Here is a 60,948-nt window from a genome sequence, read left to right on the forward strand (position 1 = left end):
AGATAGAATCATGTCATGTAAAAGAAGTTATTACTGTTTTATATGAAATCCTTAGGCTGTAAAAAAAAACTTATTTACAAAGGAAAAGGAATTTATAAAGTACAAGGTATTGAACAGTATCTCTGTTATTCATCCTGTTATACACACGTATGCACATATTCATACACTGCACACATACTGAAATTAGAGTTCTGTGTCAAATCTTAAAAAACTCTTACAATCCAAAATGAAAATGAAAAACATTTCTCAATATCTTGTAAAGTTTAATTAAAAAAAACCTTCCATATCACTTCTTTATGCGTAATTCAGTATAAATGGTTTTGTTCTTTTGGTTGTCAAGGCCTACCACATTTTGTTGGGGGATCTGTGAGAGGTTGAATGAAAGAGTGCGTATCCATGGTCTGGATTTATGTTTGAAGAGAATCCAGGAAGCAGGATGCCTCATCCGCCAGCTTATGCATCTCAGCAGTGCTAAAGTAGCTTGAGCTCAAGTGGGAAAAGAGAGCAAAACATCTTGTCCCAAAATGCTCTGTAAACAATCCAGAACTCACCTGCATAGTCACCCTGGGAAACCGATAGGGAGGAAAAAAGAAACAGAGACATCTTGTGTCTTATTTCAGTCTTTTACAAGTTTATTAAGAACACTAGAAGACACTAGAAGAAACAAGCTTTGATTTATTGATAGCTCAAAGTGTGTGTGTGGGGGGGGGGTTTATAACAATTACAATACTCTAATCTATCACTGTCCACTTTATTTAGCTGTTGTTTAATAAATAATATGTAAGAGCCTCATTCGATTTATAGCGAAGAGCAATAAACATTATTTCACCTTTAAACATTTAATTTCCACCCACTATTAAACAGCATACATCAACTGTGTCTATGCAGTGAAATCTAGTTAGGGTGCTAGTTTACTATCAGACATTCTTTTATCAATTGTGGGCTAAGGTTTTTACAGTGGAAGTTAAAGTGACCTTCCAGTAAAAAAGAACAGGATTTTCTTCTGGTCAAAAAAGAAATGGCAGTAAAGCAAGGACCTCAAACGTTATGGAGAACTGGAATTCCTAAACTTCACCAGGGTAACAAAGACCCATGCATCATCACAATTCAATGTTTAGAAAACAAAGCAGAAGACTGACACAGTAGTACACTCCTCTGTCTGTCTCTCTATCTCTAAAGCTCTCTCTCAAACAAAATACGTGAGACAAATGTCTAAAAAAAATGTAAATATTGCTAATAAATGATCGATTCTACTCATCCTATTGGTGCTGCTTGATCCTAACTGCTGTTTCCTGTATTCTGTGGGGAATTTCATAAAGATAAGAATGAAAGATAATTTTGAATCTTTAATGAATGAAGGAATATGCAAGAGAAAAGTTGAAGGGCAGACACATACACCCAAAAAGGCATGTCATTCTAGCAGTTCTTTCTGCTTTGCAGAGACAGGATGAAATTCTGTGTTTTGATGAGAGTTTAGCTGAAGACCATCCAGAGGTCCCATGCATGTGCTGATGTGCTGATGAAGGTCAAGACACCATAAGACATTTTTGTCATTCTGTGTCAGAAAAGAGGAGAAGAAATCAGCTGGGTAATATTCCATTAACATTCCAGCTGCATTGACTGGTCATCCATTAGGTATGTAAACTGTGGATGGAGCAACATGGGCTGTATGTTCTTAATGGAGTAAATATTGTTTTACTCCACAGCCCACACAGCGGGGTCAGTTTGTTACACAAAACGGACATAAAGTCAGTCTCAGACACAAGGACAGGAAGATGCATGATTTCATGATTGATGTGGTGGTAAAGCCAAATGAAGGCTTCCTGTTTTTTCCCTTAATTGAGATGAAGACCTTTATAGATTTGTTGCTATAATAACCATATTAATCAGTTAAATGTGATGTTTTACTTTATTTTATTTACTTCATTTTTTATTTAACCCTGTTAATATATGATCTATATATAATAGGATGAATAACATTTACCCAATAGTCACGCTTTTATAGACAAAAGAAGAGATCTATTCAAAATGCTCCAGATCAGGTATTTAGGCACAGAAAGGCCAGGCTGGATCCTAAGGGTCTTCCGGGAGGAGGAGGAGGTCAAGATGTGCTATAAAGTAAATATTCCTGTTACTGGAAGATATCTGTGACAGTCAGATATAAATGTATTTTTATTAATAGAGCCCCAAATAAGCATCCCTTTGACACACTGCATTGATTAGATGTTCCCAATTCTGTAATGCAATAGAAACAGTGGAGCTCACAAACAATTAAGGCACCATCAAGTCTGAAGAAGAGATTTTATTAGCAAGAAAGGGCTTCATGGGATTTCTACATTAAAGGAAAAAATATATAGCCATAGCCTATCATTAAGAAAGTGTTTCCTAGTACTACTGATAGCTGTGCTGCTGAAGTGGTGAATATTCATTTCATTAATGAGACATTTTCTACCACCCTTAATTTTTTTTTCCCCAGTTGCTTTTGCTGAATTGCCTTTGGTGCTTTTTTCATAATTTTAAATTCTTTATGAGCTTTTAATAGTAACTCTTGTTTCTCAGGGAAAACATCGTAGCTCATTATCTTGCAGTTCTCATTAACCAATTGCTGACTTGCTGGTCATAGTTTTGATTCTCGATGTATATGCACTTTGCCCTAAATCAACATAGGATCAAGCAGTTCTCTTAATCCAGCTATTATGATCAAGTTTGCACATACAGATAAGGAACCAGAACTTATTATTCTATTTGAATACATTACAATTAGCAGATCTGCCACACATCCTCTTATATTGTATTTACAATGTGGTGTATGAAGACCAGAGCCTTGCACTTTCCACTGAAAATTTCCACTGATTTTTAAAAAATGTAAATTGTTTTATTGTAACAGTGTTTATTTATGTGTTATATAGCATTTTAGAGACCCTTATAAAATGCATCTCTAAGAAAAGTGTACTTAATACATTGAGCAGTATGTAGGCCGTAGGTACATGGCACTTAATTCTGTCAATTTATTAGTATTTGATTGTGTTTAAAGTGGTGTTACACCCGGCCAGTTCCCAGCCGAAGCCCAGACACCAGACACAGCTCTCTTCTACCCTATCCCTTTCACCCTATCCATCTCTCAACAAAAACTGGGATACCTTTCCCCTAGACATGGACTGGGCTTATCAGATGAAACAGAGTCAGAACACTAAGCAGGCTTAGAATGGCATATAGTAGTCTCAGTATTTTTTGTTATATAAAATCTTGGTAATGCTAACAGCTAAAAAAAAAAAAAAAAGGTCATTTTGTGTGCATGCACACACACACACACACACACACACACACACACAATTAAAGTCACACCCTAAATTTCAGGTGGTTTCCTAGTTTTATTTCTAAAGGTAATGTCATCCATAGTTTTTTCCTTCAGTTTAAAGTGTTGGGGAATTCTGAAGTGACCCCTTATATACTTTTTATTTAACAGACCAATGTTCACATACTTATTCTTACTTTCTATCGTGTTATATGATCATGTTATAATGCATTTTTAAAAGTGCTTGTGAAAAACTGAGTTAATTCACTGTAGCTTAATGAATATCAGTGCTTCAATTTGTAGTTAACCTCTTTGAATAAAAACAAGACACAAAGTATCTTTTAAGACCCCAGTAAGACTCGTGTAATGTACCTGTAACCTTAACCTTGGAAGAATCAATGTGTCCCAGATAAGAATTTAGTGGAGTAGCACGATCTATGTAGACAATTCTATACACAGATTGTGTGTGTGTTATAAGCAACATGCTAAAACTACAAAATAAGCTGTGCACTGCAGTGCTTAGATGTAACCTCTGTGAAACAGCTGTGAATGAAGCTGTTGAAAATCAAATCACTATTTCCCTCAAGCTCAGTCTACCCTGTATTTGTTCTTCACTCAGTTGAATTGCATCTAGGAAAATGTTCAGCATGTCTGTTGTTGCAGTATAAAAAGCAAGTCTATCATCTTTAGCAGTAGCAACTAATTTTGGATATTAGGTGCTATTGTGATGCTATATTAGGGCTATTATGAGTAATCATTATTATACATTTCTGAAAGATTTAGTTACATTAAATTGTAAACTTATGTATAGGGGCCAAGTATTAAAATATCCAAATATCCAGTTTCTTTGTATACATGTTTATGTATGTATGTCCTCACTTTCATACATACATTTATGTATATTACTTACTGCTGATTCCCCAAATGCTCTCTCCCACATGGAGTGTAAAAGAACAAACTGCAAGGGAGAAAGAGAGAGGAAAGAGGACACAAAAGAGGCAATTACCCATCCTAACACAGCCTTGGAAAGAGAACAAGAGAGGGAGAAGACAGAGAAAGAGAACAGAGATAACAGAGACAAATTTAGAGAAGGTATCTAGCAGAGGCATGGGTATATGTATTTATTGAAGAATGTTTGTACATAATTCTCTCTCATTTATGTATACCAAACACTTATGATTTGTTTTGATTATTTCCCCAAAAAATGTAATCTCCAGTTACAATTTATTAGACATCAGCAGTATCATTCTTATAAGAACTTGCAGCATTCTATAATAGGCAGTTGGCTGCCTGTAACATGTGACAAGATTACATTAATGAGCAATAGTGCCATCAAGTGCTCACAGAGTTGCACATCACTAGAAATTTCAAACATTTTTTGTCATTAATCTCTGGTTCATTATTTTTTGTTGAATCCACGTAAAATAGCAATGCAATATCAAGGAATATTGAACATTCTCCACTGCGGGAACTTATTCAATTTGATTCTTAACTTTACAACCACTTATTTTCTTACAAGACTGAAGGCAAGGACATGGACACATGACCAATAGTTTTCTATCCCAACAATACATCAATAAAAATGGAAAATTCAACAACCATTTAAAAACTCAACATAACTAAGGGACACTGCAATGGCCTATGTTCAGATATCTTTTTGTTGATAGGAATTCTGACATTACATGTGAACATTACTGGACTACATGATCTTGGTTGAGGGGTTCATTAATGTCCTTCTAGCCATTTGAAAGATGACAATTCTACCTGCAAAATAAAAGAACAAATGTTATACTTTGAGTTGTTATTCCTAGCAGTTTTCAAATTCTCTCATCTTTCTTTCACATGCAGCTTTTAAGAGCTAGAAGTATATAATGTGCAATGTGAAAATATCACCAAAAAGCATTAAACACAAAGTTTTAACTATTTTCAAAGTTACACTTTACATTTTCAAAGTAACACTTTGAAAAGGAGTCACTCCTTTTTGATTATTTTAATGGGAGCTTTTAATTCTGTCACCCAGCTTCATGAGCTCACTCCAGAGATGCTTTTCCAATAGACCTGAATAAGTTCAAACCTATGCTGAACACTTCTGGCTCAAACTATAAATGAAAACTACTAAAAAAAAATTGTTCCAGAAATAAATTCATAAATCAGCTACATTACTGATAATTATCTTTAAAAATCTTAGCTAGTGGATTTTAACTAAACCAGGAACACCTGCATTAAAAACAGAAATAGCCCCCGACTCATCTCCTGTTTATGCCACATAAATCTGGAACTGAACATTTCTCTTAAGCAAAAGAATATTTCAATTGTTCAGTCCAATGCAACAGACTTGTGTTGAAACATAGATGCCCATCATATTCACAATGTAATTATCTTGAAAACCTTAAGGTCAACTGCTGTTGAACAAATACAGTAGAATTGCCTAGAAACAAACAATACAATTCAGCAACCAATATGGGCTGCAAAGTACTTTACAGAGTGGCTGATAAAAAATGATATACAACTTAATTTGGCAAATATTGAAAAGGGTGTGCTGAACTTGATCCTGTGACAGTTCTATGACTTAATCTGTAACACAGAAAGTTAAGACTCAAAGTATCCATAGTTATCTTGGATTGTGCACAGGGCTCAAGAGGTACCTTAATGAACCACCACTAAGTTGGTCCTGGTGATTAAAGAATGACCCTGCAAACAATGTGTGAAACGAAGGAAGAGACAAAATGGTCCAAAATACTGCACACTGACAATATGTGAAGGGGAAAAAAAACCACACTGAAATTATGGGACGAGACTTGGGAAACTATTTGGGGTTTTGTATTTTATACACCTGCAGACAGCATATGCCAAGTTACAGTATGCTGCAAAAGTTATAAAATGCTGCACAACGCATCAGCCTTTCATTTATATCCTTAAAATCCTGCAGCAGATACATTATGGTACATTATGAGTCCTCTGGGAGTAAATCCACATATCTGCAGAGAGGCTGATACTACCTGCACATACACCAATTATTGCTTGCGAGCCACAGCAATTTGATTGTCCAATGCCAGTCTGGAGTCATACACTTATGTTATCATGCAGGTATCTTTAAACTAGGCTATATTTTTAGAACTAAACAGCACTACTAATTACAGGTCTGAGAGCTAATTAAAAAGCCACTGGAGATCCACACAAGCTGACAGAAAAAGATGGAGTACAGTCCTTAGTGCAGAAGCTGTAACGCGGGAGGGCTGGCAGGACGCAGAGACAAACTGTGTTGAACACATAGACGTTTATTTGGCACATGTAACACAATGAAGAACAACAAAGCACAGGTTTAGGTGAGGTCAAACATCAACAAACACCAATGACTAAACAAGACTTTATATACATGCATAGTAACTACATAAAACGAGGAACAGGTGTGATACACTGCGAGGGCGTGGCCATGTGAGCACACACACACACACACTCACACAGGGAGAAGTATGGGACAAGAGGACCGTGCCGTGACAGAACCCACTCCACCGGCATGACTCCCAGCGCGCCAGCCTATTTGGCTACGGCTCCCTGACCAGCGCCATATGGTGAGGCTGGAGGACTGATCAGCATGACATGGGCCACCGTGTGCAGGACAGAGGAGAGGAAGACAGGGACCATGATGAAGACAGACACAGGGACGGGCACACTGATGGGAACAGGAACAGACACAAAGGGGGACAAAGTGAAAGGCACAGTAAGTGTGACAGGGATGGGTACAGTGACCAGGACAGGTACATTAAGAAAAACACAAAGGATTGTGAAATAGTCCGGGGAAGCTGGCAAGAACCCCATCCAGTCCCCCATTCATCAGCTGGGTCAAGTTCTGACGAGTCAGGGGGGTGGAATTGCCCATCACTGACTTGGGTTGTAGCAGCTTCTCTGGCTTTGGGGCAGACGAGCCAGGAAGCACACCAGATGTTTTTCCTGTCTCTGGGGCGGACACTTGTGATGCCTCCTTCTTGCCTCTTCCAAGGTGCAAGCATAGGCACGTGAGCTCTGGGGCTGTGTGCCTTATGTGAGGGAGTGCCCTCAGACTACGACGCCACTTCTCTGCAAGTCACACAGGGCAGCTTGCTGGCTCTAGGGTGGCATGCCTTGGGTGCCGGAGGCTCATCTCTCTCGCAGTCTGCTGCCTAGGTATCTAAACCCTCCACCTCCATTGACGGAAACTAAACATGCTTGAATTCCAAGTCCGACCAGAGGATGACGTTGTTATACTCCTCACTCCTGCTATAATCCTCGTAACCCTCGTTTGTCTCTAGAGAAATAATAGGACCCTGCAGAGTCCAAACTCAGATACTGGTCATCATCTTACCAGTTCCGGTAGTCAGATGGAGGTCTGTAGGACTCTGCAGAGTCCGACCCTGGACCACACTCAGGGCCCCCCCCCCCCCCCCGAAATCCTTCAGGGACATTCTCCGCCCTTGTGATGGCAGGGAGTGTGCCCAAAAGTATGGAGGGTTTTCCCAAAAGGGCTGGATAGCAGCAGTTATGTTTTTTTCTTCCCCTTCTTCTTATTCTACGCTCCTGGCATCCTTCAGCGGTTGGTGTTTCTGTAACGCGAGAGGCTTGGCAGGGTGCAGAGATGAACCGTGAACACAGAGATATTTATTTGGCGCATGTAACACAATGAAGAACAACTAAGCACACAGGCTTATGTAGGGTCAAACATTGACAAACACCAATGACTAAAAAAGACTTTATATACATGCACAGTAACAATGTAAAATGAGGAACAGGTGTGATACACAGGGAGGGTGTGGCAATGCAAACAAACAAACACACACAGGGAGATATCTGGAACAAGGGGGCCATGCTGTGACAGAACCTTGCCCACTCGACACACTCCAGAGGCCACCAGCGCAGCGAGCAGGCCTTTTGATACCAATGCATGTCCTACAGAGCAACCTTTTTTCCCAACTGCATAATGAAAAGAAGTGTACAGATTAACAAAGAAAAATAATGCAAAAAAATATAATTTCATTTATTCATAATTTTTTTGTATTTTTCCATTTTCCATATTTTCACTTTGTATTTCAAACTACCGTTACTTTGTAGTTTTATATAAGACCTATGCCTTTTGAACTATGTTATGCAGGCAACTGTTAATGTTGCTTAGCAACAAGTCATTTGTTGTGGAATTATTTTTTAGCAGAAGGAATTGCCAATAATAAAACATTTACCACTAAGATTTTGGCTTCTTTATTTTGTCTTTATTTTGTAGAACTGTTGTATAGAAATAATAAATCACTCAAAGTTGTGTGTTATTGTGATAACACTCTCTTGCATTCTATTGCTTTATTCACATGAAGAAAAGTGTAATTAACTCAAAACTTAGATTACATTAAATATGTCATTGACATTTTCACCTATGGCATTTAGCAGATGTTTATCCAGAGCAAATTACAGAATTGCTTAGCTGTTGACTGTTCTTAGCTAAAACAACTAGGTTAGATTCGAAAAAACACTATTAAAATGAGCTACTGCCAGAAACAAGAATCAGTGATGAAACCTAGAGTGAGAGATACAATACAGTATAATACATAATTTGAGTACAATTATGAGACATTTCAGTACAAAAGCCACAGTTCAAGCCTGTAGATGACAAGAAACTGAACAAGCACCTTGGTGGCCTCCCTAGAGAAAAAGGGGTAAATTCTAAGAATGTTGAAAAGGAAAAACAAAAACCAGTATGACCAAGTCAAGTTTGCAACATGAGATGAGAACCACAGCTGGTCTTTCACAATTACACCAAGGTTTTTAGCATTCATGGACGAAGTGACAAAGGAGACAAAGCAAGATTCCTGTAAGGACCTGTTGCTCCAGGCATGTGTAGTGGCTTGGTCTTGCTGGGATTCATCTTCAGGTGATGGGCTGCCACTACTAGATTACTAGAAACAAAACTCTCATGACCTCATATTAGGCACCTTATCTTCCTCTGTAATTGCTGAGGCACTTGGAATTGTAAATCTTATCCTAAACTAGCTCTTTGCATAGTTCAGCCATGTCATGGCATATCAGTCTAGTGACCCACTCCTCCTTTCCCAACCAACACCCCCAAGCATAACACAGCCTGTTATAGCTGGCATTTCAGCCATCCCTGTGCTCTTTGTCAGTCTCTCAAAATAACCATGAGCAGCTGAGAAAGACTGGGAGACATGGACAAGTAGCCCACTGCCAACACGGAGTGTGAATGGTCAAAGATCAAGGGTTGATTGATCAGTCTCTTAAACCAGTCCCCAAGTTCCACCAGTCAGTCAACATTCTTACTCTAATCTATCTGCCAATACACCTATATTAGGTTTTCAATGTTATTAGTATTTGCACTGAGAGCTGGGTACACTGGACTAGATGATAAGCTCTGTTTGGTCAGCAACACCTTGAACAACATGCAGAACATGTGATCTTGAATATTATTCGACTAGATAACTAACATAGATTTACTTTTTGAGATGCACAATCACAGAATGATCAAGGAGCAGGAAGTCATTTTTACCACCAAAAGGTAGCAAACAGTATTTATGAAAGAAATTATTGTACTTTTTATTTTTCTATAAAGTACAGCTCACATGACAGAATCAAATTGCTTTAAGGTATTACTTAAGGTTATGTTCCATAGAACAGGTCCCCCACATGGGGATGGCCATGTTTAAAACAGATTTAGCACAGAATCTGATACATCCAGGCCACTAAGTGTCAGGATAATGGCTGTTTCACAATGTGAGGAAAAATTAGCAGAAATGATTTATTGGTGCTTTAACAAACAATAGATAAACAAATATACAAACAAGGAAACATATTAATTATATTAATTGACATGGTTTCTACAAATGTGGTCTGAGTGGATTATCAGTAACATGCTTCTAATTAGAGGTTAGCTAGCTAGTGTACTGGAATAAGCAAGATTCCTGATGATGTTTTTGTTTTGTTTTTATGTTATCCCCCTTCATCTTCCAAAGTTGTCGCAGTTGTCCCAGGGCCAGGTGTGCTCTGTGTCCCAAATGCATACACTAATTGATCTTAATAGTAAAGGTTTAGCGAGTTAATACACAAAATATGAATATACTTTGTTTCGTACTAACAGGAAATGATGAAGCGTTGCTATGCCAACATAGGTAGTTGTAAGATTTTTAAAAAAGTAAAAATGGGAATAAACACACTTTTTCAGCATACTGCTTTATGACAAAAACGGTCCTGTAGAAGAGTGCTGCTTTATTTACTAACCTTACATGTAAGTAACAGTTTTTAGTTTTTTTGTGAATTATACCTCATCCTTCACAAGTTTACCACCGTAAACTCATTTCACATGGTATACACTGATGTTAATATTCGAACTGAGTAACAGAACATTTACAACACAACTGCGTTAAGAAAACCACTGAAACCAGAATGAAAGGCTTGACAGCGATCCAGCATGTAGACAGGAAACAGGATCCCTGACATTTATATGTAGCCTACCTGATTTCGATGCCAGGCTATACGCTAAGCAAAAACACCTTGACGCTTGGCTGTACAATGGACATTCGTATTTTAGTTGTCATTTTAAAAGTTGGAATTCAAATCAACAGTAATTAACACTATTAAATATTACCATTATTATTATTATTAACCATACCTATAACTAAATCTAAAAACAAAACAAATTATATTGTTTTTACATTTTATTTTAATCTCACTTTACAGATTTGTCTAAAAGCAGGAGCCCTTTTCCCCTTGTCTTCTCTATGTGGCAGGATATCAGGCGGGTGTCTCCATCAGTCCCCGAGAATGTTTTACATGATTTGTAATTTTTACCTTCATTTTACTGTATTAATTTTGTAGTATCACACCTGAACATAAAGTTATTCTCGGCTCATGTTAACAATTACCATGTTAGGCTAACCGGAGCTCACGCCTCAGCAGGGAAGCTAGATAATGCTAACCTAGCTAAGTTAGCTAGTTAAGATCTGAGTCTTTATTAGTGAACGATGTTATAGATTTCTGATTGAGTTTATATATTACATCAACATTGGTATTAAATCTGAAATATTAAGACCTAATATTCCAACTCGTTTACAAATATGGATAAGTTAAATTTAGCTGCCGTCTAGCTGGCTGGCTAACTGGCTAACGCTACGTAGCTTGCCTACGAAGGCCAAACATTACTACAGCTAAGCTGCTAGCAAACTTAAAGTAACATACGTTTGAACAGACTTATTACTAAATGCTAAAACAACCTTTTATGTTTATTAATTACCTTACTGTTTTAAAGAAATAAATCCAAGTTGTATTGACATTTACAGACAGTTCACCTGCAACAGTCGTCGCTGAACCATCTATGTTGTCCGCCTTTTTTCCCCAAAACTTTCCAGACGATAGTAGCTCCTCGTTTTCCGTTTTGCATTGCATTGCATTGTGGGACAATAGTGTCCTTTCAAATCACACTCAAAAACCGACCAGTTCTAAGTATGCATCTTGGATTTTTGAGTATGCTCAAATTTGACGATTTTAACTACACTACATACTGTATACTCAAAAACTAGTTAGTATTAGTAAGCAGTGTGTAATTGGGACGCAGCCATGGCGAAATGAAACCATAAAAAGCTGGACAGCTGGGGAGACATACGGGGAGATGAATTTAACTGTAACAATCTGAACTAATTTCACTGTGCTGTTTTTGGTCATACCTACAGTGTGTGTATAAGATTCTATAACCTAGTAATTGTGCTATGATATGAGTCTCTGTTGGCAAAAATACAAATCAATGTATACTAACAAAATTGATTATTGCAGCCTATGTATACAGATTGTATATATGCTGTGGCCATGACTGGAAATGAAAAATTTATTTTATATGTATGACTGATATTTGTGTTGCTTTGAACATAGAATATTACTTTTGTTCTGGAAGAAGGAGCCACACTCTTGCTTTCTTTGATGAATAACTAGAATAATGACTATGTCTTCAATAGTTTATTTTAATTATCTGAGTACTGCATCCCAGACAAGCAACTTTGCTGCTTATCTTGACTGAACCTAAAGTCATAATCTGTAGCCTATCATGTTGCTGGCTTCCATCCTAAATGTGAATAACTATATATGACGGTGTCCTTTGCGTTTTCTAAATGTGAAAATTTAATTATTCTAATTCTAATTATTCATAAAACATTAAGTAGCACTAATGCATGTAACAGATACTTCATACTTCCTATTTGCAGAAAAACCTATTATGACTGAGTGGTTATATTGACCAAAGTCATTCTGATTAGAGTAATTAGATCAACCAAGTTATTTTGGTTTAAAGCCACAATGACCAAGTCTAAACTTGTTAGTAATGGCTACCCTGAATGTACTGATGTGCAAGCAGGTCTGTTGATGCAGCCCTAGGTGCACAAAAATCAGTGGAATAGAAGTTTCATAGAATATTCCAGTGCGGCATTTCCCAGAACATATTACAAAAAATTTCAAAATAGAGGCTTTTCCTTCTCTAGCGTCTACATCTCATCTCATTAGCTAGATTTCAAGGCCTTTGTGAGCTGAACTAAGTGGTATTAAGATAACCAGGACAGAGCAGTGACAAAAGGAAACTCACCACCTGAGAAATGCATCTAATTCCATAATATGCTTATAAACATCGTCTGACAGTGTTAAAAAAAAACTGAAAGCATACTGATTTCACCAAGGTGAAACCGTGTCAGATCCAACCTATGTTCACTTGTAGAAAGCAAACTGAAGGCAAAACCATGGAATGGGCAGTAATATTCAATGCACTAATGCCCTAAAGCACTAATTAGAGCCATAATAATTACTTGATGAATTGAATCAGGTGTTGTAGAACTGGGTAAACAATAAGTGGCACAGTGCAGTGTTTACTTTTCTTAATAACATCTGACAAATGTAAACCCACCCACATCTTTATCTATCCACGTGTATTTAAAAGGCCATCACTTACAAACCTCTTTTTAAATGTTTTATTCAAAGCATGATCAAACCCAAACTCTAATTGTATGCACAATATTTTGATTTATTTCTAATGCCACATAGTTATAGAATGTGAAGCAGTGATTAAAAAGAATAAAATAATTACCAATTTTATAAATAAATATTCAGAGCTGCAGGGTATTTCCACATCACAAACCATTACCACATATCACTACAACAGTCTGTGACTATTACAACCAAACCTGTTTAGCTAGCTGGCATTGAATAAAGAGTAATTAGGGACCTGTCTAATGAATCATTGTCAGCGTTATTATTCCATGGAGAAAATATAAATGTCTACTGAATGCGTAATAATAAGTACTGAAATTATTCATTTGCATCTCTCCAACCCATATTGATATTTAGGTGTTTTAGCCCAACAAAGACAACACATCTGACCCATATTTAGAAAGAGTATGAATAAATCATGCCTGGGGCTCATGGAAAGTGTACTATGGAAAGAACATAGCATAATCAGATATCTTACTAATTTAGACCTATGAGGAATCAAGGGATGTAAGAAGTTAATGAAGTGCTGTTGTTAATGAGCCAACACCCCCAAGTCACCCATGTATGAATATAACTGTGCCACTTCAAAGCTTTAACTATTACATACACAATTGGCAGACATTAAATGATATTTAATCTATAGGGTTAGACTCATGACTTTGCACTAACTTAAAAAGTGTTATTTTTACACTGAAATGAATAGGGAATGTATGGTAATTTCACCATATGCCATGCTTGTAAATTACCATACATTATGCCTCACACTTTACAGTGTATATAGCTATGTATCTATATGAGGTATGCCTCCAATATGTGCAGTACTCGTATCTTATATGTACAGTATATATATCTGTACAGTTTTATATGTACAGTACTCTTCTTATCTATCCTATATTTCCTATATATATATATATATATATATATATATATATATATATACATATATATATATACACACACACACACACACACACACACACACACACACACACACACATATAAGATGTGTGTGTGTGTGTGTGTGTGTGTGTGTGTGTGTGTGTGTGTGTGTCAAGGACATTTTGGAAGTAGTTAAGTGCCCTGGAAAAGTGTTTATCTAGCCACCATATTACTACTGCAATAGCACCTATTTGCACACGTATTTATTATCACTCTGTATATGAGGAACAGGGTACTCGAGTGTATCCCATATCATTCTGTAACAATTATGTCTAACTTGTTGTACTCCTTGTCTGTATTGTATTGTTGTGTACCATGGTACTTGTTGAATTTCCTCTGGGCTCAGTATGGCAAATTTATGTTGATGTGGAAAGCAAGGAGGAAACTCAAATGGTCATGCAGCAGTTGAATTTGTCATATAATTTATGTCACAAAAGCTTCTTATGTTGACAGCCCATTTGGCTTTGTGATATTCATATTTTGTTTAGTAACAGAACAGACAATCCTTTTGCCAAGTTTTGGCTGATTTATCTATAAAACATTGTTTGTACTAAAATGCAGATTCATTAACTTCTGAATGAATAGCGGTTAATGTAATACATCTCATAACACATCTCAACCGTCATTTTTAGTGTTCCATTCAGACTGTGTTATAACTATTCAAACGGACTGGATCTAATGCAGCGAAGATGTATATAATTGAATTTCTGTCCATAAGTCTACAGATCAATCGTCTTAATATGAGGCTTACAATTGTCGAATAGCTATATTTTTTAAATAAGCAATGGTTCGCCTTCCCAGTAACATTTTTAGGTTACTTACTAGCTAAGTACTTATTATTATTATTATTATTATTATTATTATTATTATTATTATTATTATTATTGACAGTATTTAACGATAACACTCCACTTCTATTTCGCCGAATTATTGAATATCTTTTCTCAGTATCATAAAGCCTGAATAAAACTCTGAATTAAATTGACGGCTAATTGCACTTCTTTTTTCAATAGCATTACCTTAATCTATTACTATAGCCCCAGATGAATCCTGTTCGAATGTTGGTGAATACATGACACAGAGCTTTATACAAAGCTAACAAGTAAATTGTAATATTCTACGTAGACTTCACCAGTTCAGAAATATCCCTACCAGCAGAGACTGTCTTTTCGTTTATGTTTGGCGCGGACTGACAGAAGTTCGTACATGAGTCAGCCAATCAGAGAGCGTATTAAACTGACACGCCTTTATACGCCTATAACGCAATCAATTCTGCCTAGCACAGACGCGTGCTGCTCTGGTAGCTGCACCAACTATTGAACTTGCTTTGCTAGTGCAGTCTCTTGTCGACTATGTTTCACATGGCGAAGACGTCGGAGACCTGAAGTTTTGTGTAGACAGGAGAGGTGAAATAAAAGACAAGCATGACTGAAAGATTCGTTGTCATCCCCGTAGGTCACGGCAATGAAAGCACGAACGCGGGGGTTCACCATGACCCCTTACCTGGCTTTGGAGATGAGGGAGCTTTAGATCAGCGTGAAGCTGTTCCTATCCTTGAGTATAGCAGAGAGCCGAATAAATACGGTGAGTGGTGATTGCTTTGATACCGTTCACTACATGCAGACTTCAGCCAATTTTAGAACCATCCTGTATATAATCTGATAGTACTAATGTTAGTTACAGTATTATTATTATTATTATTATTATTATTATTATTATTATTATTATTAGTTATTATTATTAGGCAGTTTATATATATATAGCGCTCTGTTCTCGCATCTTTTAGTGGATTTGAACGGTATAGTACTTCTCACTGTATGTTCACGAATACTGTAATTACCTAACTTTGATTGCATTCATCAACATTCTCAAGTGTCCTTGCCTTGTACAAAAATAGAGACACTTACAAGGGGCACACAGCATGCTCTAGTTAGGATGGTTAGCAATTGTAGTGTTGTTTATTAAAAAAAACCATCAGGCCTCTTCAGTGTAATACAGACACGGGCTAGGTTAGCATCAGAGAGCAATGAGGCTTAGCATCTTCAGTTCACCAGAATAGCTCAATTAATGCAAGTTGGTGCCTGTGCTTCTTTATTTCTGTACTCTGTTAACGTTTGTGTGTGTGCGTGTGTATGTGTGTAGATGTGTGTGAGTTTGCTTGTGTGTGTGCGTGTGTTTGCTTGCGCTGCCAGTTGACTTATTGTGAAATAGAATTGGGTGGGGTCTGCACATGATAAGTACATGTACAAGGGCAAAAGTTAGTTTGTCTTTTAAGCAGTGGCTATTCTTTGATACACTGCACTTTCTATGCTCAGATATCTCCTTTTATTAATAATGACGCTCCTTGTTTGTTTACGTGTTACGTTAAGTTGGTAGAGTCTCAAAGTAGTTGTCCGCTCTTATACATTAGGTACAGAGAAGGATTCTGTTACCATGACACATTTATCAAAAATGCCATACTCAGTTGAATCACTGCTTTGAACATTCATTTGCTAAATTGGATGGGTTTATGTAATTTAAGCCTAATGTCTAGTGTTGTGAATGGTAATTGCTGAATGTGTTTCCATGTTCATGTAATTATTCACAATGAGCACAGTATGGGATTATAATGCTTCTCCACCCCTCAGGTGTGTCACATGTGTTGGCTTCCTGTGTTGTCAACCTTTTTAAAATTGTGGTGTAGCCTCGCAGAGGGTACAAATTTCAAAATGTTTGTTATTAGATATTAGATCAGATATTTATTAGATATAATGTCACACATTTATGTTATTAGATAATAGATTAGATCATTGTTATATTAGGCCTTGATTAGATATTTATGTTATTGGTATAAGCATTTATTTACCTTTGCAACTATTGTGAGAAATATAGTAGGCCTGTATTTCACATAAATGGCATTACTATTGTAATGCCATTTATGGTGTATATGATTGAATAAGTTATGTAATCTGTGGCTATGTTTAGGGCTGGACCTTTAGGTTAGTTTTACTCAGTGGCCGTTACAATTAATTACACTGTGATAAATGCCTTTAACAGCAAAATAAAAAGTAATGAACTATGAACTCTTGTTTAGCTAGATGCCACTTTCCCTTAAAGTGCACAGAATAAAGATTGTCATATTGTCTGACACTCATGTATTGGCTTCAAGAAGCTTGAGACTGCAGAAACAGCAGCAAACGTGGATAATTCTGCTGTTAACCTGACTCATCAAGAGCATCTCTTGGCGACTGTAGCATACTCAGTATTTTCTGCAACAGAATTGCACACATCAGTCACCATTTGAGTCAGGGATCTCATCTCACATTACTGACCTGTACTGTCTGCTGTCTTGTTAATTTGCTAAAGGAAATTAAATAAATTATCCTTTAGTCTTTTAGGCACTGAAGATATTTCACAAAACACTTTCAATTTCCATGATTATGCAAAATTTCCCCAACATATTCATGATAGAAGGGTAGTGTCATGAATAAAGAAAAACAGATTTAAATCTGATATTATCCATCACTTATTCTTTATTCTATATAAACTAACATGTAACATGTTAACATGTAAGGATTTCGTAAAATATATGTCTGTGTCATTGTTATTATCCATTGTAGTCTGTTAATATTGTGCTTGCTGTATCCGTCATAAGCAGCACTATTCAAATACTTTGAAAGCAACAATAGTTCACTTGATGGAAAATAATTCACAGGCTTTCTTGTGGAGTTCACAGTGACCATGTCTTGAAATATACAGTTTCTGTTGTTATTAACATTATTAATGGCACTCACAATATTATTAACAAAATATTCAAATTTTCCCATTTTTCTTTTACTGCATCTCACATTTGCTTTGCTGAAACCTGTATATAATGCAAACATCACAGAGAAGCTTGATCTGGAGCAGTCGACTGCATCCAGTAGGTATTTGGGTTATCAGTAAAAATGACTGACTTCTTGGAAGTGCATTTCTCTTGCCCAAAATGGACTAGTGGGGTTACATCCAGGTGAAACACCCGACTGGGAATTGTGCCTTCCTTTAGTTGCCTGACTTACATGGGCTATGGTGTATGTAATTACACACTCTTATAGCAGAGTGGTTCTGCCAGTAAAACTCAAATCAGATTTGATGTTCCATGGACATTTATTTAACCTAATTGCATTCATTTGCTTAGACAAGCTATACCACTCCGTGAACATTTTCTGAAACACAGACTCATTTCAAATTGGAATTTAATAGATCAGATTCTTTGTGTTCAAGCTTGAAAAGAAGTTTAGATAGGTTCTAGAGTAATTAAAAAATAGCATTTAGTCTAGTAAATACATAACTGTAAAGATCTTATTAAGTGGTTCTCAGAGGTAGAGAATGCTTTGCTCTTAAATGGCTTTTTATTAGCATTATTCAACAAGTAGTGGCATCCATTAGTAATTGGTGAATGTGATGAACAAGTTACAGCAAGGTGCAGGAATGTCAGTAAATAACACTGTGTACAGCAGATTGCATGGCATGGCATATGAGAGTCACAGCAACTCATCTTTAAACCTAAACAATGCCATATGTATTTAGTAAAAGCAAATAAAAAACAAACAAGCAAACAACAACAAGAAAATGTTTCCTGCCTAACTTGTCAGTTTGTCAAGTTCCTGCTCAAAGCACTCCTAAAAACCCTGCATTGTTTTTATTTGGGCAGTTGTCACACATTTGGGTGTTGTTTCCCCTGTGTTGACTAAAGTGTAATCTAATTTTCACACCTGCCTGTGTGCGCATCGATGTTGGTTGGCAGAGGCTAAAAGGGAGAGTGAGTACTAGGTTGTCAGGTAGGCTTTATATGGACCTTTACATGGAGTCTCTCTCAGTCAGGAAACAGCGAAAACCTGACTGGGCATTCAAGTTCACGACCAGGCTGTTCCATGCTAGATCACTGGGGGCTTGACCTATGATTTTGGCACCACTGCATAGTAAGGTGCAAAGACATAGAAAGAGAAGTGCTTAGATATCGTTGGTTAAATAGTAATCATCCAATCATTTATGTGTGATTTTATCATACATTTCAATAAAAAGGACACTCAGATGCTGTCTTATAAAGAGGTGTTAATTGTATGGTGTAGAGATGCTTTGACTTCTGAGATTATTTTCTGAGACCTCTTGATTTCTGAAAATTGTTTGGATTCACCTAATCATTAGAAAGAAAGAATTAACAATTTTAAGTAGTTTATTTGTTATCTAACATGCTGCTGTTGACTGGTACCACGTATGCCTATACTGAGAATAGTGTTTCCCTCAGCACTTTGGTGTTCTCACTTTTCCTTCATTAAGCCTCATAAATCATCTTTATAGTCTTATAATGAAGATATTTGCAGTAGTGCATGCTCTAATGGTCTCATGGGTATTCTAAAGGATCTTTGGACACCAATGTGGTTTTGAGAATATGGATATGAACACTTTATTAATAGGCCATACAGTTGTTATCCTCAATTAACGTTTTGCATTTTGTTTTTATCTATAGTAGCGCCACCATTTTTTCTGAGGCCTCTGTGTATTTTTCCACTGCATGCTAGAAGACTTGCATGAAGCTCACAGTTAATCGTCGCGTGAGTCATCATACCCTCCATGCCCGCTTACAAACGTTTAAAAATGCAAGACCAAAACGGGGTTGCCTTTTCTGTCCATAACGCATTATGGGAATTTCCACCTCTCTAGTGTCTTGTTACTGCCTGCAGCTGACAGAGCAGTGTTCATGGCATGAACCTCCCTCTATAGCTTATGCACCATCTGTCTCTGTAAACAGTCATTGTCGCAGATCTGATTGGGCTGGCAGAATGTAAGTGGGGAAAAAAAAACTAAATTACAATACATACTGGAAATAGTGTTTGGAAGTAGATTTATTGGTTTAATTGAAATAAATGTTAATTTACAGATCTTTCCAAAGAGCTGCCCTTATAATGTACAGGAGCTAAACAAAACAAACAATCAAACTCATTGTCTTCGGTAAATTTTTTGGCTTAGTCTTTGTAACCAGGCATGATATACAAGGTGATTTGTGTACCAGCTCTCTTTCATGAATCTTTACATAAAAAAAAAAAAAAAAACTGCACCAGGGGTGGTGTTTTTAATCTGAACCCCATGCCCTATCTTTGACTTTGCTGAACGTCTTTGTTATTGTTACCATACTGAGAATTGTCTGGCTGCAGCAATGAATTCTACCTTATTAAATCTCAGGTGACAGCCTTTCTCAGTTGTTTTACTGATGGGAGTGGAACTGCCTGAGGCCTTGTAGCCCCAGCAGATGGCCCCCGGCGTCACACTGTTCTCCTCCCTCCACCTATCCCCCTGGTCCAGGAAACCTCTCCCATTCACAAGGGCAGCCTGCAGCACGCTCCGCGAAATCCTCCCGCTGTGTGGTTTCCGTTGCATAAGTGATTCCATAAAAAAGTAGCACTTGATCCTGCCACGTGAAACAGACAGCTGAGAGAGTGGCATGTACTGCAGCATTTGAGAAGGATACCAGCGAGACTGCTCGTGGAGCTGTCGTCACCTGCTAATGGCTGCCTGAGTTAGAAAGGAAAGCTCTCGTGAATTTTGACCAGTTGTCCATGATGAACTGAAAGGTCTTTACAGGTTACTGAATATCTATTTTTGTGAACATCCAGGTTTGCAATGTTACAGTATAGCTCCACAGCACTTACCCTCCTGTTCTGAACTTTTGCCAAACATGCCTACCCTTTTACAGTCTGATCCTTTTTGGTAACAACAGTACCCAGCAGGGGAATGGGTTCGCAGTCTTTTTTGATTATTGCATGGGTATATATGGATCTACTAATTATAATCTGAAATACCTAAATAGACACAATTGTTTGCTCTTTTGATTTAATTTTAGTTGCATTTGGAAAGGTCTGACTTTTTTGCCTGTTCTATGGCTTTTAAACACTCTATTGATTACAGGGAATTCTTAAAGAAGAACACTCCTAGTTCTCTTACTTTAAGGTAACCACTGGTCTTTACTATAAGCACTGCAGTCTGTTAAAACAGACTAGCTCTGACAAGTTCCATATGTACCAAGTTTTGTAGTGATGTCTGGTAAAATGTTTACTGTGGAACAGAGTAGAGTAAAACTGATTGGGTGACTACAAAACATGCAAAGAGAGAAGAAATCCTCAACACATCTGTGATTGTTTCGTTTGTTGTTCCCTCAAATTGTATTGCAGTATCACTTGTAATCCAGGCTTAACCGTTGCCTCACACTGTTGATTAAATTCCTAAATAAATCATCACTTAATGTGTATAGAAGCTTATCTAAGAGGGACTAAAGAGCCTTTGTATATTTCCTATTTATTCGTAAACACCTATATTTGGCTTGAATATCAGCCTTCTCCATTTTTTTTCATAATATTTGAATTTGATTAGGTTGTACAGTATCAAAAGGTTATCTTAAGACAGCATATACCTTAATCCTATCTGAGTCTTTTTCTTATCTGAATTTATTTAAATTTTTTGTCTTGTTCTTAATTCAAAAAATGCTTGTCAGATGAAACTGCTGAAAACAAGAGCACATTAGCTTTAACTGAGAATCACCAGAAGGTGGCATCATAATTCTACAGTAAGTACTGTTTATTTTTGGATCTCATATCTAATGCATGTCAAATGATTAGAGATTCACCATTTTTCTTTAGCTAATCATTTTTCTGTGTTTGTGAAATTGCATCTCACCTTTGCCAGATGAAGTAAAATGAAATGTGAATTTATTTTGTGTTCAGAAACATAATTCAGCAGATCTAACAAATTGTGTGATCCCCATACACTCTATTACCAGTATGCTCTTTAATTATTCAGGATGTCTAGTGCCAAGCTTCCGCTCCATTTCTGCTATTACCTGCCTCTCCTGTCTTTCAAGGGAAGAATGAATTGCTGGCCTCTATATAATGGCTGGTTTAAGGGCCATCTCATCTTTTGTCTGCATTGACAAGATTAACCTAGGCCCTGGGCTTTTGCAATCAGGCTTCACAGTGGAAGGTGCCTTGAAGCCACACCCCTCTCATGACATGGCCAGACATAGAGAGGTAGAGAAGGGCTCCAGTAAAGGTGTATTGATTTGGGGATTTGAATGAAAAATGAAAGATCTGTGTTCTAAAGGTTCCAGTGACTTTCTGTCACTTTTCTTTTTTATGGTTACTTTCCCAATAATCTGTACATTTCATGATGCTTCCACTTGGCTTCTTCCACATGCTAGCAGGTGTGTCATTCTTACCCAGTGCCCAGGAAGCCCAGTGATTAAGGATGAAGCCCAGGAGAAGGAAGTAGGAAAGCTGCATTATGCTCTCTTAGTTAACAACTGATTGCAGACTGGCACTAATACACTTAGTGGGGTGTGTAAAGTGGCCGTTAGTTGTTAGGATTCAACATAAACGAAAGCTGTATCAGAATAACAGGGTGCCTTTGGAGCATAACACTGTCAGTAAATCAAAGGTCAAGAAGTGAGACAGCCCTTCATTTTCAAATGACTAAACCGTTAGGGTGAAGTCCCTGGGATGTGCTGGAATGTTTTTATTTGCTTTTGGGAGCATGCTCAGTTACAACTGGGTTGTAAACTCTGATGTCTTGTACTGTTGAAACTCTTTGTGTGTGACTATTTGCACAGTTTACATTTTCTAGGGTGTGTTGTTGCTGTTAAAAGTGTCTGTCATTGCGTTACCAATAATTGGTCTGATATTTCCAGTGTTTCCAGAAAACTGTATGGATTAATGATTCTTGAGGTTAGCCAAATATGGTTCCTTTAGAACACTCCCTTCAGCTTTGTCTCCCATAGGAAGGTTCAGTAGCCCATCTCTGTACATTTGTTATATTTCCTGATGCATCAATACCCACATCTAGCCACCATGCCGAGAATAGAAGCAAAAATAGATTTCTGTTCTATGTTAATTTGAAAAATAAATGTTTCTGTTCAGCATCATCACAACCCCTATCTAGACTATTAGCCTATGTCTATTATAGCTTTAGACTAACAACCTTTGTAATGTTTTTAAAATGTAATGCTTTAGCAAGTAACAGGGAACTATTACAAATGACTAAGCTATTCCAGAATAGCTAAAGGGCATGTTCTGAGTGCATTTACGTGTTGGTGGGTATAGACTCCTGATTAGGCTTCTTTTGTAAGAGACTTTTGCAGATTAGTTTGATTAGTTTTAGGCCTTCTAAGACACATCTTCTGATGAGAATCACTGGAAGAACAGTTTCAGAGATAACAAGACAAACTCATCTTTCTTTCCTACTCTCATCTGTCTTACACTGGTCATTTAGGAAAATGATTTTTGGATGAAATTTGTGCCATAACTAATGAGGATGTTGGGTTTACTAGGCAATATAACCTTTGCTGTGAGTTCAGCACATTATTATGGCACATAGCCCAGAGAAGGCTTTGTGAGATGGCAACAGCATCAGGGCTTGACGACAAATCTGTCCTGTGTTGAACAATTACTGTATTATAAGTTCATTTAAAAAGATAGCTGACGCCATCACAATGAGCCACTGTAATGACATGCAGTTCAAATCCCACCTTTGGGTTTGATCAACATCAAAAAAAAAAACTAACCACCATTTTCAGTCTAAGTGTATGAGCCCCATAGTAAAGTTGCTAGAGGCAACAGAGTGGGTGGACCATTCTCATGGAAGACCCGCCCTTTTATGTAGGCTCTAATCCAATTTGCTGTGACTGATTGGTGAAATGTAGTTCACAGTGCCTCTGTATGTGCAGATAAACAGTTTGGCCTTATGCCTCTGTTATTTCAAGGTCACAAAAAGTTGCCTGACAATTTTGCATCATATGTGCATTGCGGCAATATAGATGCTCATATTTATTGAAAATAAGATTAATTGTATGTGTCTGTACTGCCAGTTTGACCCTTATAGCCAACTGGATGTGTCATCGGTTCTTACTACAGTCTGAGCTGTATTTAACATTATATGCCCTGTCTTGTGGAGAACTTTGCCTGAGGGTGCAGTTGTAAGAAAAAACAGTTCAGGAAGAAACATTTCATTATTTAACATATTTTATACCACAACCACAATAAAATTCACATTGGCTAAGAGAACCCAGTGGGCAGAGGACACAAGCCAGAATAAACACACTGAATACTATGTTTGTGAGAAATTTTATTGAACCCAATAAGATTCATAACCCCTGTCTAGAGATAACCCAGGAACAAGGTGGACAGTTTCCAGCATCATACCTTACAACTCATCTTTTTGGACTTTTTTCTTCTATGCTTTATTCCATTATATAGTTCATTTAGAGGGAAATGACTGTAATTTGACTCCATAGTGATATAATATTCTAAGATATTGAATCCCATGACTTGCAGAAAATAGCTAGAAATAGAATTTCTAAGCAGCCGTAAAATAAAGTCACCTAAAACCTATGTGACTTCATTCATTAAATGTTAGAGGGGCACCTTTTGTACCTTTTTTGTTTGTTTGTTTGTTTGTTTCAAATATTTTGGAGTTATAAATAGATTGTGATGTCTTTATGAGATTCTTGAGTTTAGACAGTTTTCAAATCCAAATATGTCTTCTAAGTCTTTATCATATCGTGGGGAATACAATAAACTGAGCTTGTAGTGAAGCTTGAACAGATGAGTGACATGTGGAGTGACATTATGATAACTGAGTAACTGGGTATGATACTCATATAAGAACAAGACCATTTCCAGCAACTCATATTTTTTAGGATCAAGGCTCAGATCTTTATTGGTTAGAAATGTATGTTTGACCATTCATGCTGACATGTTGAATATTATTATGTGGATCCCATTGCTGCTGTGGCTAGGAGAAACTCATCTGTAAGGTCGTTTTGAACTGCTCTTGTAAAGCTTTGAACTGCTACAGTTCTGACTGGGTTTCATTGCTCCTTGAGCAGGAATCAGGCTTTTTTATGTCAAGCCTTTTTCCCTTTGTCTGAAAGAGAGGAAGTGGTAGAGGCCTAAACTTAATCAATAGATTCTTTCATCTCCTCTTCTTTTGTCTCTGTCCCTCTGTGGAGATCCCGACTCCCACAGAAAAGAAAGGCAGACTGTCTTTACAGTGTGTGTGTGTGTGTGTGTGTGTGTGTGTGTGTGTGCGCGCGCATGTGTGTGTGTGCGCGTGTGTGTGTGTCTTTGTGCCTGGCCCACAAGGCGGGGTTGTTTAAGCTCCATATTTGGAGGAAGGCTGGTCACATGGGCCACCGGTAACCAAGCAGTAGGAATGAAACGGAGAACTTCGAACTACAGCTGAGACAAGTCATCGCACGGGAGGAGAGGGAGTTGCTCACGGGGGGGGTAGAGAAAAGACAATAAAGGCAAGAGACAGAGCAAGACCAAGCGGGAGCGAGATAAGGAACGGGAGACGTGTTGACGGAAAAGCACATGGTGAGAAAATGCCAACAAACTTCACAGTGGTCCGCGTGGGTGACGGCAGGAAGTCGTCCTGGGAAGACGGAGATGATAGCAATGTCCTGAGGGAGGAGGATGAAACAACTCCAGGTGAGCCTAGCTTGTGACATTTGTGGACCTTTCTAGAACCTATAATGTGCTAAACCCTGAGCCACAAGGCTATATAAAAATACGTAACCCTTGTGGTTTTTCTTTCTTTTTCTTTTTTTAAAAAATATTTTGTCTGCCTTGCTTGCACAATAAAGTGGAGCCTTCTAGAAACACTTTTTCCTCTTTTCACACAATGGCGAGAGGAACACTTCTCAATAGTAGCTCCTGTCTATTTCTCTCACTTACCCCTCTGCATTCTTTCATTATCAGTGCTCCACTGAATGTCTTTGAGGCAGCTAGTACAGTTATAATGCTTCTTGATATTTACCTGTGATCTGTCTTTTAGCAAAGCTGTAATAAAACTCTTAAACAGGTAAGACTTTGAGTGCCGACTTTACAGTATCATGCTAATGGAGTGGCTAATGTTTCCATGTTCTATTAGCATAGCGTGGTCCAATATCAGGCTTCTGTTGAACCAGTATCATTATCTTTTTGAGCTGTCACTCAGTTTAGGACACGCACTTTGCTGTGTGTTCACAAAAGGTCACTGAGTGCATTTGTTCAACACTGTACCAACTACCTCTACCATCAAATTCTTTTGAGCCAGTGCTCAACAGTTTTTTTCACTGTTTCAGTCTGTTACTGGTAATTGCCATCATGTTGTGCAGTAATAGCCCGAATATTATAGACTCAGTGGAGAAGCAGCAAGCGCAGAGAACTGAGGGTTATGTAAGATTTGTCGGCTGGTGGGGTCTTGTGTTGTGCAATGGCTGTTTTTCTTCCCCACCTCTCCAGTCAGATTCTGGTCAGTACTATTGATTTGCCTTGTAGCTTTGTTTCTGTTGGTCTCCCTCAGCGGGAGTTGATAATCCCACCTATCAGCCATCTCGGCAATGGAGGTAGTGTTTTTCCTTTTTATCTTCTGTCCTTCAGAGGAAGTTCAGGATCAGCTTCTCATCTTTGTTCTTATTGATTTGAGTCAAGGACTTGAGTATCCAAATAAAGACAAATTCAGACTCTGTATCTACTCCATTACCGCAGAAGCTTCCTCTGAGACCAGGAGAGTCTGGCGCGCTCTTCCTCTCTGATTACATACTGCTGGAATGGACCATGAAGCTGGGCATCTGTGTCAAATTATTTCTGAGCTCCACCCAAAGACAAACCTGAAATTAAATAACACGGTAACTGTAAACCCAGATCATGCTTATCGTTCAGAATCTCAGTACAGGCTTTTCTTTTTTTTAGATTTAGCTTTTACTGAGTTCTGGCCAAAGTAAGCAGAATATTTTGTTGACTTTTGCATGCAAGTTGGTTCATAAAGAGACAACACATCTTAAACAAGTTACGTAACATACCTCTACAATGGATTCGTTTTTAGCACATGGTTTCACAAGTGACATTTAATTCTCTTGATACTGCAGACAGAAATTACAGCCAGCATCAGAATTTTTAGTTATGGATTAAAAAAGAACTTGTTAATTGTGTTTCCATGTTCCATGCAGAGCTACACCCGGGACTTCTCTACACCAAGAAATGCTTTCTAGTATATCAGCAAGTACGTTCTGACTACTTAATTAAAGTAAGCTCTGACTACTTAACATAAACAGTGACAAACCAAATTGGTTCAGATTTTAAGGATTTAAGGATTCAAATGACTAGCAAGAGTTTCTGCTAGTATTCTTCCATCTCTTTGTCTGCATAAACAAATGCTCTGGCACAGCAGAACACTGGTTCAGTGTAAAAGGAGATGGCACATAGCGGGACCTGCCAAAGACCCAGCTGCAAACCAAATAAAAGCACTGCCTAGCAGTCTCGAGGTGAACATTAATTTTGCACCTGGCTAAAGTAAGCATTTTTACTGACAGAGTAGCATGACCAAAGCTGCCTGTCACTATATAAATAGAGGTTGAGCAAATTAACTATTTAATATTTGTATGCCTCCGTTACATTAAACATTGCAGTTATTCAGCGCTCTTGTCTGATCTCATTAACAAGATTGCTGCTGGCTATTTGGCCAGTGATCCACACTACCCTTATGCTTCCTGTTTTTCACCTTCTCTCCTGACTTCTCAAGTTTATAATGCTCGTGTCAATGACTCTTACCCCACAGCCACACTGTCTGTGTGGTTGTTAACTGTTGCTGAGCTGTATATTTCTGGCTTTATTTTTGTGCAAAGCAGTTATTTGTTTCAGTGTTTCAGTCTGCAGTTGGTCTCCTCTGTGTCATTGTGACCTAATGAATGCTCCCATATTTTTATCCCATATTTTATCCAGTTTATCCATATTTTAAACATTTTTATCCAGTCTAAGGCATGTTCCTAATAAGTTGCCCAGATAAGTATTCAAGACAATTAATGTTTGTTCATTGTGTTCAATGTGCTGGTACCGTGCACAACCTGTCCTGTGGGTTTTAAAAACAACCCTTGTGTAGCAGTGTAAAGTATGTGTCATGATCTTAAGGTAAAATAAAGTCCATGAATCTTAGCAGCTCATGATCAGGAACAATCCTCACGTTTCTGCTTCCGCTCAGTTTATCCCATGTGAATCAATATAGAAATATTGGCCCTTACTGTATGGCATTGCAAATGGATTCAAAATAGTGCATTCAGTATATCAGAATAGTTAAGGTGACTGTGTTTAGTGAGAGTGTTGCAGCGATTCTCCTGTGCTGTGACCATGATGACCAGTCTCATGTCACTGATCGTGCAGGATGCTGGCAACATTCAGATGAATCACATGCATTCATGCATTGTGACAAATTCACAGTAATTGTTTCCACCAAATTATTCAGTGATGGCTTGTGGAAATGTCAAATGTGTACCCTAGATAATGTCCCATTCTAAGATCATTGTGCCATTTGGTCCATGTGGTGCAGCACTGGATGTGGCCTTGCTGTAAGGTTCCTGGCTTTCCTTTCCCACGCATACTCTCACATGTCTTTCGCACATATATTTTTTTTTACTATCATGTCTCTTGATTGCCCTGGGGTCAATGAATGTCTGTTTTCATGAGGGTCCTTGGTCCAACAAATATTCTGGCAAATATTCTGAGTTCTTGTCTTTCTAAAGTGTTTTATGTCCCTTTGCCATTCTGTGATAGTACATGAGATTGTTCATTGCCAGTAAAGCAATTGTTTGCAATTTGTGAATGTCGGAAAAGGAAGGGCTTAGTAGAAGTAAGACACTTTTAAAAAAAATTAAGTGTGCTGAATTTCAGGAATGTTTACATTGGATATATAGTCCTGATTTCCAGACAATATCAGCAGGACATGATCTACACTTCTCACTGAAAGGTGAAAAATTGGAAACAGGAAGAGTATTTTGAATGCCAGTTGTGAAATGTGGAATGAGGACTTGAATATCAGAGACATTATTAGATATACAACCATAAGGTATGTATTCACCTGTCCCATTTGGTGCATGAAACCAGTAAGACTAGCTACACTAAACTATATGATTACTTCTCTAGGTCATGTACGAGCATTCCAGCTCACTTCATGACCTCTGCCTTCCAAATTAATACCTACTCTGAAGACCTTAGCCTCTGCTTGGCCTATTGGGAGTGGTTGTGTGAGCCTTACACAACACATCTGTGCAATAAACTGAGTTTGCACGGGAGTAAGCTTGGTTTGCATGCAGTTTCACAATTTACACCCCCACCAAGTAGAGGCTAGTGTTTAGTGGTTTGTCTGTTCCTTGACATCTACACACAGCTGTATGTCGGATGATCAAGTGGTGTGTCAACAGTATGATTTAAAAAACAATATGGGCTAATTAGCTTTAAAATAAATGTTTTCCCCTAAAAGTGAAACATTGAGAAATAGCTAGACGACAAACACACACACACACACACACACACACACACACACACACACACACACACACACACGCATACCATGCTTCCTGATTTTTGGCCAGTGTACCTACCAGTGCTACCACCCATTTTGTACTCTGTGTACTCTACCTGATAACATCTTGAGAGCATTTATTTTGTATTTTCTCTTACTTATATGCGCTGACTCATTCTGCTTCATGTGAACTGTACATTGGGAGCCGACCAGTCAAGATTGGTGACAGTAAGCTCCTGGTTTTCTGTTTCATTGTTGAAAGCAAACTTCTAGAGTCATTTGGCATGTTCTGGGAATGACAGAGGTGTTTCTGACATGAATAGATATGACTATGCTAATAATGGCCTGTATGACGCTGATAACACTTTAGTAATGCCCTTTAGTTTTTAGAATCAGCCTTCTATAAAAATATATTGGATCACATTACTGTTGAAAACGAAAGCATTAAATATTGCTGCAGCTAAAGCATAGTTAGCAAACTGGTGTATAGTAAGATGGCATGCTGATCTGTGAAGCATGCTGCATGTGTAGTCTGCAACAATCATGAACTGGCAGTGTGAGCTGTATGGTCCTGTAATCTCTGTGTATGCAGGTTTTTACTCTTCTTAATGTGTCAGGAAGGCATAAAAGCTAATATAAATCAGTAACTTGATAGCAGCTGTTGTTGTAGCAGTACTAGTAGTAGTAGTAATGTAAACTGAACACAGACTGAAGACCCATCTATCTGCAGAATATTTAAAGGACAACTGACACTGCTCCCATATTGACTGACTAAATTATTACTTATTGTGGGGTATTGTTTATGTTGTTTAACAAACTCTAGCATTTATTGTTTATAGCACTTATCATTGTTTAAGATAGACCTTGTGTATTTTGTACTTTTAGGTATCAGCATTCATCCCTGTATTCTACAGTATTCTAGGTCATTAAGATGTTTGCTTCTTACCTACTGTACTGTACTAGGATATATTCTGTGAGTAAATGACAAAGCACTTTTATAAGTCGCTCTGGATAAGAGCGTCTGCTAAATGCCATAAATGTAAATGTAGTAGTAGTAATAGTAGTAGATGATGATGATGATGATGATGATGATGACGATGATGATGATGATGATGATTATTATTATTATTATTCCTATTCATGATTACTGGCATGCATAACTGAAGTGGTTAAATTCCCCTGTTATAAACATGGCACTGAACATGTCTAGCTGTTGTGTTGCAATATTGACTCACATGTTCATGCTTGTTTGACATGTTCTACTTTAGGGTCATTTGGATTAGACCTGTATGTGCTTGCCAGGGCTTGAAATTATGATAACCTAAGTCTAATTTTTTTTTGTTTTAGATCTAAAACCTAAAAATCTCATATTTTCCGAGTAATACACGTGTTTGTATAATTACAAATATATGTAATAATATACATGTGTGTATTTTTATAGCATAATTTTTATTTACTGACATGCACAAGTGGTTGAATTCTCCTTTTATAAATATGGAAATATGGCACTGAACACATTTGTCTCATATAGATTTATATCTGAGTATTGTGTGTGTGTGTGTGTGTGTGTTTACAGCATTTAGCAGATACTCTTTTGTAGCGGGATAGAGACAGCAAGAGAGCCTGCTTGAGCGGGCATTGAATAGGTATAATACAGAAAAGTAAGTGAGTGGCTAGACAAAAGGTGCTAAGGGGATAACCAGCATACTGGTTGTGTGAGCTGTGAATCAGCACCAGACAGCACGAGCAATCATGATTTCTCCCCAGAAGCCTGCTTAGTGTGTATGTAGATTTTTTTATTGTTTTTAAGCAAGCTTAACACTGAATATAACAATAAATCTCTTCATCAGAAATTGCATACCTCTATGTTCAGATGAGAGAGAGAGAGAGAGAGAGAGAGAGAGAGAGAGAGAGAGTGAGAGAGAGAGTGACTCACATTGATGCTACATGTCAGTATTGCCCTCTGGTGGAGAAAGCATAGCAGTTGTCAAGCATTTAGAAGCATTTAGCATTTAGAAAGCATAGCAGTCGTCAAGCATTTAGAATCCTTGTCGTGCTGCATTCCCCTTTCCCAGTGTGAACTGCATGTGGGAAGAAAAACTGATTTTGCTGATATAATCCTACTAGCCCACAATCTTTCCTTTGATCTTAAACCTGCTGAGATTTAAGGCTTTTTTAAGTGGTGAAAAACATCTGGTTTTAAGATAGAGTTTTGAATGACTTATTTTGCCTCACTTAATATTGATACTCTCTTCATGCCCTCTTGCAGACTGTGTACATAAATGGGTTTTTCTTTCCTTTTTTTCCCAAGGGAGGAGGAAACTGTGTGCATGTGTGTCTTGGGTCATTGTCATAGTCACTGGAAATCACCATAGCTCACATGGTCTGTGCTGACCGCCATATCAGCTAAATCAGATTTCCCACATTGTCAGTGGAATACAAATCTGTCCGTCTGTACCATCTGTACCATAAAAGTGTCTGTGCCAGTGATTGCTGGGGCGGAAATCAAATTAGCACTCATGCATATCCACTGCTGCCTAAACTATGCAAACATTCCATGTCAAGTCCAAACCTGACTATGTTTTAAAAGATGTTTAAAAAGGTGAAGAGCACTCACCATGACCTCTACTATGGATAAATCATAGTATAAAATTTTTTTAAAAAGAATAATTTGTTAGTGACAGGTATAATAGATGTGACCTGCAGCTTTAAGGAGCTTTGAGCCCTCTGAGTTGCTACCTTGGCTCGATCCACCTGGCACACAGGCCCCCACCCTCTCTGCATTCACTGTTATGTAAGAAGCTCTTCTTTTACCTGAGGGCCGTAGCGGCTTAAAGCATCACAAAGCTCAACAGAGCCGCCTTTTAACCAACCAACACTGGCTACATCCAGCGTCACCCAGGCAACCCGCCTGGTGGATATGTGCAAGTTGAGATATGCTGTAGTTAATCTGAGGATTCCCTAGCCTTGATGACATATTGCCAAGCTTGATGAAACATTGTGGAGTGCTTTATTAATTTAGTTTTTGCCAGACAATGGTCAGCTAGAAAAAGCAGACCAAATTCAGTGTTCACATAGTTTGTTGAACACTTGTTTTCACATATTGGCTGTGGTAAAGAAGCAAAAGGAGGGACATTACAGTGATGACATGTTCAGTTAAACAGTAGTTCAGAGTTCAGTTGTGTTTTGGGCTTAGTGTATATATAATTTATACTCCCCTGTTCTTTCTTGTTTATTCTTTGTTCTTCACAGTCTGGTTTCACTGCTGGAATGCTTAGAGTAGTAAATGTTTAGATGGGTTACATTAGGTCTTCATTGTATGATGGTGCTGCTTCCTGCAGACTTTGCCTGTGTGATTTATAAAAAGGGCAGGATTTGGCTAATCTGGTTAAGTGATTACTAAAGCCCAGTTGACATGCTGATGAAGTGATTTATTGACCACTAAATTAAAGTGGTAGCTATAATTTTAACATTCTGCCTTACTACCAAACTGGCTTTTTTTCCATGCCAATTTCCTTCTTGTACAGGCACAGATTCTCAGTCTAGCATGTCTGTATTTGAAATCTGGGTTGTTTTTGGATCTTGCCTGACCTCATCATAAGGTGTTTGACAAATTCTGATAGGCTGCATAAAGATCTTCCTTCACTTTCATTATGAGACATTAGAAATGAGAATGCTGAAGGTTTGTCCATTCTGGACTTTTAGAGTTCATGACTTCTAGCGAAAGACCCATGGCACTTATGACATACATTGCATAAAATGACATTAATTCACTCCATTCTTAGTTGTCCCTCCAGTTATTCTCTCTAAGCCTTTAGTGTGCAGTGGAGCACTGTATACCCTTGGGCAGGTGAGCAGCTGCACATCACTCTTGGACTCTCTCTCTCCCTCCTCTCTCTCTCTCTGTGTCCCGTCTCCCCCCCACCCCTACCCCTTTCTCCTCCCCCTCTGTTAGTGGTGATGTCTAGGGATCAGCAACTGATGTGTCATTGGCTTCTGGCAGGCAATGTCACAGTAGCTGATCTTAAGAGCACAGACTAGCTTAGCACCACCCTCACGTCAGGCATAGGGGAGACCCCCACACTGCAGCACTTCAGGGGACCCCACAGCCTCTACCTTAGCTGCATGGAGCAGGTAGAGAGGTCTCATCAGCAGGGTAAGTGGCTGGGGTCAAGCTTGGGTCAGAGGACTTTGGTTCTTGATGGGTGCTTAGATACAGTACTTCTCAGGTTGGATGCTATATTTGAGATACTTAACTAGGTGCCGTTTTGGTTTAAAGCCAGCAATTTTGTTGATTTCACTAGTTGTTACATGGTGCTTCTCATAAATGTGCCACCCTGTTTTAAGTACATTTAATTTCAACATATTCAACATAGATAATTTCAACTATTCTTTGCTAAAGTTGTCAGTACAGTCAGTGCAGAACTGTAGCTAAAACTGCAGTTTTTGGCCTGGGTTTATTTTCTGTACTTTTGCCTGACTGTGTCTTTGGTCTTTGCCTGAAACCATTGGATAAAAGGATTGATGTGACCCCTCCCCCCTTCCTCTCACACTCTGTCACACCAGCACTGTGAGCTGCAGCCTAGGTGTGCAAGGCAGCTTACAGATGGAGCTCAGTACGTATAAATAGAGTGCATGGTCATTTTATTACCATAGACACGGAGATGCAAGGCTCCTGATGCTGATGCTCTTGTTTCAACTGCACATGGTCTGTAATCCAGCCTCTGCTTCTCCCCTCTTTAGTTCCAGGTTACAAATGATTTCTCAACTGTATAGGACAATATGTTGTTGTTTGTTGTTATTCTTTTACCCTAATAAGCAAGCCATTATACCTAACCTCTTTGACTAAGTTTTTAATTTTCTCCTGCTGATTTGTGGGACAGTCATTTCTCATCTAGAAAGCCATACAGCATCGGTCTACCAAGGTAATTACAGGCAGCAGTGGAATTTAGAAGGGCCCATCATTCATGCTTTTGTCCAAGAAAAGCTGAGCTGTACTACCTCAGAAACTGACGGCTGCTTCCTCTGTAGTTTTTGCTGGTGCACAGGCGTGCAGTCCCACAGTCCCAGCGCTGCCCTGGGCGCGCCCGCAGAGGTCACACCATAGATTGGCTCAAGGACTACACCATGAGCGTGGCACAGGGCTGGAGCTTAGGGAGAGCTTTGGGCACACCTGCAGTCATTCATCAAGGAGGCAGCGTGCAGCCCTCCTGGCCACTCCGGCGTTAACGAGGCCAGCTCAGCTCGGCTCCCTGCCTGGAAGCGCTCCCTCCAAACCTAACAGCACTGAGCACACTTCTCAGAACTGGTGATTTGTGAATGTCATTTGCTTTTCACTGCCAGTTGATTTTTCCCTCATCGGTGGTTCTGAAGTCTATGCCACATGTATATTTAACCTATAAGCTTATGTGATGAATAGAAGTGTGGTAAGAATCACATGCTTTCATGCATTTAAGCCGTTCAGTCTACTTTACATGGAAATGCCACACCATTAAGTTATAGGCTGCAGTTCTGAGAGTCATCAGGAATTGGATTCAGTGACCTAAAAGAGAAGACATTGATCACCATTTTGTTCTAATTATAAGAAGATCAATGTGCCAGATGGACTGACTGGGTAATTGACTTAGCTTGATCTCTTTACTATTACATTCAGTTAAATAGGTTAAAGTATACTGTTTTATTTTGTTAAACAACAAGACATGAAATACAGAATGTTTTCATTTTTATAATGCAGTTATTGAAACCTGGAGTCAGAGTGCCTGACTGTTTGAGCTGATTGTAATCGGCCACAGGTTTCCTGCCTTACTGGAGGAAAACTTTACATGGAAACTGTCTCTCAGCATTCTTACTGTGATGGTGTGGAGGTCCCCAGCTGTTTCCTGCTCTATGGCCTGTCTGGTGCTGTTCAGTTTGGAGCAGTCTTGATTAAGTGTGCATGCCTCTGTACAAGAAAGTCAAGAAAGTGGGAAATGAGTGAATGATGGTTCTAACATTTAATATATCGTTCTATTCAGTGCTCTCACCAGAGAATAGACTTTGCCATTGAAAGCAGTGTATTTTCCATTACATTTCCAGATTTTTGGAATTAGCTGAACAATCATGTCCTTTCTTTTATGCTTATGTATTAGGGGTGCATTGTGTAACAATATATTCCAATGTAAAGTGTAGCCATGCACCTCATAGAGCCTTACACTTGAGCAATAGCAGTAACCTGACTCTTTTAAACCTAGATGGAATGGAACCTGAATGGAATAATGGAATAATACCAGAGGATTACTTCAGAAAACTTCAGTACAGTATCCCCAAAAGAGTTCAAGATGTTCTTAGTGCCAATGGAGGTCACACTAAGTACTTTTACATGTAAAAGCCATTTTGTTCTGAAATCTGTTGTTTGTTTGTTTTATGATGTGCATATATTTCCTATATTCTCTGTTTTTATATTAAGAGACTGATAAATAATTAGATACGGTCATTTATATATGGTCATTATACCATTACTAAACAACTATTATAATGGTGGCCTAAGACTTTTACACAGTACTGTACATTACCTGGATGCAAGTGAAGTTGGACTGTCATTGGGATTGCCCCATTGTCTTTTAAATTAGTTGTGCAGCAGTATTACAATATTCCCATTTGTTGAAAAAAATGGAAACAGGATGACATACAAAACAAAACATCTACAAATTATTCAGATGTTTATTTTACTTTATTCAAAATATGTTCACAGTATCTTAAGAATATAAAGTCATGGACACAGTATCATACATTTAATCCTATTGTGAGCTGAGCTCCACCCCTAGTACGTATACTTCTTTCACAAACTCAGAATTGTATTTGACTAAAATTGCACTTTCATTCATTGAAAAGGGGCCAACCTGTTCCCTCTTGCTTCTCACAGCTCATGATGAGAGACATAGAACGAGGTCAGATTCTTGCCAGGTGTGCTGAAAAGATTGCAAAGTTTTACATGTTTTTACTCAGATGAGTCTGATAGACATTTTCGGGTTGTGCAGTGTAGCTCGTTTGTGCGGTTTCTTCCTTAATTCATGGTCAGTGATGGAAGCAAGCACTTTAATCAGTTCTAACTGGCTAATTTATTTTGTTATTTATTTGTTCTTTCTCTGGCCACAGTGATTTGTCACAAGTATCTGATTTGTTAGAAGCTGCAGTGAGAGTCAAGCTTGTATAGTTGAAGATGTGACTTTCTCTGTTTTGCCTCAGGTGATGGAAACCCAAAAGAGAACAGTCCATTCATCAACAACATTGACAATGAAAAAGGCAGCCTCTATGATGGAACAAACATGGCGCTGTTTGAGGTACTTTTTCAGTTTCCAAAAGTACACACAGACAAATGCAGACGTGTGTGTACGTATAGTCATATTCATAGTTTTCAGTTTTTCACACGTTTTCACCAATTATAAATTAATTTATGCATGGATTATCATTTTGGGCAAAGATACAAATTGGCCTCCATTCCGTGGTATTGACAGATAAGTGTTTGATGGGTTCAGTTCTTTGTATTTCATTGGGCTGCCATGGATTTGCTGATTTGGACTGCTGTAATTTTATGAAAGTGTGAGAAAAGGGATGACCCATTTATCTGCAGGAAGAGATGGACAGCAATCCTATGGTGTCATCGCTACTCAGCAAACTGGCCAACTACACCAACCTCACGCAGGGGGTTCGGGAGCATGAGGAAGCAGATGAAGAGGAAGGTGCCAGGAAGAAAACTGTGAAAGTAAGGCTCCCAGAATGAACAGATTTGAGGTTCAGCAATATGGCATTATGTCTTCAACTGAATGGAGCTTTATTTAAAATGGGTCTTAGCCATTTTCAGCCTTTATCCTTTGCCGTTATATGCTGTATTTATTTAGCCATAATATTTTGAATTCTAGCATATATGTTCTGGTAATGCTTTATATGGGATTATAGACTTGGTGCATTTCCTGTGGTTTTAGTACTCTCGTCAGGTCTCCACTAATATTTCAGAAGCTTTTGTTTACGTGTCTTGAGCTCATTTGTGAGTTGCTCATTTGGAAATTTCATTCTCTGAAATCCTGGCCTACATATGCCTGTAAGTGTGCCATAGAGTACTTTGATGGTCATATAAAGGTGCCGCTTTCCTTATTGTTGGAATTTGGCATGTTACCAGATGACCAGTTTGACATATCTTTCCTGAGAACACACACGACTCTTACTTGCACACCACTGCACACAAAATCCCATCCATTGATCATGAGGCACAAATCCTGCTCTTAGGCAGAGACATGTTGAGGTTGCACAAGGTCAGAAAGCAGCACAGTGGGCCGCCAGACACACCATTCGTCCAACTCCTTGAAATTGGTTGGGTTGTCATAAGAGATGTCTCTTTGGGACGCACACACAAGCCGGCCTCTGCGAAGACCTATAAAACCAACATGCTGTTTAATGGGAGACCATCATATCTCAGTCCATGTCCCAGCAGCAAACAGGCAAAAGAAAAATTGTCTGCAATCCACCTCACAAAACTAGAGATCTTTACCATAGGGACCAGACAGAGAGCCTCGTGACAGTGTTTGACAGGAAGGAAAATGATGAAAGGCCAATACCTGCACTAGAAGATGAATGTTTTCTCATAATCATAGGACAAGATGTATAAAGATGAGTGAAATAAGTTGTGCTCCTCTCTTTAGAACACATAAGCAGAGACTACCAAACAACTGAGAGCAGGCTCTTTAACAGCTCTACACCCTCAGTCTGAGCTTCAACAAAAAAGAAGACCTGAGAGTTCACTTTTGAAATTCATGCCTTGGAGTCTGATGAAGAGTGCTAGTACCTCCCATTGTCTGTAGTACACCATCCACAAAAGCCCAGACAAATACAGGTAGTCTTCAACTCAAGTATGAGGGTGTGTCATTGAATGACATCCTCTTAAGTGGCCCGGACATAAACAACACTCTTGTCTGTGTACTGATGCAGTTTCGAAAGGAGCCCACACAGTTTCACTGTAAGTGAAGTCCATCTCAATGATCTATGTTTTCTATGGTATAGAGACACTGATCTTGCAAAAGAGGTGACGGAGTATGCAAGAAAGTGCCCATGTTTCGGAAAGAGCTCCTCACCAGCTGTGGCACCAGCTGTGGGCAAGGAGAACTGCACAAGCAGGTTATAAGGAACATTGCAAATATGCAAAGCCATATTGTCACCCAAAACTTGATGACAGTCTGATTGTGCTCTCCACCAAAACAGAGGCTGTTAATCTCCTACAAAAAAAATATGCTGAGTCCAAATTATGGTTACACACATTTGCCCCAAACAGTAAGGTGATGGAAACGTTACCAAATGATGATTTAGCAAATGACCTCGAAGACTTGGAATTGGCCAAGTGAGTTCTCAGTGAAAGAGGAGAGTACCTCATTGGCTTCATCGTGGGAAAGGCCAACCTAGTGCCGAAACTTGAACACACGATTTTGCTGTGGAGATGGTAGAGCTCATTTGCCAACAAATGAATCTGGAGATTCAAGTTGTAAAGTATTACACAGACAGCAAGATCATATTAGGAAACATCCATAATACTTCAAGAAGGTTTTATATCCATGTATCAAACAGAGTTTCAAGAATTAGGAAGTCCTCTACACCCACACAGTGGCACCATGTCTCAACAGACAACAACCTAGCCAACGTTGCAGCAAGACCAATAAAAGCAAGCCTCATGCAACAAACAAGATGGTTCATTGGGCCCGTGTTCCTAAAGCAAGTTCAACAGCAGCTGTCTACTCCAGTAACATCAACTGAGTTTGACCTTGTCAACCCAGAGCTCGTTGAGATTCGCCCTGTAGTAGGTGCTTTCTCAACTTCACAACTCCTCCTGGAAATGTCTGAAAAGTCCTCCTGGAAATGTCTGAAAAGTCCAAAAAACCCAAAGGTCCAGAAACCCAAGCCAAATTGCAAATCATCCATTGTGTTCAACACTTTGTATTCAAGGATGAAGTAAAAAAAACTGCTCTAAGACAAGTACTTTCTGGAAGCTGAATCCTTTCAGTGATTAGGATTGAGTACTGTTTTGGAACCATTGGAGATGAGTACCTGTTAACACTTCAATCCAGAAAGAAATAGATTGCTGACAAACATGAGGTTCAAGTCCTAGACATCTTACTGAAGTATGACCAAGTTGAGAAAAATGACTGGCCTATTGGTCTCATCATCAAAAGTATCCCAACTCAAGACAACAGAATGAGAAAGGTGGAGGTTAGAGTTGTGAAGCAAGGGACTCAACACATTTAATTGCATTTGTCACAGGTGTCACAGGTTGTCCTCCTGCTCCCCAAGGAGCCTATAGAAAAGGCTGATGAGTGAAAAGGGATATTGATATAAACTTAACTATACCAGATGGGGAGTAATGCTTTATATGGGATTAGGGACTTGATGAATTTCCTGTGGTTTTAGTGTCCTCTTCAGGTCTCCACTAATATTTGAGAATCTTGTGTTTACATGACTCAGTTTAAGTTATGAGTTGCTCATCCAAAAGTTCAGTCGTGGTTTTTTCACTCTGTAAAATCTTGGCCCTAAATATGCCTGTAAGTGTGCCATCCTATGTTGTAACCATGATATTTTATGTTACAATGCCTTTGTGATGTAAGTGCAACATGTTTCTAGTTGATTTGATAAACTGTGAAATGTTTGAAGATTGTGCTAAATATATTGGCATTTATGCTCGAGTGCTTATATGGTGAACTATGGAACTAGTTCTCTTAAATGTTGATGTAGCCTTAGCTATCCTGTGTTATCTCTGTAATCATCAGTTATGTTGTCACTGTCATAGAAGCTAACTCGCTGATCTTAAGTAGACCAGCAAATGTACTTGATGAGTAAGAAATTATATTATGTATTGTTTTATTTATTTGATTTTTACAAGAAAAAGAGATATGTAACGAGAACTCAACAAAACTAATATCCTGAGAATTGAAGACAAGAAATAAAGAAGAATTTGAACACATTATTTATTGTTTATGGTCTATCTAACAGGATAGCTCCAGCCAGATTTGTTTCCAGTGAGGATAGTGACCCTATATAAAATCTAAATAAAACTGTTGCCAAGTAATAACCTGAAAACAAGCTGCCTGCTAAACAGCACTGATGATCAGCTTCACACCAAGCAAAGGAGTGAAGTTCTGAATACCAAGAAATATAGTTAATGAACCAGAAGACAGGGAACACAGAATAGTTACACAAACTCGCAAGGACCATGAGGAAATATACTAGAGAATGTTAATATAAAAGTGAATGAAAACGAAACAGAACAAAACCAGAGATATACACTGAGAAGTACACACCAAGTGGTGAAGTAATTGGTTGGTAAAGGCCAACAAGGAAAATAGGAAGACAAGAGGTATAAATACACAGGTGGATATAAATACACAGGTGTCTGTGAGTCTAAGAGTGTGTAGTGAGATGGCACTTTTTTCTTCTGTTCCCTAAACAGAGTCCACAGATGGGCACGTTCATGGGTGTGTACCTTCCCTGTATGCAGAATATCCTGGGAGTGATCCTGTTTCTGCGAATGACCTGGATCGTTGGGACTGCTGGCATCCTGGAGGCCTTTAGCATTGTAGCTATGTGCTGCTGTTGTGTAAGTGCGTTATGTTCTGAGATTTTCATGGATAGACAGGTCGGATGACTGTCACAGTTTCAGAAAAAAGAGAGACGTGATGGCGGTGCTGCTAGACTCAAATTAGTTTTGATAATTAGTTTTAATGCTACTCTTATAGTTGAAGAGTTTTAACAAATGCCATAAGTCACTGTAGGGTTTTAGACTAACTTATTTTCCTTGTAGCACAACAAAGTTTTAAGCAGTTTGTAGGGATTAAGAAATAATTTTAAGAGATGAATACACAAATGTTCATGAGTACACAAAGGAAAGCATATAAAGAAGCTGTGTAAGAAAGTGAGTGGGTTACTTGACACTTCTTGCCATCAAAGTTTAGCCGTCCGTCCACTTCAGACAGTGCTCATGGGTGTGATGTCTTGGAGTTTAATCTGTTTTGCATGGGACTCTTTGAGACAGGTGCTTATTTATAACCCCGAGCAGACAAATGGAGCAACCACACCTTTCTAGGGCCTGCTTATTAAGAAATGTGACAGTACACTTCCTGAACTGGTGTCACTGTTCACATTGATATTTCTACTTCAGCCCCTTAACAGAAGCACAGGAATCATAGTGTCATGACAGGACAGGCTGCAGTGGTGCATAGTGTTAGATAAAAAATGCTGCTTGGTCAGGGGATACACATCATCTTATTTTATCATCTTATTTTGTATCAGTAATGTTGTTGAAGTCAAAGAGGTAGGGTGAGAAGAGGTATCTGCCTCCAGGCTCCTTGTGGTGTCTGCCATATATCTCTGGATGTGCTTCATTCATTCAAGAAGGGCTCTTGTGGTCATTTTATTCTGTCCCTAATCACTAAACTGGAGGAAAATGGCCGGTGAGTAGCTGTAATGCAGCTCTTCACAGCATGAGCCAAGCCTGAGGAAGAAGCAGCCAAGATATAGCCCAGTCATTAGGTCCAAGTGCACTCAAGGACAATGACACTCACTCTCTCAGGCGTGTTACACAATAGCTTGTTGCACAATCCTGAGGCAGTGATGTCTGAAATTGAGCCATTTCCTATTCCTCTCCTAAAATTAGTGTTTAAGAAGGATTCCTATTTTGAATCAGTCCTAAAGTATTCCACTTGCTGAGCACTCACCCTTTCTTTTTCCTATGCTTGATGTTTTTGTTTTGTTTTTTTCCAGACAATGCTAACTGCAATATCTATGAGTGCCATTGCTACAAATGGGGTAGTTCCGGGTGAGTTGATGGTATTCTATTTGTCATCACTGAGCCTACCTCTGTTGAATTATATCTAAATGTCAGATATGTCCTGGTATTTGCAGAACTCAGTTATTATAATGTCACACCAAATAACTGCATAGATAAAGACCTTTAGCTACTTTAAATGTAAAATCTTCATTGTATATGTTGTATTTCTCTGTTTTCACCTCATAGCTGGAGGATCATACTACATGATTTCACGGTCGCTGGGCCCTGAGTTTGGAGGGGCTGTAGGACTGTGTTTTTATTTGGGCACCACGTTTGCTGGATCAATGTACATCCTTGGTACTATTGAAATACTCTTGGTGAGTTGGTTATACAGTTTGCACTCAAGGTTTTGTCATTCATCTTCAGAATGACTATGCTGAAAGGGTAGGAGAAAATTATAAATGTGTCACATATTCATGATTCTCAAGAAGCCTCAGTGTATGGGATAGAATGAACACGTGTCTCCACAGAGCTTACCTTTAGAGTAATAAACACATATCTGTGTAACAGTGACAGTACTGTGAGTTCATAGTACTGTGAGTTCACTGGCAATAATTATGCCCTGGAGAAGAGAATAAGTTAATTTTTGGCCATATATGTAAGTCTAAAAGCCATGTTTAACTCTATAAATGCTGAAAGAAAAGGTTTGGAAGGCTCTACCCTGGAGTATTCCTTTAATTGTTGTTTTGTCTTCTACAATGCAGACCTATATAGCTCCCAATGCTGCCATATTTAAGGCAGCTGAGAAAGAGCATGAGGCTGCAGCCATGCTGAACAACATGCGGGTGTATGGCACCTGCTGCTTGGCCCTGATGGCAATCGTCGTGTTCGTGGGGGTGAAATACGTAAATAAACTAGCATTGGTCTTCCTTGCCTGCGTCATCCTCTCCATCCTTGCCATCTATGCTGGAGTCGTCAAAACTATCTTTGAACCACCAGAATTTCCGTGAGTTCCAATGCCTATGTGTTTGTGTTGACCATAGGGCTCATAAAAGTAAAACATAAAACTTCACTCTTTTTGTTTTTTTTAATCCAAATATTATTGAGTTACTGAAAAGCTCTAGGTGAGCAAGGACATTTGAAATAATCCATTTTTTGGGACAGGATGAGGTTTTTGAATGATTGCTAGAGGTCTGTCTGTCTGTCTGTCTGTCTGTGTGTTTTACTTGGGAATTTCTGGTTTCTGTAAAGTATGACAATAAACCCGTTGAATTCATTTTGCTTTGCAGGTTACTCTCTCTCTCACACACACACACACACACACACACACACACACACACACACACACACACACACGCACACACATATATATACACATAAGCATAATAAGAGATTCTACCTCTTAATTAGCAGTTATATTTAGACAACTGGATATTGTTATCCTCTATATATAGTTCAAGTCAGTAAATATCTTTTTAGGCTTTCACTATCATTATAGTGGCAATTTAGAACATAAGCTCACTGCTAAATGTCAAAAAACAATATGTTCTTTTATATTTGGACCCATAAAATGTGCAAACTGCAACCATGTAACTAAATATAATGCAATATATTTGCTGACAACAAGGAAGGAACTGGCCAAGTGCAGTGTACATCAGTGAATCTTTCTTTTTAGCAGCCACTGCTTCAGTGCAGTACACTTTGTCTGTTTTTGCTCTCTACCAATATAGCCTAGGCTTAATTAATTTGAAACTGCTGAGGAAAACAGTGTATTTTTTCTCAAAAATGAAGGGTCTTGGTTATGTAAGAAACCATGCCGATGTTTTAGATTTTTCTAAACCAAGCATGGTTTCACTTATAGTATGTTAGTTTAGCTACAGAGCACTTAAAAACATTTTACAACAATTTCTACAACAGATTTATCAGACAAAACACATATTTGCTTTCTAAACATAGCCATCCAGCAGATATGACAAATGAGAAACTGGTTACGTATATTTAATAGCTTCTTAATTGTGTGCATTTAACAGTTTCTTGATTGTGTGTATTTAATCATTTTCCTGTCTGTGGTCATCTTTCTTAGGGTCTGCTTGTTAGGCAACCGCACGCTTCAAAACCACAACTTTGACAAGTGTTTGAAGACTGAGATTGTAAATAACATGACGGTTACCACAGAGCTTTGGGACCTGTTCTGTGACAGCCCCCATCTCAATGCCACCTGCAATGAGTACTTTACCAGTAACAATGTCACAGTGATTCAGGGTATTCCTGGCCTTACCAGTGGAGCTATCTCAGGTGAGAAGCACTGCCATTAAGTTCACTGCAAACCTTAGGCAATTATATAATAATAATGTGTTATGTTTGCATGTGTGTATTGTGGTTTGTACAAAGACCTTGGGTATGAGAATATACCTTGGGCTGCTTTAAAACTTTTTATTATTATTATTCTCATAAAATAAAACATCATCTTCAAATAAAACATAAAAAAATCATCAAAATAAAATAAGTTTCACTATGATCCTAAACTGGGGTAAGAAGAAGATTGGCAGGAGGTGTGAAGACATAAATGATTGTATCTGACAGTTTGTGATAGAGCTTCATAGTTTGGGGCACCTCACACAAAAAGATCTGCCCCAACAGTGACTAATTTGAATTTTGGGACAACTAGATGTCCTGTACCAGAAGACCTGAGAGCAGTGGAGTGAGAATGGAGTTTGGCTGAACACTGAGGGTCTTTAATTTGCAGGATGTTAATGTTGATAAATCATGACAATGTTTTCTTTTATGAATCTAAGTAAAACAATACATAGATGTCAGAGCTGGAAGGATAAAAGGAATACATTTTGTTGATACTAGAAAAACAAATATGGGGCTTATGTCCAGTATGGTACATGACCGTTGAGATGTAATGTAAACAGTCAACAATACTATAATTGTATATGGTCATGCCAATAAAGCTTATTGAACTGAAAAACAGTCAGTATTTAAAACAGTTCTGTGATGAAGCACATGAGTAAGTTACTGAATGAACAGAGAGGCCAGTTTTCTTGTAAAAGGCACTCAATACACCAAATTGTGGTTTTCAGAGCATGCTTCTCAACAGCAAGTCATTTGGAGAAACAACCAGAAGGCACCTGTCTAGTCTTTAGGGATAGATAGTATCTTTACAGATATAGAATATCATTGAAACAAGAAAGTTATAGATGCTGGGGAGAGAGGAGAAGATTGAAGAAGAGCAGAACCAGCGAGATGATCCACAGTTTTGACATTGTGCAAGGAGATAAAGGATTTATTGCAAGGCTGAGACACTGATCATGATCATGTGCTTCCATTTCACATTTAAGACCTTATAAGTACCAGACAAGCAAGACTGCAGAGGGTATATGTACAATTTGTTTTTACCAGCTTTCAATAATTGTTTCTGCTGAACAGAGAACATGTGGTCAAGTTATGGTCCTTCTGAAATGCTGGTGGAGAAGAAAATGGAGTCACTGGAAGTGTCTGATACCTCTGAGGACATGTACTTGCCCTACGTGGTCAACGATATCGCCACATTCTTTACTTTGCTGGTGGGGATATACTTTCCTTCGGTCACTGGTAAGGACACTTTCACCATTCCCTTACTTGCTACTTTGCTCTCTGTATCTCTTTAGCACCATACTCATCATGCCTTGAATATGTAGGGTGCCTTTTCTTTCTAACTAACCCATTCATCCAAGTTTTATTCTACTTCTGTAATATGCCATGTAGTATGTGATGTGTATGCACTGTGTTCATTGGATGGGTGTATATTGTGCACTTGGTCCTTTTCTACCCACTTGCACCTTAATCTCTATTCTTAAACCCTATCTGAAGTGCCACAGGCAGCCTGTGAGCCAGCAGGGAGATAAGGCTTATCTGCCCCTTTCAGCTGGAACTCTCAGACCAGTCATTCCCCTCAGAGGGGCCCCGTGCCTGCTCACCATGTAACACAATAGTGCACAGGTCATGACTGATACAAAAATACAATAGCTCCTCTAAATATATGAAAGAATGAGATGGGAAAGTAAATGCATGTATACATTATATCGATTATTAAGAAAGGAAGTCATTTATGCATGGCATGTACACTCAAAATTAGTTTAGCCAGATGTAACTAGTCAGATATAATGACTTGGTTACATTTGAAAAATAAATATGATCTGCATTACATTTAAATCAAAAAGGTTCTGCAATGCCATTGTCACCTGCCATATAGGGATATTACTTTCCTGGGTGTATGAAATTATAAAACATTTTTGAAAGGTAAGAGTTTTTTTCCTCTTTATCCTTGTCCATTTTTCAGGTATCATGGCAGGATCCAACCGGTCTGGGGATCTGAAGGATGCCCAGAGGTCTATTCCCATAGGAACCATTCTTGCCATAGCAACTACTACTACCATCTGTATCCTCAGAATGAACCCAATGGCTTTAGGAGGAGCATTATGTAATGTAATGTTATACTTTTTTGTTGCAACCTTGCTGCAATAACATATTTTCAAAGTCCTGCTGTTGTAGTGTTTTATGGGTAAGGATGTATCTTTATCTATGCTCCGTAGCAAGCTAGGTGGGCAGTACTGGCAATATGTCACTATATGAATCAGTGTTGAAGAAACCAAGTAGAAATATGTGCGTTTTTTCAAATTCTAGGAAAGTAATTTTCTTAACTGCCTAATTCAGACCTATCCTGTGTGGTGATGTTTGGTGCTTGCATCGAGGGAGTGGTTCTCCGAGACAAGTCAGTTCTTTCTTTACTTTTGATTTTTTTTTTCTCTAAAAATGGTTTTAGACTGAATGCTACTCTTTCACTGTGAATGTGCTTACTGTTCCAAATCCAAATAATTCCAATTAATAGGACCTTATTAAAACTCTTGCGGGAGAGTTGTCCTAGTATGTCATACAATTAATACATCAGAAGAGAGAATTAAGGCACTAAATGTCTACCCAAATGTCAATGTGTGTGTGTGTGCATGTGCGTGTGTGCGTGTGTGTGTGTGTGCGTGTGTTTCAGGTTTGGAGACTCAGTCAAAGGAAACTTGGTCATTGGTACTCTATCCTGGCCCTCCCCCTGGGTGATTGTGATCGGCTCTTTCTTTTCTTGCTGTGGCGCAGGTCTACAAAGTCTCACTGGCGCCCCCAGGCTGCTGCAAGCCATTGCTCGAGATGGCATTGTGCCTTTCTTAGAGGTCTCACTGACACTGCAACACGTTATTTGTATTGATCTTCAGTGGTTGATCAATCTGTTATCAGTAAAACATCTTTACACTTAGAAACAGCCTAACAAGAACCTGTATGTAAAAACCTAGATGTAATATATGTAAAATATAGGACATAAAAAATTAATTAGAGTACATTGCATTCTTTGAATAGGTTGGCTCATCTTGATAGTGCCTCTGACAGTAATTTATATGCAATAACCAAGATTCACAGAAGTTGAAGAAAAGCCTGCATCATCTACATCATGTCCAGCAAAGCACACACTGCTATCTGGGCCAGTATCTTGAGTGCGCTGTTGGTCCTGTTCCCAGGTGTTTGGGCATGGCAAAGCCAATGGCGAGCCCACCTGGGCATTGTTGCTCACTGCTGGGATCTGTGAGACTGGCATCCTCATCGCCTCACTGGATGATGTGGCTCCCATCCTCTCCATGTGAGTGGAGCTCTCTTCCTGCTATGTCTTTCATGTTGTCAGCTGTACTGGCCATAGTGCCTTTTCCTCATCCTGTTGTGAAGTAAGAAGTAATTTTCCTATGCTTTCTCTCTGCTTTGTTTGCTCCTGTCCTCTTTTTGACTAGATTTTTTTTTTTCTAATTTTACTAATCCATCCTTTGATTTCAGCTGCATTCTATGCTCTATTGTTTAATCCTCTTACCTACTTTTTGTTCTGGCTGGGCTGTCTGCCCCTTTCATATCCTCCTTTTATCCTCGCTCTCCTGGTTTACTGATGATAATAACTTTAATAACTTCCTTCCAGCTCATGTTCCTCCCTCTCCCTGTCTGTCCCTGTTCCTGCCCACCTACTTACTTATTGTGGCCCTATTCTTTCTTGCTGTTTATGAAAGCTGTCGAACTGTAGTGCCAATTTTAGAGTGTTAGAGTGTGTTTGTCCTCTGACAGGTTCTTCCTGATGTGTTACCTGTTTGTGAACTTGGCCTGTGCTCTGCAGACCCTTCTGCGCACGCCTAACTGGAGGCCCCGCTTCAAGTACTATCACTGGTGAGCACAGGGGCAGGTCCTAGTGAACAACCCTGCACCTTAATTTCTCAGGCATTGCTTTGGCCTTTTAAAGGTGAAGGAAGGTGAAAAGCTCGATCTGATGAGGGTGAAAGAATTCATCTTATCTTCCTGTTAATCTGTTACCTTTCAGTACTGTTTAGGTCACTGTGGAATCCAAGCATGCAAACTTGTGGTTTCCTTTAGCAGTACTCCTTAGACGTCTCAGTTCTCTCTGAGGTCATGCACTCTTTCTCACGCCCAGTTCCTGGCAAGCGCCAGGCTGGTGCAGTTTTGGTGGCAGAGAGGCACCTCCTCCTCATGCAAATGCACACATACTATACTAAGATACAAAGTGATGTGTGTGGAAAAGTAGGACATATGCCTTTGCAATACAACATTGCTTTCAGATGTTAAAGCTAGTAACGCACACAAATCACCTACTTACTCCCTTATACATTTTTAACAGGCTGATGATTCTCTAAGGTGGTACTAGAAGTTCCTATGTAGGAGAGCTCTGTAACATTGTTGCTTTGTATGAATGACACTATGTGTGCTTGCAAAATTCATGACTGGTAACAAAAGATACGGATTAGCATTATCATGTGTAAGGCTCCAGTTTAGCAATGCTCAATCTTCATCTCTAATGACCAGACATTTGGTACACAGTTGGTGGGTCAAGAAGAGGCTTGGAGTCAGGCTGTATATTGACTAGCATTTCACCATTTCATTTTGCCACTTATTCAAGGTTTTATGAGTAACAGCAAATGCAGTTTGGTGGACTCTGGTTTGGATGCGAGTGCTCATTTTCTTTCTCCTGTGCGATAGGGCGCTGTCCTTCCTGGGCATGAGCCTGTGTCTTGCCCTGATGTTCATCTCCTCCTGGAACTATGCCCTGGTGGCCATGGTCATAGCTACCTGTATCTACAAGTACATTGAATACCGAGGGTAAGACAAATGGCCCCAGGAACATGCATAGAGGATTAGCCAGTTAGATTGACTAACATTTTTGCAGATAGACATAAAGTGTAATGGCTATGATCTGGGTATGAACAGGAATGTTAATGTCCACATCTTATGTAAAGATCCTGTGTGTGTGTCTTCATACATGCAGCGCAGAGAAGGAATGGGGTGATGGTATTCGTGGGCTTTCTCTCAATGCAGCACGCTATGCTCTTATCCGACTGGAGGAGTCCCCTCCGCATACCAAAAACTGGAGGTGAGAGACGACCAGTGGCCTTTTCCGGCATTACTACCCTGAAGTGTTTTCTAATGCACTACACTGCAGTGCACTGTGGGGCAGCGATGCACAATATTGTATAAATATGCATGAAATGTTATAATGTGAAAAAGCCTAACCGAGAAGTTGGTCATTCTTCATACATCACAGTGGCTTTTGTGATTATATTTGAACACCACAAGTATAGTAATCATTCACTTTTGTGGTAATGCTTATTTTCTTTCTCTTTACTGCACTTCTCAGATTATAGTCTCCCTATTTGCCATCTGTATAATCCAGAGAGAATTACAGTTTGATAATACTGTTTGATTTATCCCTGAAGCCTTGCTTATCCCCCATTGAATAAATAATCTGCCTACACAGTGACTGTCGTAACCTAAGAATGCTGCTGTGGAGAATACTCAGGCCAAACCTTTGTTCTTGTCCATCTAGTAATGCAAGGTGTTACCCTTTTCTGGGTGAAGAAAGGCAAAAAGCCCTGGTGCCATCTGGCAAAGTGTGTAGAAGGAAGGGTGTGTAGGTGCCACTTGTGTCCTGCTGTACCCTCGGTGTTGCCTAAGCTGCTTTTCCTGGCTCTGTGCCACTGGCCTTCACCACAGGCACAGTCACTCACTGTGGGCTCTGTATCAGTTGTTTTTCAAAACACAAATGTTATTATTACAGCTCCAAATTGTTTGTTGTTGTTGAGCATTTCAGTTTGTGAAATTCTTACTGTGGAAAACTAGGGTCATTTGATTTAATTCTACTTTGTCTTTCTACCCTTGTTCCAGCTGCTTTCTCATATTGTCCTTTATGATTTTAAGAGTTCATGAGGTTGCTGTTCATGAAGCTCAGTGTCTCTGTTCATGAAGCTCAGTGATGTGATGGCAGATATAGTGCATACTCTCTAATTATTTCAGTGAAATGGTATTCACTATTAAGCATTCCCTGTATGGTATCATATATAACTCCACCAAAATCTTTGAATGCTTTTCATATTCATATATGAATACTGAATGGTTTATTTTAATTCGTTTTGCAAATGTATCTTTTTTGTGTGTATTTTCTTTAATAAATCTAAGTACCAGCATTTGTGCTCAAACATATGTGGCAACTGAAATATGGTACACAAATACCAATTCTTCCTCTGCTTATATGTATAAGGCCTCAGGTGCTGGTGCTGCTGAAACTGGACTCAGAGCTGCAAGTGAAGCACCCACGTCTCCTCTCCTTCACCACACAGCTCAAAGCAGGCAGAGGTCTCACCATCGTGGGCTCTGTACTAGAGGGCACCTACCTCATCAAAGAGACTGAGGCCAAGCAAGCCGAGCAGGTGCCATCTCAGCTCTTTGGTTGGGTGTAGCCCTACATAGTTCAATATAGTTTTATTCATGCTTTAAAGCTGGTTAGTAACTTCTCGACTAATGTTCACATCCTGCATAACTTGGGTGCGTTAGAACAGTGTAGAGGTTCTGCATACCAGGAACAAACCGCTGGAGAAGAATAAGGTCATTGTCTTAAGCATGAAGAGAGACTGACACCTACTGTCATTAAGAATAACTGCAGCTGTGAGCAATTGTTTTGATTTGTCTGAGTTACAAGTGTTTTTGTTTTCAGAACATGAAATGTTTATGTTTATTCAGTATTATTTCACTTCTTATCTAAAAAACATGAACAGTCTCTTATCACACATATTATATTAGTTGATTCTGCCAGTCCTTATCACAAATCATATAATAAAGTATTTACTTACCTGAAGAGACAACAAAATTTGAGACAAAGAACACCGATAAGATAACCTGAGACTACAGCACAGGAATTGATGTTTTTTTTATTATTTTATTTGGTAGAACATCAAGAAAACCATGAGTACAGAAAAGACCAAGGGCTTCTGCCATGTTGTGGTGTCCTCCAACTTGCGGGATGGCGTCTCACACCTCATCCAGTCGGCCGGTCTCGGGGGCATGAAACACAACACGGTGCTGATGGCTTGGCCCAGCTCCTGGAAGCAAACCAATGACCCTCTGTCATGGAAAAACTTTGTTGGTTAGCACTTCACCTCTGAACCACTAAAGCCTATGCTTTCATCCGTGCACTGTGCTGCTCAAGGCTCCTTATGTGAACAGTACAGAAACATGCTTGCATAAAAGGCTCAGCCATGTATATCTCTAGTGTGTAAAATAAATACCTCTTAGTTTGGGTCTGAAAGTGGCTCTCACCTGGTGTGTTCCTCAGAGTCTGTGCGAGAGACTACTGCAGCACACCAGGCTTTGCTGGTCGCTAAGAATGTGGACAACTTCCCGGATCAGAGGCTGAAAGAGGGTACAATAGATGTGTGGTGGGTGGTCCACGATGGAGGAATGCTCATGCTTCTGCCCTTTCTGCTTCGCCAGCACAAGGTACACGACCCTGGGGTGGTTGGAGCGGTCCACACATGCTTGACATCTGCCATGTCATGTTCATGTGTGTCGGCGTTGGTGGCAAAAAAAATGTCTGATCGTTTGTCTTCTTCTTTTGGATATCTCTCCCTTCTTCTTACTCTCTGCTTCTTTTTCTCTCTGTCAGGTGTGGAGGAAGTGTAAGATGCGTATCTTCACTGTAGCTCAGCTAGATGACAACAGCATCCAGATGAAGAAGGACCTGCAAATGTTCCTGTACCATCTTCGGCTGGACGCTGAGGTTGAGGTTGTGGAAATGGTAAGAAGTTTAACTGATGGCAATCGCTGGACTTCAGTTTACATTAACGCATTCTATGTTCAAAGCAAGCCTTTCAGTGTCTTGCATCTGTGACTATCTGTATCTTGCATTCTCCTGTGTGCTTGTTCAAATAGCACAGCAGTGATATCTCAGCTTTCACCTATGAGAAGACTCTAGTGATGGAGCAGCGCTCACAGATGTTGAAGCAGATGCAGCTCTCCAGGACTGAGCGGGAGAGAGAGGTATTGTCAGTGCTTACTCTGTTATGGAGATGTTAAAATGAGGTTTCTAAGGTAGAGTTCAGTGAAGTTCAGTGTAATCACCAGCACTACTGATATTGTTTTATTGTATATTAGTTTTATCATCTCATAGTTCTAATTGCCTGAAATGCTTGTAACATTATTGTTATGAAACTGTGTCATATCATCTTTTAAAAAGTGTTCCGTATTGATATAAATATACAGGTGACTTTGATACTTATAGTGACCATAAAAACTTGTTCTATATTTATCTTGAACATGCACTCTTGGGTTGCATTTAATGTACTTACATGAGAGAACATCAGCTGATATGTCAGCTGTTTAAAACATTAACAGACCCAGCATGGAAGCTTCCTGCACACCACTATGTAGCCATTTTACATGTGTTCCATCATCTGCCATATTTTCAGATGATATTTGGAATCACCTTCTATCCCCTTTCAGATTCAGAGCATCACTGATGAATCTCGGAGCTCCATTCGGAGAAAGAACAGACCTGTGATTCAGGGCTCGGGCACAAGTAACCAGGCTGCCCAGCTGGAAGATGAAAGTGACAGAGAGGTAGTAAAAAAAAAACATGTTCTCAAGGCTACCTCCCTGGATCTAGCATCACCAGTTGCAAAACGTTCAACGAAGGCAGAGTACCTTGCCTTGGTGTTCAGATTAGAATGGCATGTTGGTTCCTTGTGAAGAGGTCTGTCAGTCAGGTAATATCGGATGCCATGCGATTAGCATGGCTCTGTAACTGTCATGGTGTGTTCGATCTCCCTTTATGTCTCCTTTAAGACTATGCACAGTGGCCACTGCCACCTTGTAAACCCCTTTGTGAATTTTCACCTTGTTCCATGCTGTTTGAGGCTCCTCCCTATAACCCACTCTCCTCTTTAGTTCTCTTGTAAAAATTAGTGAATATGTTTATGTTTATATGTTAGTGAATGGTTTATATGTTGGTATTTACAATTTACAAATATGTAAAGTATTGCATGTAGGCTTGTTGGTATAACTTCATCTCATATGCTGTTCTCAGTCTAATAGAGCCACATATTGACTGTGCATAATAGATTTAGAAATTAAAAATAACTTCTAGTATTTTGCACTTTGTGTTATCTTCAGCTACAGCATAAACCACCGGTGTTCATATAAAAAATAGTTGCTATGACACCATGAATTGATGTTTTCACATGATGTTTCTAATTTGATAGCACATCTTCAAACAAAAACACTGGCCCAGTCAACAATCATGTAATATCTTAGGTCTTTTGGTGTTTCTATTTGATGTCTTCTTCATTTTCAATATAATTATTGCCAGATAGCAGATTGAAAAGCTGAAACCAAAAGTGACCGCGGATAGGAGAAAAAAAAACAATCCATGAGAGGGAATGAACAGATACTGAGTAATCATGAGAGGACTGAGACTCAGAAAGGGAACTCATGCTCCCTGCAGCTTGTTACTGTGCAGCATGGTTTAGCTAGTGAAGATTATGTGTCTGATCCGCATGAGCTAATCTGACACCTCTAATTCTTCAGGAGCAGCTCAGTCATGATAAGGACATAGTGTCCCATCCTGCTGTGAACCATAGCACTGACGCCACCCCCGAGCGGGTCCACATGACCTGGACCAAAGAGAAGTTCATCTCGGAACGCACTCGCAACCGAGAGCCAAATGCCAACATGCCCGTGCGAGACATTTTCAACATGAAACCGTGAGTACTCAACACCAGACACTGAAAAACACACACTTATAAGGACACAAAGTGTGTGGTTATTTTGATAAAGGTACAGAAGCACAAGAAAAGACATTGTGATAGGCAAACAATGAAATTCTCAAACAATGAATCCACTAAAAGTGAAATGCACAACCCTGAAGATCCTATACTTTCTCTGTAGTGGTGTTTTATTTATTTACTTATTTATTTTAGGACACAGTCTGCATGATGTATTGGCTGTTACATTGTCATACAGAAATCTTCAAGTTAACTAGCATGGTCCAGTGTGTGGGCTTTTGTACTAATGGTCATGCTCTCACCATGTGTCATGTGTCTTTGTGTTGATGAATATATCTCCTTATAGCCCTCATTCCTTGATACTTGTCTCTTTGGTTTACAGTTAAAACTGTATGCAAAAATACAAAATGCAAAGATTTTCTATTACAAGTAATATTAGCACCTTTATTTTAAAGATCTTAAGTGCTGTTTATGACAGCCCACAAAAGAGAATTTTAAAACTAAAGACCTTTAGGTTTGACTGTCTGCTGTCATAATTATGACATAATGTGACATTTGTCAACTTCATCATTATGAACAGAGAACAGCAATATAGCTGCTTATTCTTGCTCTTGCTATATCTGTAGCCAGACATATTGCCTTTGTTTATATACTTGTTTTTATAGTTTTACCCATATTATTGCCCATGCCCTCACTAGGATGTCCTGACATGCCATGGGTTTCTTTAAACAGGAAGAAAAAAAATATATGAAAAGCTGGAATACTTATATCAGTGTTCCCCCAATCCCAGTCCAGGGGGCTCCATACTCTGCTCATATTTTATGTCAGCAACAATTACACTTGTACCATAGTGTGTACAGTATATGATCAGGCAAATTTTGAGAACAGCATTGAGCATGTTTACCTGTTGTATTGCTGGTGTGGTATGAATGTACTCACTGGACATCTGCATAAGCGTCTAAGTCTGTCTCTGTTGTTCTGTTCCATTTTCCTTCTTCTAGAGAGTGGGAAAGTCTGTAAGTGCAACTTTTCTTCACCATAGGCTGTGTCTCTGTGTGTTTGTCTTAGTCGTGTGTGTTTGTGTTTGTCTTAGTCTCCTTATTCCATAGTCATTCAGCACAGTCGAAGCACACAAATGCGTAATGTCATTTAATGTCTGCTCTCTCCACTTGTTATAAGAGCTGTAATAAGCTTTTAATTAGCATGATAGTGTGCATCTTCATCTCAGTCAACAGTGTATGTGCTTTCAGACAACACCACCTGGTGTCAATTATTTTTGTCCTGTTTCCAAAAATCTGAAATCGCAGTCCAAACCTTGGTATCAGATATTATTTCGTTTTGTATTTTAATAACATTTGGTTGGAATTAACATCAGGCTATGATATCAGCATGTATTTTGATTGAGCTTTGTATGTGTGTTTGTTTATTGCTAATTTGCATTAAAGCCCTGTGCATATCATGCTCTGCATAGTCGCTTTTACTGCTGTGCACTCTAACCTCATCAAATGGGTTTTTAATTCACTATTTGTGATATGACGATGATGAATTTTAATGCAGTTAGTTTGCCATTCCTATTCTGTTTTGTTTTTGTTTGGGTTTTTTTTACAAAGCATACTAAGGGCTGTAATGTTTAATATTATTTTCCATTTCAAAAGCAAGTCTCAAGTTACCCTGACATTGTAATTGTTTTTGAAACCTTTTTTGTATCTTGGATCGTACAGAAGCCCTTCTACAGGTGAAGTACTTAAGGGTATCTCCTAGTACTCATTTCAGAAAATTTACATTTTAAAGATACTAACAATTCACTGTAGGATCTTACAGACCAGGTACTACAACAGCACATGCTTTGAAGCAATACTGCAATAAGACTACACCCTTTAAAAACATTGCAACATGTTGTAGATGCTGGAGCAGCTGTAGGACAGCTGTTCTAACTCCCCAGCTACGCTTCGGCTTTTGAACATGTTACACTTTAAAAAAGCCCTTAAGTCATATATCAGGCTCTCCTGACTTCACTATCTGTGGTTTTGGTTTATTGTTCATTCTCTACGGGTTTCAGATGTCTTATCTCTTAGTCCTTACTCCTCCTTCCTTGCATGCAGCAACCAGTCCAACGTGCGTCGCATGCACACAGCCGTCAAGCTGAACGAGGTGGTGGTGAACAAGTCCCAGGGGGCCCAGCTCGTCCTACTCAACATGCCTGGACCCCCAAAGAGCTGTGGTGGAGATGAAAACTGTATCCTTACCTACATCGCCATGTCCATCATAACAGTAATGTACTACATTTACTATAATGCTTCTGCAGAAGATTCAATTTTTGGAAGGTCAGATGACCAATAAAAGTCACCAAAATGTTTTTAATCTTCATCTTTATATCGGTGAATTAATCGCAATTTATTATAGATTAAATGTGTTGCTTGTGTAAAACCATTTTTTCTGCATGACACTGGCATGTAGTTTTGGCAATTATGAGGTCTATTATAAATGTATGCAAGTTTGGTAAAAGAATTGTGACAGAAATCAAACTTTATATTCCTTAATTGGTAGTTCACAGACATGGAGTTCCTGGAGGTTTTGTTAGAGGGTCTCAACCGGGTCCTGTTGGTGCGTGGTGGTGGCCGGGAGGTTATTACCATTTACTCATAAACTCCTTGGCTGCCCCAACTTTCCTTGAATAGAGTGATTTTTAAGGGCTTGGCCAAGTATAGATGGCAAAGCTGGTGTTTGGATAGTGGCATTATGGAGGGCTGTGGGGTGTTTGAAAAGACTGCAGGCTTTTAGCCTGGGGAGACCACCTCTAGCTTTAAACATGTTTCAGGCAAGATGCAAGACTACCACAGGCCAAAGGATGAAGCGGCATATCGACACTTTAACTTACATTCTGACTCTCTTTTATTGTGTCGGTCTTTTCCTCTTTATTTACCCCTGAACACGTGTTTGCTCATGATGTCTGTGGGAATGTTGTCCCTTTTGTTTTGTTTGTTTCTGAAGGAATTAGTTTCTTTGCACAAGGTGCACATGGTCTGGCTGCCTTTGTTTAACTGCTTTAAGATGCTTTACAATGCTGAACTGTCATATGTTACAACAGACATTCTGTAGCCATTCCTGTAGCTGTTCTGCCTGGAATGGAGAACTGTTGTTTCTTCATCTCCTCATCTGCTCATCAGGAGGGTAGTCCTCAAGCACTCAGCTGCAGGAGCATTCAAGCTCACTACAGCTACATGAAGATATCAGGGGTCCAGGCAGATACCTTTCTTGGCGACAAATGTTCATACAAAGTTTCAGATTTGAAAACAGTTATTTTTTGCATTAGTTTTTTTACACACAATAATGTTTTATTATGTAGTAAAGTGGAGAGGATCCCTCTTTGTTGTCAAAAGCATACATTGGTGTATCACAGCACCTGTGAATGTGATATTAATTTGCTTGGTTATGGGATGCTCCAGGTCATTTTCATTTGTGATCTGTATCAGAGGTTTTGGAACTAAGTTTCAAATTCAGATTGCAAAAGAATATTTATTTTTGTTCTTTGAAATGCTATTTGTAGCAAGATTGTTGATGTAAGGGTGTGTGTGTGTGTGTGTGTGTGTGTGTGTTTCTGTGTGTCTATGCTCACATACCCATTTGCCTGTATGAATGTTATTTTACTGAATGTTATTTAATTAGATGTGTGCAATCATTTTCTTCCTTTATTGCTAACATATTGATCATTATCTTGAGGTGAGAGACAATGTCTGGTGACTTAAGCGTTTTGTATCATAATCTAATATGGTAATTAAATGCCTTCAGTGCTCCAGGAAAATAGCCATAGCATCAGTGCTCTAAGAGCCTTGACAATCTCTGACATTTTCTGATTTGAAGGAATCCATAAAGGTCCTACTCTTTCTACCTGCATAACAATAACAATAAGCAGAAGTTCTAAACAGAACTTGTCATACTGTCTCCACTTGTGCTGCTTTTTCAGAAATCAGCCCAAGACATTGCACCTTTGCCAACTTGTCAGATTCAAAACTAAACATTTAAAACCAGTATGAAATTAATAGCTTCATTAAAGCTTTTAGACTGTCAGCAGAGTTTAGAGTGATTACATTTCTACAAGGTCACAGCATTCTCAGCCTTCACAACCAAAGCTAAAGTTCCTTTGTGTTGGTGTAACTCATTTAGTTTATGCCTTGACATCCATTTTTATGATGCCCTTTTAATGATATTCAAGGCTGCTCATGCAACAGTAGGAAAGCCACACAATATTGAACTGAATTTAGTTAATTTGTGTATACGATTTTCCAAGCACCAACTATTATAAAGAGGATACTTTGGAGAGATTTTGTTTGCCTTTAGGAAATATATCAATCTGTTACTATATAAGGAAATACTGTTCTTAATTTAATCCCTTGTGTTTTAATTATAATGTATGTTTGTATTTGTTTTGGTTTGATGTCATTGTTTTTGTATAAAAGTATGACTTGTGCCAAAAAAAGAACCAGAAGGGTTTTATTTCCTTTCTTTTTAGTTGTCACAACATTGGACCTGACTATTACTTGTGTGTTCTTTCCAAGTTAACAGAAGTTAAGCACAGTCCACATTTAATAAAAAAGACACATATAAACCTTTTTTAAAGGTTTCTTTCCATAATCACCATGCATGTGGCTGGTGTTGGCTAGAATGTTTTTGCTATCTAAGACTTCTGCCAGAGACGGCAATATTATATAGGATTCCCTAATGTAAGTTCACAGTGTTTTGGGCCTGTTTTGCTCCATATCTGCATCAGTGTTTTCAGGTACAGTACAAATCTGTTTGGTGGAAGGGGACAGCTGACTGCATAAATGTGGACAGTTTCTTTAGAACCATTTTCTTAGCTCAGTATTTTGCAACCAGAACATTAGCTGTGTCTGAAAGTGTGCCATGTTCATTATCTCCTACATGTGAACATCTGGATAAATACATAGAGCACTATTATAGGGAATATAATTCATCAAGATAGTGAACAATTTTGGACACTACTTTAAGCATGTTAGCTCATTACTGTACTGTATAGATTGCATCACATAATCATCATACCGCAGTGCATTGTAACAAGTTGACAACATAAAAAACTGAAAGCATTTCTTCGGTTAACCTGCTATTTAAATTTGTAACAGGCTTGTGGGGTCTCTGAAGATGCCATTGTCATCCTTTAGTCCTCCTCAGAAAAGCTGTGTGTGAATCTTCAAACAATGCAGCACATTATTCCTTGACTGCTAGGGTGAATCATTGGTAAACTACTAATTGTGATGAATTTTGGGGTTATTATAGTGCACTGGATATCACACACTGTTTTCTGACACCACCTCAACATGGCAGAACCCCGAAGTAGTGCACTGTATAGTGAAGTAGGGTACAGTTTCAGACATATCTATTGTATTTTTCTATGGTGCATTGTGATGTTGTCATCATCATCACTGACCACAGAAATAAAATTCCTAGAATGGCGTTTCCTAAAAGGAACTCTCTTTCTATGGAGTTTACCACTGATATCTATAGCCATGCACTAGTTTATGTATTATTACTTCAGTGGTTGTAGTCTCTGCACTTACTTTAAGCGTTTTAAGTGTTTGCATTTAGTAAAACTTGAAGATTTTTTTTTATATGGGGAGGGGGATGAATGTATAAGGTTTTTGCTTGTTTGTTTGTTTGCTTGTTTATCCATTTTGCTTTTCTTCTTTCCTTTTCTCCTTCATTCCTTTTCCTCAACCTGCTGCAAGTGTAACATGCAGAGCTTTTCTGGTTCAAAATGCACATTTAGACAACTCTGTTTTGGGACCAGGACAATAAATGGGTTACAACACTGCTAAATCCATTTTTATTGTGTATTTACTACATTTTATCAATCATTAGGTACAGAGGGATTAGCTATTAAAGTGTTACTCATGGGGGAAGCATGATGAGAGGGATGATGATGAGGAGGAGGACTGAACCACTAAAACAACAGCTGATAGAAGTTACTGGTTTTTTAGCAGGGCTTCCCAACTTCTGTCCAGGAGATTAATCCCAGTCCTAACCTAACACACATTATCTAGATCATCACTACCTTCAGGACAACTAAACTCAACAGGTAACGAGATCTCCAAGTCTACAATTGGCAATCGTGATGTGTGGCATGTAGTCTGTTGATTAGATGTAGGGTAAAACAAGCTCCTGCAATGGCTCACTGATTTAATTACACATAGAAAGCTTTTTGGGCTCTCTTTATATATGACTTGCCCTCCCCCAGATGGTCTCTCTTTTTTCTCTAAGTTCAGGTCCTCTAGGAGACTTGGGTGCTCGAGTCCTTCTTAGAAACCTGACTGGTCCCAGGACTGCACTCTTCTTGATGGAGATCCTGGGAGTTCCTGGGATCTGTTGGAGCCTCTCTACCAGTTTGGGGGTCACAGCCCATACTTGGCACAGATACATTTCTTTATACAATTCCTGCCACTTGGTTATGGAGT

The 60,948-nt window shown here is 38.8% G+C and overlaps 1 protein-coding gene across 4 annotated transcripts; it reads left to right on the forward strand.

Moving 5' to 3' along the window:
* The first annotated feature begins 15,551 nt into the window (after positions 1 to 15,551).
* Positions 15,552 to 60,313, forward strand: slc12a7b (solute carrier family 12 member 7b). 4 transcript variants are annotated; one of them, XM_027002948.2, is made up of 28 exons: positions 15,780 to 15,814; positions 21,738 to 21,809; positions 25,378 to 25,725; positions 36,797 to 36,891; positions 37,182 to 37,313; positions 41,037 to 41,183; positions 42,347 to 42,401; positions 42,600 to 42,730; positions 43,118 to 43,359; positions 44,437 to 44,648; positions 45,786 to 45,950; positions 46,678 to 46,776; positions 47,052 to 47,109; positions 47,383 to 47,557; positions 47,900 to 48,018; positions 48,486 to 48,584; positions 49,410 to 49,529; positions 49,696 to 49,800; positions 50,965 to 51,133; positions 51,651 to 51,846; positions 52,036 to 52,199; positions 52,366 to 52,497; positions 52,632 to 52,739; positions 53,202 to 53,318; positions 54,285 to 54,460; positions 55,483 to 55,497; positions 56,584 to 56,717; positions 57,036 to 60,313. In XM_027002948.2, exons 3-28 carry the CDS (start codon positions 25,620 to 25,622, stop codon positions 57,125 to 57,127), a joined length of 3,363 nt encoding a protein of 1,120 aa, XP_026858749.2. In that variant the 5' UTR covers positions 15,780 to 15,814; positions 21,738 to 21,809; positions 25,378 to 25,619; the 3' UTR covers positions 57,128 to 60,313. The 4 variants fall into 4 exon arrangements, with proteins under 4 accessions (XP_026858747.2, XP_026858748.2, XP_026858750.2 ...); XM_027002949.2 differs by lacking the exon at positions 21,738 to 21,809 and having other exon boundaries at positions 15,740 to 15,814; XM_027002946.2 differs by lacking the exons at positions 21,738 to 21,809; positions 25,378 to 25,725 and having other exon boundaries at positions 15,552 to 15,814.
* Positions 60,314 to 60,948: the final 635 nt, after the last annotated feature.

Source organism: Electrophorus electricus, chromosome 10, assembly GCF_013358815.1.
Source record: "Electrophorus electricus isolate fEleEle1 chromosome 10, fEleEle1.pri, whole genome shotgun sequence".
In the NCBI taxonomy this organism is placed as follows: Eukaryota; Metazoa; Chordata; class Actinopteri; order Gymnotiformes; family Gymnotidae; genus Electrophorus; species Electrophorus electricus.

Excerpts from the sequence above, each read along its gene's own strand:
- slc12a7b (XM_027002946.2), top strand. The coding sequence starts at position 15,655 with ATGACTGAAAGATTCGTTGTCATCCCCGTAGGTCACGGCAATGAAAGC. Across the intron at positions 36,892-37,181 it reads CAAACATGGCGCTGTTTGAG|GAAGAGATGGACAGCAATCC; the intron begins GTACTTTTTCAG and ends ATTTATCTGCAG. Across the intron at positions 45,951-46,677 it reads ATACTTTCCTTCGGTCACTG|GTATCATGGCAGGATCCAAC; the intron begins GTAAGGACACTT and ends TCCATTTTTCAG.